The sequence below is a fragment of the Oncorhynchus nerka genome, linkage group LG7, assembly GCF_034236695.1.
Source record: "Oncorhynchus nerka isolate Pitt River linkage group LG7, Oner_Uvic_2.0, whole genome shotgun sequence".
In the NCBI taxonomy this organism is placed as follows: domain Eukaryota; kingdom Metazoa; phylum Chordata; class Actinopteri; order Salmoniformes; family Salmonidae; genus Oncorhynchus; species Oncorhynchus nerka.
This window is the reverse complement of record NC_088402.1, coordinates 73,836,068-73,908,156: the sequence shown is the minus strand read 5'-3', so window position 1 is coordinate 73,908,156 and position 72,089 is coordinate 73,836,068. Positions and strand designations below refer to the sequence as shown.

Sequence of the window (72,089 nt, the reverse complement as noted above, 5' to 3'; positions counted from 1 at the left end):
GTTGTGAATCCTGAAGAAGAAGAAAAGGCAGATTCCTATGCACTGTGTGCAGCAAGTGGTGGAAATTAACTATTGACTGGTTTTTAATGAAATTCAAAGTTTCTTGCTGATCAATAGGCCTTCATCTGTAAAATAGTATAGCTGTTGGAACACACTGCGTGTGGGGAAATAAGACAGAAATAATGCAGGGCAAGGAGTAAAGTGACTGGAGAAGACTATACAACGATAGCCTACTGAACATGGTTCAGTGATGGAAAGGTTAAGCTGAAACGTGATACACAGGATTACCAGCAGAACAAAGTGGCTATAGTGTTAAGCTTGCTGAAGTGCCTTTAGGAATCAGGTCATTAGAAAATCAATTTTTAAGTGCTCTCTTAGAATGCTGTCTCCATTCCCAAGGGTTCCCACTCAGAGACCATTCCTTGTCAAAGACATTACCATAATACTATGGGACTGGGAGACTGGGATCTTATTGGAAGGCAAGGGTGCTATTTGGACAAAAGCACCACCCCTGTGTTGACTAGCCTATATAGCTAACAACTCATGATATATCTTCCTCTCCTGATATAACTTCTAAAGGTAATGGTCATTCTTACTTCATAGGCTATTTCAAGTCTAATAGCACCCCCTTGTTTCTTTTTCTTTGAACATTGAATATACAGTACCGTAAAGAGAGCACAGGAAAACAGCCAAACATACTGTATACAGCAACAGATTGTTATTGAAACATATGGACATCTTGATTTTTATTCCCCTGATTCATTACACATGTGTAATAGGTTTGAATTACTTAAGGTCAGACAGAGTTCATTATTTGTGGCTGAACTAATGCTGTATTAACCTTTGCTGTATAGCGACTCATTCCTCTAATGCAAAGCGAGCATGTTATTAATGGACTCCCTCTCCCACCCTCCTTCTTTGTTGTTCGACAGACACTTCAAGTCAAATGTCTCCACAATGGGGAAAGCGCTGACGCCAGGCATTTCAACAATGTTGGGATTTCTTTGGGATTTCATTGAAAAGACAAGAAGGGTTATTTTGTCTGCATACAATGGTAATTGTTGGTACTAATGCAGTAATCCATAATATATATATATATTTTTTCCCATCAAAATGCATATTTCTTTCTCAACAGAAGTGGAGTAGTGTTTACCAATGACAGAACAGTAGAGACTGAGACTAACAGCTTTATTAACGATTGAAATTTCAACCACATGATTTATTCAAAGAAGTAATATTTTTTTTGCAATGAATCTGGTTCCATAACTTTATCGTAACCATTTGCATTTGTATTTATAAAATGTAAATAAAAAGAAGTTCATTTACACTCATACTCTATCATAAAAAAATATATATTTAGTGAAACTGATCATTCACTGCAGACCAAATTTGTTAAGAATAACTGCACTGTTCAAACATGTACTTTTGTTCTCAGTTGCTGCTGCTCCTAATCTAAAATCACTGGATAATAGTATTATGTGATGTGGTTGAATAACAAGTGAGCATTTTATGTTCACAGGTTGATCTGAACTGTAAAACTATCTGCTTATTGCCAAGACAAAATAACAAAGAGAGACAGACAGACATCTGGCATCCTAAATATGGCCACAAAATGGGAGCGAGCTTAAACCTGCCTGACTGAAAGTGAAGGACGTCTCTCTCTAGCTCTGACTGGACTGGGGCTTAGCATGCTGCCTAGTCCTAATGTTGCCCACTGTGCCACTATGGGCACTTTCCTCTATGTTTACTGTATACCCCTAGTCACGTGGCCCCACGTCAATGCTGCCCGAAGCATTTTACTCCTTTTTCTCCTTCTTTCTCTCCTTCTCGCTCCCCCTCTACCCCAGCTAACACCCCTCGACCGGCAGTACTGTACATTACGTTGATATCTCTTGTGACGGCGATAGGCCTGCATGGATGAAACTCCACCCCTGCTAGTTTTCAAACGCCCGGAAGGAGGAGAAAGATGCAGCGGAGGGATGGGGGTGGGGAGACTGTGCATGCATGCTCCGGTTGGGTGGGAAGGGAGGCGGGCAGAGGGCGGCGAGGACTGTGATGGAAACTCAAGGACAATAACAGCTAAGGACAAATGTATCATCCAGCACTTATCTTTCATGTTCATATATTTCTCAGATCGCACAAAGACTGGAGAGTGACAGCCTGCATGTTTCAGGCACACCGTAATTTGTGCACGCAATACAAATTCAGAGATACACATCTACAGGCGAGAAGCACGTTTTGCTCCACCATTTGCATAAGCTGATCCTCTGCTGTGACCTGAATTGTGTCTTCCTCTCATCAGAGTCAAAAGACAAAAGTCTGGGAGCACGATGGGGGTGGGCTGGTGGTGCTGGAGAGAATTATTTGGGATACGGGAGCAAAATCTGATGGCTTTATGTAACATCTGTTATTAATTCCCAGACAACATGCAGACAACAGGCATCTCAAGTGCTGAAGAAACCACTTACAAATACAGAATCAAAAGAGAATTCCAACTGTGTTTACTGTATAGATGTCATGGGGCATTCTTATTCTGGAATCAACAACTAAACCAAAGAGAGCAGTGGTGCTACAGTAGCACACCCTAGACAACGGCAGGCAGAACATGTGTGTGCTGTGTGCTGTGTGCTGTGTGCTGTGCAGAGGCATGCAAACTCACCATTCTCACTGAGACGAACGCCCAAGCTGGTCACAGAGTCAGTGATGGAGCGTGTGAAAGGAGTGAACGAGTCGTCCAGGTGGTGATGGTGATTAGAGAAATCATCAAGCTTGATTTTCTTCACCAAAAACGAACGGGGCATGTTTCAAAGAATAAAAAACACACAGAACTGAGAATCACACATGAAGAGAAAAGATAATACCCCCAAAGAAATCAGCAAACAGGCAGAGCTGGAGCCGGCTGTCAGTAGAAGTAATCCTTGTGTTAAAGGAAAATGCAACCTCTAAAAGACATAATAGAAGGAATGAAAATGGAAATCAGTGGAGAACAAGTCAGATGACAATGCTGTGTGTTTCTCTATGGCACCCCCAGCTTTCCAAAAAATACAATTAAAATATTTGGTTCAGCACTGGATAGCTCCTGTGATGCAGCAGGCTTAAAGGACCAGAGAGAAAGAGAAGAGAGAGAGAAAGAGAGACAGAGAGAGAGCGTGGAGGAGGGAGGAAAGAGTGAGAGTGAGAGCGAGAGAGAGAGAGAGAGAGAGACTGTCAGACTAGCTGAGATCAGCTCTCTCTCCAGCCTTTATATGGGGCACAGGCAGTGGAAGATCAGGTGGTGCTGCGAAATGGAGCTGCTTAGCTTTAATCCATCAAATGTCCCCGGGGACACACATCAAATTACCACTGAACCGTCTGTGCATTCGTTCGCACACAGACAGAGGAGAAAGAACACACCCATCCCCCCCCCCCCCCCCAACACACACATACACACTGCCCCCACTACTACCACTGCCCCTCTCCCCTCCCCCCACTCTTTCACTCCCACTTATGCTCCATGCTCAAAGAAGGAGTACAAGAGGTGGATTGAGACAATGGAGACGTGGAGGAGAGCACATTTAGTGTCCTGTCGCCTATTGTTTTCAGATGAAGTGGCACAGTTTATGTTTTCCTTGTTACAGGAACTGCCTTGCTCCTCATCATCCTGTCCTCTCTGTTACCTCAGACTACCCCTCACTATTCAAAACTCTCCCTGGCTGGGGCAAAAGCAGACATATCTTACTATACTAAACACACTGCACACACACATACAGTTGTAGGATCTTAATTTGAGCCAGTTTGCTATAGCATGAAAATAATTCTGAAGCAACAGGAAATGTGAATTATTATGTATATCAAGTCTGAAATTTCAAAGTGGAAATTACAAACCTCAGAAGCCTTTTTAAACCACAAATACACCACAAGGCCTCTTGCAACAGGATGATTAATATTAAGATCCTACATCTATACTGTACAATTCCACAATTAAAATATTTTTCTATGATTCTCTATGAGAAAATGATTGAATTGAAAATGAAATTTGAGTTTACTTCCTGAATTGGCAGAAATTAAATGGAATTGACCCCAACCCTGACACATACACACTGTAGAGTTTCATAACAGGGATTTCAGCACTGTTTATCTGCTTATCCATGGACGCAATAGGAGCGTTTTGGCAAACTCTCTAGCATCTCCCTGACGGTGTGGCACAGATGTGTCCTGCTATGCAGGAAAATTAATTGCCTGTTAAATTAATTACATATTTTTGATTAGAATTAAATGTAAAATTAGACTCACATTTGCTAATTAGTCAAGTCATTTCTAGATTGATTTGGGTTGATAACATTAAAGCATAGCAGGCAGCAAATGCTCCAATGTCTACATATTCTGTAATATTTGTTATTTAGAAATATTGAACAGATGTACATGTCAGAATTCTGCCAGAAGGTGTCAATGTATCTGACAAATACACATCGGAGACTGTAGGAATCTTACATAACAAGACTTGATTGCTGACTTGTAGGACACTGAGATGTAGTTTACTGTATGTCAGTCAGGCCTATGAACTCTCATCATTCTCAATAATCAATCAGGAAAACCATGGACAACAATGCTGTGGTATTGCTGGATTATACAGCAAAAAATGTGTCATGCTGCAGTGGTACAGTAGCAAGGCTACGGATGAATTTCATGCTAAATTGACAGTCATAAATTGGAAGTGACAATTTTACAAGGGTGCTGCTGCGTGCTTCAACAATTTGGACATGCTCTAAGAAACTTGTTTACAGCCAAGTTCGGTTATCTAGTCTAGAAAGGATCAGAAATGGAGAAAGATGGAGAAAACACTGCATCATGCTATTAATGATTTCCTAAAGGTTTTTTAAAGTGAACTTTGTTTTGTTTTGTATACCCGTCCTCTAGTTTGACTCTGCTGTCTGAACTGAGCTCAACCTTGGGCAGAGGACCTCCTCATCCTTCTGCTTTCTGTATAGTGCAGTGGAGCACAACCAGGTCACACCTCTCTGCTTCAGATATGGCACGCAGACATTAATATTTCAAAAATATAAAGATGACACTCAGAAGAAACATGGAGGCACAGATAGAAACTCAACTTGGTGGAGGAAGGAAACCATCATTGAGAAATAAGCATCCTCAGCACCTACTGTGTCACTCCCAGTGCTATTGCCCTATATTTAAGTGGTTTTACAGTGTTATATTTGTTTTATTCATATGGTTGTGGGGTAACTTTTTTTGTCTTAGCATTTGCGTAATTGACTAAATATTTTGACAAAATACACAGTATTCAACCCATAGTAATTCTACAATTTACTGTGTTCCATTTAATTATATGATTCAACAATTCACTATTCCACAGACTTGATGAATCCACATACGTGATTAATTAATTATCCTGATTTGAGACCAACAAGTGATAGTTACAGGTGACAAGTTACAGGTTGCCCCTCCCTCACCCCTCTCCCCTGCCCTGAGCTCCAGCCCCCTCAGACTCACTCTGACATCTGGTCACTGCCTTGGGACGGGTGTTGCCATGGTGACATCCCCTCTGGGCTAGCGGGAGTAGGATGGCTCTACCCTCCCTGGTAGTAGGGGCAGGGGCTTGGGCTGTATCTACCGTCTGGTCATTAACATACTGTACGGCCTCAGAGGGCTGTGGAAAGTTGGCCAGCTGAATGGAGGTAAATGTTTTGGGTTTCTTATTCTTTGAGGCAATTCCTCCGCTAGAGATGCTGTGCAAACTACAAAAGGAGGATGTAAGGCCGTTCCGCAGGTTCCAACACCTCTATTTCTACTGCCTCAATTTACAAACATGTTATGCAATTAAATCACTTAATTTACATTCAAGCTAATTCATCTTGGTAATTTCTGTAGAAATTTATGTTGAATGGAGAGAAAATATATCTCTTAATTTATCTGAAACCGCTATTCATTTGTAAAGGTAGTGGTGCCTAATGAGTCCAGGACACAGCCCATAGCGCCACTTATGATGCTACCATGAGTGTTTGGAGCAAGGTAGTGAGTCCATTAGGCACAGCCATTTATAATTCACCTCTATTTTCCTTACTGGGTTAGTGGTGCAACAAGCCATCCTCCCCTCATACTGTTTTATTATATTGGCTCTGTCATGTACTGTATCACATTGTTTTATAATAAACATTCTATACTCTACAGTACAATCACTACAGATGTAGGATCTTAATTTCAGACAGTTTGTTACAGCAGGAAAATAATCCTGCCAAATAGGAAATGTGAATTATTATGTGGATAATTATAATTTATGGACATTTTTTGTAGGGGTTGCAACATTTTTCATTAGGGAAAATCAAGGCTGACATTTTAAAGTGGAATTTACAAACTTTAGAAGCCTTTTAAAACTTATAATACACTACAAGTTTGCATTTCCTGCAGTGCAGGAAACTTCTCAGCAACAAAAGATCCTACATCTGTATATGGGCACAAAAATAAGTGACTTAATAAATAGTTGATAAGTGACTCACCAGTGCATGGGACAAGTTGGATCAGAATTACAGTTTATCCAACAAAATCACACACAGAGAGAATGATGAATGATGTTGTCTCGGGTGGTGTGAAAATAAATAAATAAAACCAAACTACAACAAACAAATAAATAAATAATTGTTATATATATATAACGCTCTCCAATGCCATACAAACCCTTTCATCTGCTGTCAACAGAAACTGATCAGCACAGAGATGAAGGTTGAGGAGACAATATTTCTTACTTTATTGAGGACTCCCGGCTCAACATTAAAGGAGTGAATGAGCTTTAACAGCTTCCACTGCCACTGTATATCAAATGCAAGTTGGCAGATAGTTCACTATATCACTCATGCCCTATTTGGCTTGTGTCTGCCTGTTGTGTGTGTGTCTCGGTGCGTGTGCTCGATTTTGTTGTCCACAGGCAACTAACTGTACAATAAGTGGGGCAATTAAGTGAGAAAGGCAGAAAGAAGCTAATATGTTCGTATCTCTCTTTGACAGATTAGATAATTTATGCTAATAACATCTCCACCAGCTCCAGTCTGTGAAAGATGATAGCAGACCCATCGTTCTCCCTCTGAAAAATCATTTTCATACTGTTTCTCAACAAATTGCAAGAAGACAGCTGCATGGAAATGAATGAATATCTCTCAGACAGAGCACAGACAGAATTGTCTGTTCCTCACCTATCAATATACAGTGCCTTGCGAAAGTATTCGGCCCCCTTGAACTTTGCGACCTTTTGCCACATTTCAGGCTTCAAACATAAAGATATAAAACTGTATTTTTTTGTGAAGAATCAACAACAAGTGGGACACAATCATGAAGTGGAACGACATTTATTGGATATTTCAAACTTTTTTAACAAATCAAAAACGGAAAAATTGGCCGTGCAAAATTATTCAGCCCCCTTAAGTTAATACTTTGTAGCGCCACCTTTTGCTGCGATTACAGCTGTAAGTCGCTTGGGGTATATCTCTATCGGTTTTGCACATCGAGAGACTGACATTTTTTCCCATTCCTCCTTGCAAAACAGCTCGAGCTCAGTGAGGTTGGATGGAGAGCATTTGTGAACAGCAGTTTTCAGTTCTTTCCACAGATTCTCGATTGGATTCAGGTCTGGACTTTGACTTGGCCATTCTAACACCTGGATATGTTTATTTTTGAACCATTCCATTGAAGATTTTGCTTTATGTTTTGGATCATTGTCTTGTTGGAAGACAAATCTCTGTCCCAGTCTCAGGTCTTTTGCAGACTCCATCAGGTTTTCTTCCAGAATGGTCCTGTATTTGGCTCCATCCATCTTCCCATCAATTTTAAACATCTTCCCTGTCCCGACTGAAGAAAAGCAGGCCCAAACCATGATGCTGCCACCACCATGTTTGACAGTGGGGATGGTGTGTTCAGGGTGATGAGCTGTGTTGCTTTTACGCCAAATATAACGTTTTGCATTGTTGCCAAAAAGTTCAATTTTGGTTTCATCTGACCAGAGCACCTTCTTCCACATGTTTGGTGTGTCTCCCAGGTGGCTTGTGGCAAACTTTAAACAACACTTTTTATGGATATCTTTAAGAAATGGCTTTCTTCTTGCCACTCTTCCATAAAGGCCAGATTTGTGCAATTGATTGTTGTCCTATGGACAGAGTCTCCCACCTCAGCTGTAGATCTCTGCAGTTCATCCAGAGTGATCATGGGCCTCTTGGCTGCATCTCTGATCAGTCTTCTCCTTGTATGAGCTGAAAGTTTAGAGGGACGGCCAGGTCTTGGTAGATTTGCAGTGGTCTGATACTCCTTCCATTTCAATATTATCGCTTGCACGGTGCTCCTTGGGATGTTTAAAGCTTGGGAAATCTTTTTGTATCCAAATCCGGCTTTAAACTTCTTCACAACAGTATCTCGGACCTGCCTGGTGTGTTCCTTGTTCTTCATGATGCTCTCTGCGCTTTTAACGAACCTCTGAGACTATCACAGTGCAGGTGCATTTATACGGAGACTTGATTACACACAGGTGGATTGTATTTATCATCATTAGTTATTTAGGTCAACATTGGATCATTCAGAGATCCTCACTGAACTTCTGGAGAGAGTTTGCTGCACTGAAAGTAAAGGGGCTGAATAATTTTGCACGCCCAATTTTTCAGTTTTTGATTTGTTAAAAAATTTGAAATATCCAATAAATGTCGTTCCACTTCATGATTGTGTCCCACTTGTTGTTGATTCTTCACAACAAAAATACAGTTTTATATCTTTATGTTTGAAGCCTGAAATGTGGCAAAAGGTCGCAAAGTTCAAGGGGGCCGAATACTTTCGCAAGGCACTGTATAATGGTAACTCTTACTTACACTCACTCATACTGTGAGCCCCTTTTGTAGTTTGGAAAGGACGGAGTACTTAATGGATGTATAAACATGAATAACAACTCATACCCAGTGATATTTTGAAGATTAGAGACATTTTGGAAATAAATTATACAACAAACACAATTCTACATAGCCCAAGGTGTGATCAAACTTAGATGGAAAGCAATTGTTTTGCAGTGGAAAAAATCTCCACCTCCATCCTATTGTCTCTGAGAAATTGCTCCTCATCAAATCAAATCAAATAATATAGCCTGATGCATGCTTACAACCTAGCTGCATGCTTACAACCTAGCTGCATGGTTACAACCTAGCTGCATGCTTACAACCTAGCTGCATGCTTACAAACTAGCTGCATGCTTACAACCTAGCTGCATGCTTACAACCTAGCTGCATGGTTACAACCTAGCTGCATGCTTACAACCTAGCTGCATGGTTACAACCTAGCTGCATGCTTACAACCTAGCTGCATGCTTACAACCTCTTTCTCCCTCTTCCTCTCTTTCTTCTGCTCTCTCTCTCTCTCCCTCCCCACTCTCGCTCTTTCTCTCTCCCCCTCCCCCTTTCTCTCCCCCCCCCCCCTCTCACTCTCTCCCTCCCGCTCTACCCCCTCTCTCTCCCTCCTCCCCTCTCTATCCCCCCCATCCCCCTTCTCTCTCCCTCCCCCTCTCCTCCTGTCTCTCACCCCACACTCACAGTCTGTTCCTTTACCTCAACAGCCTCTATCAGAGAGAACACAACCCAGGAACATATGAGAATATTAAATATGATGAAAGACTGATGTTTCTTAATACCATTCAAGCTGAAGCTCAGTACACAGTTCTAGTGGGATAAATTCCTTTATCGTATTGTGGATGAGGAGGGAATAACTGGCCGTGCAGAGCAGGGTTCTTCCATGATGGCAGATCAATAAATAACACTGGTGACAGTAGGACCAATAAAGAATATGCCATCTCCAACATATGGGAGGTAGCTTGCTGCCCACAACCACGCACAGTAAGGAACTCTGTTATTGTCATCCACTGAGACAAATGTGCTATTAACTTCCAAGGACAAGTTAACTTTATTGTCTTAAAGAGTACTGGGGAAAAAGAATGGAAAGCGTGATGAAAAACTAATTTTCTTAATGTCATCTTTTCAAAGAGCTGTAATTGTGAATGGAGAGATGCTTGGATTGGACTTAATATAATAGATCTGATTGTTCGTCTCCATCCCAAATAAGTCACTATTATTCATAAACATTTCCTTAAAGGCAAACCTAATTAACCCAGAACTTTCCACACAGGAATGATGCAGAAGCACCCTGGTGCCATTAAAAACATCTAAAGATCTAAATTTTGTATTCTGCTTCCCTTTCTATAGTGATAATTAAATATGAAGTATAATAGTCATCATTGCACCTTGCTCTAAGTTATCTCTAAATGATTGTTCCAGTAATCTTACTCTAAATGAATTGGGTTAATTAATCATGAACAGTCCCTCCCCCACTACCCTCCTCCATCCCTAAAAAGGCATTTCATATTATGTTCCATGGAAACGGTCATACCACTGGATAATAGACTGTCACTTTCAATTTGTACCCCAACCCCAAAATAGGAGCAACTGCATTAATGTGATGCTATCAGTCTGATTGAAATTAGACAACAAATGAGAATATTTGCATATAACCAGTATGGATGAAGTGGATTGGCCCAATAGACTAAACACAGACCCCTAAATGTTTATTGTGTCGTCCCCAAAAAGTGTTAATTCCAGTTGCTCATTTGTCTGTGTGAGCAACACCTGTTTGCTTTAGGAGATTAACAAAGACACGTGGCCCTTGTTGCTAAAAACGGAGCCCTTTCATGAATAAAATGAAGGAATCTGCAACCAAGCAAAAAAGCAAAAAAAAATCATCAGGCAACATTGAAGCAGGCGTCTTTTTTCTCCTCTTATGTGTTTCCCTTCCCACCTGCTTGTCAGAAAGGTGAGGATCAATTTCCCAAGGATTAGGCGGCCTGTGGAAAATGATTGCTTTTTCTAATACTTAGCAAAAAACATTATATTTCCTGTGGTCTTTGTTACTCTCAACATTTTCTCAAATGAGCAAAACACAGACGAGCAGCATTGATGCCTTTGCGAACTTCACCTTGGGACCAGTCGTCATTTGCATATATATTGAGAGCATACGTTTTTGGTTTATAATAGTCACCATTCTGGGGTAGGGGTGGAAGGTGGGGGCGGGTGGCAGGCATTCTGTTATGAGGCCCCCCACTGGGCACAGAAGTCATTTCAATGTCTAGTTTTGATTTACATTTGGTTGAGTTGTCAACTAACGTGAATTCAACGTGAATTTTTACATTTTTATGTCAACATGTCATTGGATTTAGGTTCAAATCTGTGTGAAAAAAAGACGAAATTCCCTTAAATTGATGATTTTTTATTTATTTTTTATATCCAATCAGTTTTCCATGTTGATTCAACATCATCACATATAATTGTTTGATGAAATAACACGGAAACAATGTTGATCCAACCAGTTTTTGCCTAGTGTACTTGTCCGCAAACAAAATTGCGAGATAGGCAGGCGATAATAACGGTGCAAGGAAATCCTGACACACTCTGGTGTTGCTCTTTTGCTGCACACTCTCTTCAATCCCAACAGATAGGCTAAGCAGAGCTCTGTATATAATGATGAGGTGCTTCCCAACAGGCACACACTGGTTGAATCAACGTTGTTTCCACGTCGTTTTCATTCAATTACGTTGAACCAACGTGGAATCGATGTTAAATTGTCGTCTGTGCCTAGTGGTTTGTGTCTCCGCCTTAACAATGGGATTCGTTGTCCACAGAGCGGAATGGCGGTTGTTATTTGAATATATTTTTGAATATTTAATGAGGGGTTTTGACTTGTATTCAATGGAGAGAGAGTGAGATGCTAGCCTCATGAATATGCATATGTCTCAAATTTCAACAGGGACAACTCAGATGTAAATAGTTTTTTCTCAACTTGCCAGGATGTCACGTGAATCACACTTATATCAATACACTCGTAACAACCTACGCATTATGAAACTTCTATTAGATCAAATAAGCCTAACGTATCAAAATAGCAATTCATTTTCATCTTGACTAAATTTGACACTCATTCTCGCCCATAAAAAAACTCCTCACTTGCTTAAAAAGTAATGATCTGCTTAACATAAATTTGTGGGATTTTGTTTTGGTACTGTGCTGTTTAGCCCTACTATACTTTACGTTTAGTTTGTATTTGTTGTTTTTTCGGTGTTCTCTGAATAAAGTAAGATGTACCTGCCACGCTGCACCTTGGTCCGATCCTTCCATCGACGAGCGTAACACCTATGTTAAAAGTGTTTAAAAAGTATGAAATGTTTCTTAGGTATTACGTCTGTGTTAAAAGATGCTTAGAATGGTTAAAATACCAAAAAGTGATTGTGATTGTGTTGAATTGTGATTGGAAAATAGAGATAAACATGGTTTTAAAAAGGTAGTGGCAATACTGTATTTCATTCAGTACAGAAATGTGTAGGCTTAACTTACCCTGTCCCATGGCTGAACCTACCCTGTCCCATGGCTGAACTTACCCTGTCCCATGGCTGAACTTACCCTGTCCCATGGCTGAACCTACCCTGTCCCATGGCTGAACTTACCCTGTCCCATGGCTGAACTTACCCTGTCCCATGGCTGAACTTACCCTGTCCCATGGCTGAACTTACCCTGTACCATGGCTGAACTTACCCTGTCCCATGGCTGAACTTACCCTGTCCCATGGCTGAACTTACCCTGTCCCATGGCTGAACTTATCCTGTCCCATGGCTGAACTTACCCTGTCCCATGGCTGAACTTACCCTGTCCCATGGCTGAACCTACCCTGTCCCATGGCTGAACTTACCCTGTCCCATGGATGAACATACCCTGTCCCATGGCTGAACTTATCCTGTCCCATGGCTGAACTTACCCTGTCCCATGGCTGAACTTACCCTGTCCCATGGCTGAACTTACCCTGTCCCATGGCTGAACCTACCCTGTCCCATGGCTGAACTCCCCCTGTCCCATGGCTGAACTTACCCTGTCCCATGGCTGAACTTATCCTGTCCCATGGCTGAACTTACCCTGTCCCATGGCTGAACTTACCCTGTCCCATGGCTGAACCTACCCTGTCCCATGGCTGAACTTACCCTGTCCCATGGCTGAACTTACCCTGTCCCATGGCTGAACTCACCCTGTCCCATGGCTGAACTTACCCTGTCCCATGGCTGAACTTACCCTGTCCCATGGCTGAACTTACCCTGTCCCATGGCTGAACTTACCCTGTCCCATGGCTTAACCTACCCTGTCCCATGGCTGAACTTACCCTGTCCCATGGCTGAACTTACCCTGTCCTATGGCTGAACTTACCCTGTCCCATGGCTGAACTTACCCTGTCCCATGGCTGAACTCACCCTGTCCCATGGCTGAACTTACCCTGTCCCATGGCTGAACTTACCCTGTCCCATGGCTGAACTTACCCTGTCCCATGGCTGAACTTATCCTGTCCCATGGCTGAACTTACCCTGTCCCATGGCTGAACTTACCCTGTCCCATGGCTGAACTTACCCTGTCCCATGGCTGAACTTACCCTGTCCCATGGATGAACTTACCCTGTCCCATGGCTGAACTTATCCTGTCCCATGGCTGAACTTACCCTGTCCCATGGCTGAACTTACCCTGTCCCATGGCTGAACTTACCCTGTCCCATGGCTGAACCTACCCTGTCCCATGGCTGAACTCCCCCTGTCCCATGGCTGAACTTACCCTGTCCCATGGCTGAACTTATCCTGTCCCATGGCTGAACTTACCCTGTCCCATGGCTGAACTTACCCTGTCCCATGGCTGAACCTACCCTGTCCCATGGCTGAACTTACCCTGTCCCATGGCTGAACTTACCCTGTCCCATGGCTGAACTCACCCCTGTCCCATGGCTGAACTTACCCTGTCCCATGGCTGAACTTACCCTGTCCCATGGCTGAACTTACCCTGTCCCATGGCTGAACTTACCCTGTCTCATGGCTTAACCTACCCTGTCCCATGGCTGAACCTACCCTGTCCCATGGCTGAACTCCCCCTGTCCCATGGCTGAACTTACCCTGTCCCATGGCTGAACTTATCCTGTCCCATGGCTGAACTTACCCTGTCCCATGGCTGAACTTACCCTGTCCCATGGCTGAACCTACCCTGTCCCATGGCTGAACTTACCCTGTCCCATGGCTGAACTTACCCTGTCCCATGGCTGAACTCACCCTGTCCCATGGCTGAACTTACCCTGTCCCATGGCTGAACTTACCCTGTCCCATGGCTGAACTTACCCTGTCCCATGGCTTAACCTACCCTGTCCCATGGCTGAACTTACCCTGTCCCATGGCTGAACTTACCCTGTCCCATGGCTGAACTTACCCTGTCCCATGGCTGAACTTACCCTGTCCCATGGCTGAACTTACCCTGTCCCATGGCTTAACCTACCCTGTCCCATGGCTGAACTTACCCTGTCCCATGGCTGAACTTACCCTGTCCTATGGCTGAACTTACCCTGTCCCATGGCTGAACTTACCCTGTCCCATGGCTGAACTCACCCTGTCCCATGGCTGAACTTACCCTGTACCATGGCTGAACTTACCCTGTCCCATGGCTGAACCTACCCTGTCCCATGGCTGAACTCACCCTGTCCCATGGCTGAACTTACCCTGTACCATGGCTGAACTTACCCTGTCCCATGGCTGAACTCACCCTGTCCCATGGCTGAACTTACCCCATACCCAGTGTAAGTTGTGTCAAGGACCACTTTTTTTATGTCAAGCTTTGTTTTCAAAACTGTAATGTTTATGTGAATTCTGATTATTTACAGGGATACAGAACATCCTGAAATACAGGTATATGTAGATATCTTTGTTAGGAAGAAAACAATATTTCCTTTGATGGAGTGATGCTGAATATAAAACAACTTACACCACTCTCCCCTATCCCTGAAAGGGTAGATTTGGCCAGAAAATATATTTATAGTTATATTCATGAAACCACATTGCATTAAAAGTCATACCATTGTGTGATGTATATTCATGGTTTATTTGTGTACCTGTAGACTACTGTACATAACATTATACATTACAAATAAAATGACGTTCTTTACTTTGAGATTTGGGCGACCATACATGTTTTGCAGTGCACATCGGTGCGTGTGTAAGTGTGTTTGGGCATTCATAGGCCTACATTTGTGTGTTTGTGTTAAGGCTCTCGTTTGTGGAATGACCGGACCAAGGTGCAGCCTTCCGTTCTTTTTGTTGATGACACCAAAAGAAAAATAACAACGACAAAAACGAAAGCACACAGTTCTGTAAGGCAAAATAAACTATACAGAAAACAAGATCCCACAAAATCCAAAAGGAAAATGACAACCTATATATGAGACAACGATAGACAGCTGCCTCTGATTGGGAACCATACTCAGCCAAAAACACAAAGAAATAGAAAACATAGATTTTCCCACCCGAATCACACCCTGGCCTAACCAAACATAGAGAATAATAAGGATCTCTAAGGTCAGGGCGTGACAGTTTGAGCCCATTTCAAAGGGCATGCAGCTTTTCTGCAGACACACACCGACGATGCAGCTGGCAGTCAGAGTCGAGGGATGGCTGTGTTCACTGTGTTGCTACCTGGAAGTATGTCCAAGTTGGAAATCTTACAGAAGGCAGTGGATTCTGGGTCACCCTTTATATACGGTGCATAAAAGCTGCCTCCCTCCCGTCTGCTGTCTACTCCATCCAGAATGGCTGTAGAGCACAGACTGAACAACACAAGAAACAATATGTAGGTGTTCAGTCTCCATTAATCACTTTCACAGTTATGTCAGAAATATAGATTTTATAACTTTCCTCTTGTAGTGGGAAAGTGGTGTAGAAGATTTCCTTGAATTCTTCCTTCCTTCCAAAAAATATTTGTGATGCATTTTCATATTCCCTCAACACACTCCACTCCACTGTTGGATATGTTATTCTAGAATCTGACCAACCAACACCAATGGCTGCCCAAATGAGGAATGACAACAGTCCTGTATAATTGCCTGATACATTAATCAGATAAGGCACCTGTCAAAACAGGCGACATTCTCTGTGGAACCACCTCCCTCCCAATGGGCCTGTTCTGAAGGACTGAGTTGCTATCGGTAATGACAACTCCGTAAGTCGTAAGTCTGTACCCTCTGGGTTAGGGATGAGAGAGAGCCCCATACATCTAGTCCTCTTCTCCAATCCATCCCTATTAAGATAATGCATCAAACAGACATTTTAATTTGAAGTTCATTTTCTCCTCAAGGGTTTGTAAATGTCTGTGAGAGATGAAACAGCTAACCTATCATTTGCAACATTGAATGGCCATTGGTATTATATTTTTGGTTCATTCTGACGTACATAATTTTACTCAGGCATTGTTTATGCCTTTTAGATAGACGCTTTAAAACTTAATTTAAATACTGCCGCCAATAATGGTTCTCTCCATTTGGACTCATGGGTGAACGGCGGGAATTTATTGTTCAATGATAACCTCCTCAATAATTAGGACACGAAACCACTAGATCACAACCTCTTTGGACATAAGAGTTTTTGTAAGGCTATAGCCAAGTTGTTTTAGAATTTCTATCTTATGTACAGATGTAGGATTTTAATTTGATCACACTTTTGTTGCTGAGAATTTTCCTGGACGGCAGGAAATGCAAACTGCACGTAATTTCCACTTTAAAATGTCAGACTTGATTTACCCTAATGAAAAATGTATCAACCCAGACAAAAATTTGATTAATTATGATCCACATAATTCTACACATTTCCTGTTGCTGCAGGATTATTGTACTGCTGTAGAAAACTGGCTCAAATTAAGATTCTACATCTGTATGATTGCACAGAAGTGGCCATAAGTTTAGGTCTGGGTTCAATCAGATCAAGCTTTAACTGGCGATAGTCGACACCCACATAGCTGATGCATTGTTTGTGTCGGTGGTGAAACTGCGTTGGAGCTGTCAAATCGTTGAGCAGCTGCTCTTGTGATCTTTGCCTCAAAGCCACACTCACGTTAGAAGTTCTGAAATTAGAAAGTGTAGGCTATATAGAATTAATGACACTCAAATTTAAGGCTGCATGGGATTTCTCTTAATGTGACTCCTTGCAGCCAATTGCAATGTCCGCTTTAGGTATACTGCCGGGAGCCGCTTGTGTATTTGACAGCTCTAATGCAGTTCCACCTCCGACACCGTCAAAACATCTGCTATGCGGATTTCGGGTAAAGTGACTCTGATTGAATCGGGCCCTTAGTTAAACCAGATATTCTCACCAAAAACAAACAATGATGATTCATTGATATTTCACAAAGAAACCAATTATACAGAATAATGGAAACTCCCTCCCTGACTATAACAAGACCTCATCTCTCAGCTGTTATAGGGTACGGGGCACCCGGAGACCTCTGTTACCAACAGCTTGGGTGACATTAACGTGTGTGAAATGAACACACATGCCTGCCAGCGGTGCCTTGGTGCACGCTGGGCTCAACACCTGCCTGTGTTCAGCTGCTACCGCCACAGTCCACTGCATGTACAGTTGAAGACGGAAGTTTACATACACCTTAGCAAAATACATTTAAACTCAGATTATCACAATTCCTGCCATTTAATCCTAGTAAAAATTCCCTGTTTTAGGTCAGTTAGGATCACCACTTTATTTTAAGAATGTGAAATGTCAGAATAATAGTAGAGAGAATTATTTATTTCAGCTTTTATTTCTTTTATCACATTCCCAGTGGGTCAGAAGTTTACATAGACACAATTTGAATTTGGTAGCATTGCCTTTAAATAGTTTAACTTTGGTCAAACATTTTGGGTAGCCTTCCACAAGCTTCCCACAATAAGTTGGGTGAATTTTGCCCCATTCCTCCCGACGGAGCTGGTGTAACTGAGTCAGGTTTGTAGGCCTCCTTGCTCGCACATGCTTTTTCAGTTCTGCCCACAAATTCTCTATAGGATTGAGGTCAGGACATTGTGATGGCCACTCCAATACCTTGACTTTGTTGTCCTTAAGCCATTTTTCCACAACTTTGGAAGTATGCCTGGGGTCATTGTCCATTTGGAAGACCCATTTGCGACCAAGCTTTCACTTCCTGAATGATGTCTTGAGATGTTGCTTCAATACTTCCACATAATTTAGCTTCCTCATGATGCCATCTATTTTGTGAAGTGTACCAGTCCCTCCTGCAGCAAAGCACCCCCACAACATGATGCTGCCACCCCCATGCTTCATGGTTGGGATGGTGTTCTTTGGCTTGCAAGCCTCCCCCTTTGTCCTCCAAACATAACGATGGTCATTATGGCCAAACAGTTCAATTTTTGTTTCATCAGACCAGAGGACATTCCTCCAAAAAGTACGATATTTGTCCCCATGTGCAGTTGCAAACCGTGGTCTGGCTTTTTAATGGCGGTTTTGGAGCAGTGGCTTCTTTCTTGCTGAGCGGCCTTTCAGGTTATGTCGATATAGGACTCGTCTTACTGTGGATATAGATACTATTGTACCTGTTTCCTCCAGCATCTTCACAAGGTCCTTTGCTGTTCTGGGATTGATTTGCACTTTTCGCATCAAAGTGCGTTCATCTCTAGGAGGCAAAATGCGTCTCCTTCCTGAGAGGTATGACGGCTGCGTTCTCCCATGGTGTTCATTCTTGCATACTATTGTTTGTACAGATGAATGTGGTACCTTAAAGTGTTTGGCAATTGCTCCCAAGGATGAACCAGACTTGTGAAGGTCTAAAATTTCTTTTCTGAGGTCTTGACTGATTTCTTTGATTTTCCCATGATGTCAAGCAAAGAGGCACCAATTTTGAAGGAAGACCTTGAAATACATCCACAGGTACACCTCCAATTGACTCAAATGATGTCAATTAGCCTATCAGAAGCTTTTAAAGCCATGACATAATTTTCTGGAATTTTCCAAGCTGTTTAAAGGCACAGTCAACTTAGTGTATGTAAACTTCTGACCCATTGGAATTGTGATACAGTGAATTATAAGTGAAATAATCTGTCTGTTAACAATTGTTGGAAAAAATACTTTTATCATGCACAAAGTAGATGTCCTAACCGACTTGCCAAAACTGTCGTTTGTTAACAAGAAATGTGTGAAGTGTTTGAAAATCGAGTTTTAATGACTCCAACCTACGTGTATATAAACTTCCGACTTCAACTGTATATAATAAACAGACCCCTCCTTATCACTGGATCTCCATTAGAGGGGACTACAGTCATCTGAATCCAGACTACCTGGGACCAGGGACAAAGGAGGGTATTGTAAAGGCAAATGGTAATGGTTTTTACTATATTAACTGACTGCACACTGAGGTTCTGAATTAGACCAAGGGCCTGATGTTATTACGTCCCCTGGAGGGCCAAGAGCTTGTCTCTCTCCTTCATGATGACTACAGTGGAAAACCAGGTCAGTGCTCAAATCGTCAGGCTCTTTGCCCTCATCACTATGATCCTATCTATACGCTCCATTCAGACTGCAGAGGAACAAAGGCCTGCAGCAGGTTGGTACCTCAGTCACATCTTGGTCAGGATTCGACACTGGAGAGATGATTGTTATAGTCTCATATAGGCGAGAATATCTTGCAATGCTAACCCATACATTCACTGTATAGGGGTGGATATTTATTTAGCACATTTTGCCATATTGTCCTACTATAGCACTGCTCCTGCAGTAGCCTGCAGCAACAATCACACTCTACTACAGTGTTCAGCCGAAACAACAGGCTACAGGGAGTAAGTAAGGGGGGTGTTTTTAATCAGTGAACCCTGGCTGCATCCCTCTTCGTAAATACATCCTGCCCTCTCAGGGATCCTTGAGTTCACAGACCAGACCAGGCCCGGAGGGAAGAGCTCAAGACAAAGACAACACCATTTCCCACAGGCCTAAAAGACTGAGGAGATGCCATTGGGGGCCCGTTGATAAATTACTCTCGTCTGTCCGCATGAGAAAACAGGGATTCTCAGTAATTGCATATTTCCCAGAATTCCCACTAATTGCAGTTGTCACATGTGGGGTCTGCGGTGCAGTGAGCCAGCCTGGTCTCTGGGCTTTGGTTGTCAGTGATGTGTTAAACTAAACAGCTGAACTCTCACCTGCCCCCTGAGTAGGGGAGTGGAAGATGTGCAGAGAGAGGCCTGTAGTAGAGGAGGCTAATAAATTGCACAGTGGCACAAAACATCAGCAGAGCAGCCATGGAGTCAGAGGCGCAGAGTGCCCAGTGTATCCTGCCAGACAGACAGACACATGCAGCAGACCCATTAAGGCCTCTGAAATGTCTTGGTGACACTGATTAAGGACAGCCAGAAGCTACTGCATGCCCCCCCATCCATGATTGGATGTATACTGAACTCTACAGTATAGATATAACCCGTTAATATATTGTGGCAAATTGTGTTTTAAGGTCTCTCACACAGAATTAAATAGAATATAGGATCTCTAGCGTCTCTCACATGAGATCTGTGGGTGGCGTAGGCATTACTCCCAACACATTACTCATCCTTCTTTCACACTAATTCCATTTTCATAATAAAATATAATTCCCTTCGCTCTGTTACGTGCATACTGGCCCCTTTATATGTACAAAAAAATCTATCTATTAGGATACCGAAAACATACTGTAATGTGTGCAGTTGCACTGAGAGCACCAGAGGTTAGATTATGGAACATGTTAGAGTATGGGGCGGCAGGGTAGCCTAGTGGTTAGAGCGTTGGACTAGTAACCGGAAGGTTGCAAGTTCAAATCCCCGAGCTGACAAGGTACATCTGTCATTCTGCCCCTGAACAGGCAGTTAACCCACTGTTGAAAATAAGAATTTGTTCTTAACTGACTTGCCTAGTTAAATGAAGGTCAAATAAAAAATGGAACGTGTACATGCTACATCTTAAAAAATGATGTGGTGATCATGATGTGGGATCTGTTGAAAACAGATTTCTCACAGGTTTCTCAACAGAGTGTTGTCTTGGTTCACCAACATAATGGGGGGGATCAATGATGGAGGAAGGCAGATCTCATCAGGACTTCTGGCACACTGCGATACCATGGGGTGGCCTGCTGAATTATACAGAGGGGTTGTACAACTACATTTTAATCCACTCATGTTTCAGGCCTGATAAAAGGATTCTCTCCATCTCTTTCTGTTTAATTCACACTATCATCAATCAAATGTGTCCCTCCTCCTCCTCCCCTGGGTTTGAGGGCCTACTGTGGATAGGCTGGGTGTCCCCTGAGGGGGTTAGGGACTGGGGCATGACGGACTGGTCACAGATGCTACAGAAATTAAAATGCAAAAGTCTGTATACATGTGCAAGGTGCTCAGTGTCTCAGACGAGCTCATTTACAACAAGCACAACATAGGGCATTTAGGACGCTTTTGTTTGTATAAAATCTCTCAGACAGCTATGATTTAAGGAATTAGTAGATTTATGAAATATGAATCACATAATAAAGCAATAAAACAATTTAAAAAATGTTTAGCTTGGCTACAAGTGTGTAAGATTCCCTGTATAGAAAATATACTGGTTTTGTTTTATAACAATTGTCAGGAATGCATACTGACAGCAGCAGCCAGAGGCTACAGTAGGTCAGCAGGTCAGCGTCTGAACAAAAATAGAAAATAAAGGATAAACATAATACCTTTATAGCCTACGTAGGTATACTCCCACACAACAACAAAGCATTGCAGAAACCAACCACATTTAATCCTCATTGGATCTTAAACCACGTCAATATGATAATGTATTTTTTCCCCTTATCTTTAATGTGAACTAAAGTTATTGTATGATTTCCCAGTTCTGGTTATTAGTTTACGGGATAATAACATGAATGTTTGATGGGCAGTAAATAATTCAGTACCTTTGTGTTCGTCTGTGGTTCACTACCAGTTCTGATTGAGTCACTTCAAGGCGTCTTTTGTGGATGGAGGGGCCTTCCGCCTAAATGACACTTGGCCAAATAACACTTAAGTACCTGCTCAATATTTTAACAGGCTGGCCATGAAAGAAGGCTTGGGAATGGAATGGCATGGCTGGTGGATTGTGTCTTTGTTAAGCCACAGCAACTGTAGAGTAGAGCACCATTCATGTCATTTAGAGTCTCTGGGCTGACCTATCACTCAACAACACGCATCACTGTCCAGGCACTATGGTTTAAACTCCATGCTCACACCAGGTACAGTTACTTAAGTTTGACACAATGATGAAAAAAATATATTGTGAAATTGTACCACAAAAACATGGGTCATTCTGACCTTGTAAAAGCCTCTTTTGGAGAAAGAAATGATACATCCATGTGACATGTGGTTTGAATAGTATTTTTCTCTTCATTTGTTTTATCTACTCTATTTTCATATACATAATTAAGAATTGAATTGATAGGTTCACACCTGTTTCATTTTCTTTTGTTGATTGTTCTTGGGTTGAAGTTGTATGTGTTTTTATACTTGGATTATTTTCATCTTGACACAACTTCTCAAATACTGTATTAGAAATGGTAACATCAGAATATACAAATCACAGATTTAATGAAAATATCAAAAACAGATTGTGAGTTGCTGCACCAATTTGAGTAATCAAATCGGTCAAAATTGTGTTTTCAAAATCATTCCCAATTGGGTGTGGAGACTGCTATTGTAGAGTATTTGATGAACGTTCCGTTGATGAGAAAATTAACTTATGTACACTTCATTATAAACCCAGCAGACCTCAAGGACCCAATCTTTATGAATCCAGGACCAGATGTCAGCCAGCCACAGCCCCAATTAATCTCCACGTCTTGTAACACACCCCTAGAAGAAACAAAAACATAAAAATCATTGGGTCCATATGAGTAGGAGGACAGAGAGTCAGAGACAGTGAGTGGGAAGCGAGGGTGAGAGATGCTATCCAGGGAGCACGGGGTCTGGCTGGCGAGCCTGCACAAGGGGAGATAAGAAGGGGGTGGCTGGGCTGTGGTGGAGCCTGGGTCACAGAGGGGAGGCTGGGGTTATTCATGGCCTTGCCGTGAAAGCTTGAGAAGATTACCCAGGGCCTGGCTGGCAGTGATACTGAGGGAGCGGACAGGCAGAGTAGAGGGGGGCCTCATCTCACCCCCTTTGTTCCCATCCATCTGCTTGGATCTCACAATGGCTCATAGGGACAGGGGAATGGAGGGGTAGAAGGGGGCAGAGGGGGTGGGGTGGAAGAGATAGGGGAGAACGAATGAGGACTCAAGCACACGGCTTGTTGAGATTGAATGAATAGTGCTGCAGCTGACAAGCTCTGACATACTACATTGAGAGAGGCGATGGAGGCGGGTGTTTACATTGTCTTTTTCCGGGCCAGTAATGGGCCGGCAGCTCCTCTTCACTCTGTATAATCAGTACTTTGGATAGACTCAGACGCCTCTTCAAACCATGATAAATAAACCACTCCAAAACCTTTGCGACCATGAGGACAGCATTTGTCTGTGATTGTGTTGACCGCCGTATTCATCTTGTTGAGTAATGATCAGATGATAAAGGTGTTGTGTCCTATGAAATGTTGTCCAGACAGACTATACCTATGTACACAACAAAAGGGTTTTGTCCTTTGATTATGTTCCACTTGTAGAATAGCAGACAGGTTTAAAGCGGAAAGCGTTAATGTTAGGGAGTTTATAGTTGTCACGTTGCATTGACATTGGGATGGAATATGAATTTGGTAATATCTCATGACTAAGTTCATTAGTTATGAAATATGGGAATGTAATTACTGCTGTGGTTTATGGCTGGATGGTTGCCAAGAGGAATGTGCATGTATATGTGTGTATAGGTATTAATGCCTTTGTGGTGAGCTTGTTTTTTGCTCTTACAACCCTTCAGAACTTTAATGTAATCATTTTAAGGAGATGATGACTCATCATGAGCTGCCACCTTACTTTACTTCATGACTCACTGAATATATTTGTATTTATTTATTTAACCTTTCTTTAACTATGCAAGTCAGTTAAGAACAAATTCTTATTTACAATGACAACCTACCAAAAGGCAAAAGGACTCCTGCAGGGACGGGGGCTGGGATTAAAAATAAATAATAATAATAATATGGGACTAAACACACATCACGACAAGAGAGACTACACAATGCTACATGAAGAGAGACCAAAGACAACAACATAGCAAGGCAGCAACACATGACAACACAGCATGGTAGCAACATAACATGACAACAACATGGCAGCAGCACAACATGGTAGCAGCACAAAACCTAGTACAAACATTATTGGGCACCTACAACAACACAAAGGGCAAAAAAGGTAGAGACAACAATGGAATCATCACGCAAAGCAGCCACAACTGTCAGTAAGACTGTGCATGATTGAGTCTTTGATTGAAAAGAGCAGAGATGTTCTATTGCTGAGGATAACGACATCGTCCTTATGAAAAGTGTGATCTCTGATAAAAGGTTATATTGCTGTTGCAGTCTAATCTTATTGTTATTAAAATAATCAAATCTTACATTATTAAAATATATAATTCAAATCAATTCCCATTGTCTCATTTTACATAACTGTATTTTTAATAAAGTGTGTTTCCCAAATTGAAGGAGAAATGTGTATTTTGGAACATTAAAGGGTAGTTATCTCTACAAGGGAACCTCAATAGAGACTATTGGCTATTCAAACCCCCAAAACACAGGATGCTTGTCCCACACAACCTTTCTGAAAAAGTTCTGACATTAAGGTCAACACATCTTTTGATTGTCCTCAGTGTAACTGTGTGAATGTACAGTACCAGTCAAAAGTTTGTACACACCTACTAATGCAAGGGTTTTTCTTTATTTTTTACTATTTTCTACATTGTAGAATAATAGTGAAGACATCAAACTACGAAATAACACATATGGAATCATTTAGTAACCAAAAAAGTGTTAAATAAATATATTTTATTTTAAAAATATATATATTTTAGATTCTTCAAAGTAGCCACCCTTTGCCATGACGGCAGCTTTGCATACTCTTGGCATTCTCTCAACCAGCTTCACCTGGAATGCATTTCCAACAGCCTTGAAGGAGTTCCCACATATGTTGAACACTTGTTGGCTGCTTTTCCTTCACTCTGCAGTCCAACTCATCCCAAACCATCTCAATTGGGTTGAGGTTGGGTGATTGTGGAGGCCAGGTCATCTGACTTTGCACTCCATCACTTTCCTTCTTGGTCAAATAGCCCTTACACAGCCTGGAGGTGGGTTGGGTCATTGTCCTGTTGAAAAACAAATGATTGTCCCACTAAGCGCAAACCAGATGGGATGGCATATCACTGCAGAATGCTGTGGTAGCCATGCTGGTTAAGTGTACCTTGAATTCTAAATGAATCACCGACAGTGTCACCAGCAAAACACCCCCACACCATCACACCTCCTCCTCCATGCTTCACGGTGAGAACTACACATATGGAGATCATCCGTTCACCTACTCTGTGTCTCACAAAGACACGGCGGTTGGAACTAAAAATCTCAAATTTGGACTCATCAGACCAAAGGACAGATTTCCACCAGTCTAATGTCCATTGCTCGTGTCTCTTGGCCCAAGCAAGTCTCTTCTTATTATTGGTGTCCTTTAGTAGTGGTTTCTTTGCAGCAAATTGACTATGAAGGCCTGATTCACACAGTCTCCTCTGAACAGTTTCATGTTGTGATGTGTCTGTTACTTGAACTCCGTGAAGCATTTATTCGGGCTGCAATTTCTGAGGCTGGTGACTCTAATGAACTTATCCTAATGAACTTTACTTATGTGGCAGTCCTCATGAGAGACAGTGTCATCATAGCACTTGATGGTTTTTGCAACTGCACTTGAGGAGACTCTAAAAGTTCTTAAAATGTCTTAAAATAATAATGGACTGTCATTTCTATTTACTTATTTGATCTGTTCTTGCCATAATATGGACATGGTCTTTTAACACATAGGGCTATCTTCTGTATACAACCCCTACCTTGTCACAACACAACTGGTTGGCTCAAATGCATTAAGAAGTAAAGAAATTCCACAAATTAACCTTAACAAGGCACACCTGTTAATTGAAATGCATTCCAGGTGACTACCTCGTGAAGCTGGTTGAGAGAATTCCAAGAGTTTGCAAAACTGTCATCAAGGCAAAGGGTGGCTACTTTGAAGAATTTAAAATCTAAAATATGTTTGTATTTGTTTTACACTTTTTTGGTTACTACATAATTCCATATGTGTTATTTCATAGTTTTGATGTCTTCACTATTATTATACACTGTAGAAAATAGCAAAACTAAAGAAAAACCCTTGAATCAGTACGTGTGTCCAAACTTTTGACTGGTACTGTATGCATAGCCCTTGGCCAATACATTGCTGAAATATGAATAGCAGTTCAATTACTTGGGCCCACATGGAGTTAGGTGCTCCTAGAAGAATGGCCTCTCCTTGTGTAACACCTATCATGTGCCTGTGTGTGCACCTCCCAGCAATCCTTCTCAAAGCATATTCTATTCTCTCAGCAGTGAATAGGTACATATGTAGGATCTTAATTTTAGACAGTTTGCTACAGCAGGAAGATAATCCTACAGCAACAGGAAATGTGAATTATTATGTGGATAATAATTCATCATAATTTTTGTAGGGGTTGATACATTTTTAGAAAGAAAAATCAAGAAATTACAAACTTCAGAAGCCTTTTTTAACCTCAAATACACAAAAAATGTTAAATGTCCTGCATTGCAGGAAAGTTCTCCTGCAGCAGGGTGATCAAATTAAGATCCTAGATCTGTATTGAGGGGACAAGTGGCAGGCTAATGAGACAATGTGAAATTATGTGTTGTTGTTAAATGATATCCTTACATATTTTGACAGATATGACATTGTGCCGTTCATTATTGAACTCGATCAAAATATATTTTCAAGATTCATTGTCATATCCATCTTAAGGCATGCTAACAAATAAACACATTACATAAATCATTTCACATTAATTGTAATTACTGAGAAGTTGAGTCAGAGCGAGGAAAAGTCAATATTCCTGTCTTGTTTCTACCCTTCTCTAAGGTGTCCAAAAAGCAAAAATACATTTTTATCACAAAATAAGCAAATGGTGTGTGTTTACACAGGCAGCCCAATTCAGACCTTTTTCCACCAATAACTGGTATAACTGGTAATTTGGCAAAATATTAGTATTGGGCTGCCTGTGTAAACACAGCCACGGTGTTGGAGAAACATCTCTCTGTCCCAGAAGAGTGTTCACTGAGATGTTCCCAAAAGAATCCCTCCCATCAGAAACCACCGGTGTGACTGCCTGTGCCTGGCACTGACAGATAAACAGTAGACATATGGCCAGTTTCCCATCATCTGCTCTGCTATTTACAGCCCAGTAGTCTGTCACTTATGACGCCTCCAAGGAGACAGGATGACACCTGTTTGAATTCTCAATCAAAGGACTTATCTCCTCTTACACAGATTTATGAAGTCGGATAGTTGGAGTAGATTTTCTAATACAGTAATGCTGTCTTGTAAAGTAGTATTTATCTGTTTTGCAGTGCACCCATAGGGCTGGCTTGTTAAGCCAATTAACCACAATAATTATATCAAAAATATTAATCTGTTGAGTTTATTGAGTGGGTCCTCAACCCTGACTTTTTATTTTGGTTTGGATTTTCCTTCATTCTTATCCTGCACTGTGATCCTTCCATTTCAAAGGATCCTTCCAGAGCCAAACATATGTTTTGTTTAGGCTTGAGTCTGTGGCCTATAGGAGAAGATGCCATATAGCAGCATGGCCTGGAAGTGGAATGCTCTTTTGTAAGTGTTCTGAAATTCCTTCCCACTCCAAAGGCTATAAGATAAGAGTGGCAGGTAGCCACAATGAAAGAACATAGAGTAGAAAGACAGTAACAAGGGAATGGGGGTATATCGTGGATCAGAGGGATTAGTTGTTAAGAGGGAGAAGGAGGAATAAAGGGAGAGGGAGAGATGGAGGGAGAGGAAGGGGAGAGGGGGAGAGGCAGGGAGAAGGAGAGGAAGAGAGGGAGAGAGGGAGAAGAAGGGGAGAGGAAGGGAGAAGGAGAGGGAGAGAGGGAGAGGGAGGGGGAGAGGCAGGGAGAAGGAGATGGGGAGAGGGAGAAGAAGGGGAAGAGGCAGGGAGAAGAGGGAGAGAGGGGGAGAGGCAGGGAGAAGGAGAGGGAGAGCGGGTGAGTGAGGGGAGAGGCAGGGAGAAGAAAGGGGAGAGAGGGAGGGGGAGAGGCAGGGAGAAGGAGAGGAAGAGAGGGAGGGGAGAGGCAGGGAGAAGGAGGGGACAGAGGGAGAGGAAGGGGGAGAGGCAGGGAGAGGGATAGGGAGGGGGAGAGGCAGGAAGAAGGTGAAGGAGAGAGGGAGAGGGAGGTGAGAGGCAGTGAGAAAGAGAGGGAGAGAGTGTGAAAAGAAGAGTGTTCTCTGTCTGACCTAAAGGTCATAGTGACAACAGGTTTAATATGATTAATCAGGTCAGGCTAACACACAGCACTTACAGTAATTTGACAGGGCCACACAAACGCAACTGTAATCATCGATTTAGTGTTAAAATTACTTACCCTTGTCCAGGTCATGATCTTAATCATTAGTATAGATAAAGTTCCTTAGCATCATTGTTGTGGTAATAATCAACTGACTTTTCCACCAGTTTCACGCAGTTTTTGGCTAAGCATTTCACTGTAAGGTCTACTACACCTGTTGTATTCGGCGAATGTGACAAATCAAGTGTAATTCGATTTAGATTTTAATCCACACAAGAGTAATCTTGTTTTAGGCCTGAAGACCGTAGCTAACGTCTAGGCTTTAGCTCAGCAGGCAAACACTGTCTTGTGGCACACCGGAGACCCAGGTTTGAACACAGTCCAGTCAGTCACATCAGCACAGTATGAGTTAAAACCTGTGAAAAACTAAGTAGAACCCATCTCTCAGGTTTAGAGTGTCCCCCTCAGGCCACAGTGTGCTGAGTCAGATGCCAGTGACAAGGTCTTCCAGCCCTCCCTGCCTTCACCTCTCTCTGACAACTGAATTATTCATAAAGGCCAGAAAGACGTTGTTAGGGGCCTGGCTGCTAATTTCTCAATGGGGTTGTTGGCTGTCCTCACGGTATTTGCCAGAATGCATATTTGGGAGGCTCGGATTCAAATGACTTGTCAAGATCTCCCCCAATGCTTTTTATTATCTATCCATCATCATACACAGAGTTCAAAATGTGGTCTATACATGCTGTGGAAGAAAACAGGATCAAGTGAAACTGTTACATAAACTGATAGGGCATTAACTCTTACATGTACAGTATACTACTCTCAAGGACATTGTGCCTGATCTGCTGGACGGTGTCTAGGCCCTGTACTGTAGATTTATTGAGTGCACTCTCTCTCCACTGGATTCATCCAGCAACAGCAGCACAGGTCACTTTAAGGGTTGGGGACTTTGCCAATTGTCGTCAACAAAGAGAATGTGCTTGTGTTGTTGTCCTTTCATTGCTGGTACCAAGCCTTAGGGGTATGCAGAGGTCAACTTAGCATATGACATTCTTTCCTGCACCCTATATCTATCAAAATAATTAAGTAAATCATAGTAAAGTGAGGGCAACAGCCATGCAATATCCATAGACAAACATTGGCAGTAGAATGGCCTTACTGAAGAGCTCACTGACTTAACGTGGCACAGTCATAGGATGCCACCTCTCCAACAAGTCAGTTCGTCTCATTTCTGCCCTGCTAGTGCTGCCCCGGTCAACTGTAAGTGCTGTTATTGTGAAGTGGAAATGTCTAGGAGCAACAACAGCTCAGCCTCAAAGTGGTAGGCCACACAAGCTCACAGAACGGGACTGCCGAAAGCTGAAGCGCATAACGTGTAAAAATTGTCTGTCCTCGGTTGCAACACTCACTACCGAGTTCCAAACTGCCTCTGGAAGCAACATCAGCACAAGAACTGTTCTTCGGAAGCTTTATAAAATGGGTTTCCATTGCCGAGCAGCCGCACACAAGCCTAAGATCACCATGCGCAATGCCAAGCGTCGGTTGGAGTGGTGTTAAGCTCGCCGCCATTGGATTCTGGAGCAGTGGAAATGCAATCCGACGGACAAATCTGGATTTGGCGGATGCAAGGAGAACATTACCTGCCCCAATGCATAGTGCCAACTGTAAAGTTTAGTGGAGGAGGAATAATGTTCTGGGGTTGTTTTTCATGGTTGGGGCTAGGCCCCTTAGTTCCAGTGAGGGGAAATCTTAACGCTACATCATACAATGGCATTCTAGACGATTCTGTGCTTCCAACTTTGTGGCAACAGTTTGGGCCTCAAAAATGCTCTTGTGGCTAGGTGGAAGCAAGTCCCCGTGGCAATGTTTCAACATCTAGTGGAAAGCCTTCCCAGAAGAATGGAGGCTGTTATAGCAGCAAAGGGGGGACCAATTCCATATTAATGCCCATGATTTTGGAATGAGATGTTCGACGAGCAGGTATCCACATACTTTTGGTCATGTAGTGTACTTTGTTTCTTATCATGAATCATTCTGCTTAGAGAAATAATGATGCAGGAATTAAGGAGACCGATCGATGAATAAATGAAGAACATAAATAATAAAACCTTGAAAAGACCACCACTTCTTATTGACTGCTCAACGTCCTCTGTTGTCCTCTGTTGGATACCAGGTATCAAAGTTCATCATTTCAATCAGAAAGCTGAAAACCACCCTTGAACTGAGTCCAAATAAAAGCTTTCGTCATTGTTCTGGACATTAATGCAAAGCACCCCCATCCTCTACAGTGGTCTGGTGGATAAATCATCACCTGTGGTCTTGTCCTCTTACCCTTTTAGAAGCGTCATACATGCAACTGTCCAAAACAACAGCCAAGCCCTTTTGGATCCTTGGTGAAATATTATAACATTCAAAGACCTATACATTTCCTTGGAGGTGACACAAACACAGCACTTCACATTCAGAGCAAACCTTACAACACAGCCCCGCCAAAAACCTGTACCAATGAACGTTAACGTAGGCGGAGATGATAACACCAGCAGGTGCTCAAGGACAAATAGGTAAACGCTGCATCAGCATAAAATAAATCAGTTATGCAAGGTATGCTACTGTTTTGCCATTTTTCAGATGTCTCACTATTTTTTTTAAGGTTACATTTTACATTAATAAATAGGGACTTTGTTGGCAGCATTTGGAATGGATGTCTAAGTATTTTTCCCCTGACCACCTCTGTTTGTGCTAATTACAGTCTCTGCATGTTACCACCTTTATTTACTGCCTTCACCCACTTCAGACATCAGTTTAATAACTAGGAGTGGGAGAGATCTTAACCCTAAGGGAGGACCATCAAAGCCTATCCAACCCCCTTCTCACGCACCCACCCACCCCCTCTTCTCTCTTTCTCTGTCTCTCCCTCCCTCCCCCGCCCTCTCTTTCTATCGCTCTCTGTCTCTCTGCAGCAGATGGACCACCCTGAGGCAAGGCCATGAGGAGAGGGACCTGTGAGAAGGTGGTACTGCCATATGAAGGACGAATGAGATCAGGTGTGCTTCAACACAAAGATGCCTCCTGCTCTTTTCTAGTATACATGTTAGCCCCCAGACAAACTCATGTGAGACGCAAATGACAGTGGCATCTGTGGCAGAAAATGACCCAACTACTGAAAATCTGGATAATTACATACTGTAGAGAGACCATTTGTTGCAGAAAGAATCACTGTTGCACATTCAGCGGCTGCACACAGGGACACTTGTTGCCCCTTAGCAATAAACATATATTTTCTAGGAAAGTGGGGCAGTTGGGAATAGTTCATGTTAAATTGCATACATTTGTCATTCATTAAACGGTTTGAGAGCTGCCTGTCATATATCTCTGATGCCAATCCAGTCCTAGATCCATAAATATGTTTTCATATGGCTGAAGGTCAATTGAAAATGAGTTTACACATATTATCATCAATCATTAAGTACAATATAAACAAGAATGTAGCCTAGCCCATATGTATTCTAAAAACAGCTACCAGTATCTCTCCTTTGAAATGTAGTCAATCATTACCCAACTGTAAGCTCACCAGCTGAGGCATTTCACTGTAACCTATATAGCTAATATTACTATGATGGCCTGGTTGAGGACATATTATTTTGCACCCGACCTTTAGCAGAGAATTTGTTTGTTTACAGCACCAATAGAGCAGCAGATATTATGCAAATACGATATACAGCTACACCTGACTGTAATCATGTCTTCTCTCTGTGATGCCACTCTGGCATGAGGGTCAGACTCATCAGACAAGCCCCCTGCCACTGTGGCTTCAAATATCAACCAAGGTGGTCTCCCCTTTATCTTCTCTTTTCTCCCCCTGCGCTGGTGAACACAATAATAGCCTTGCTGTGTCCATGTGCGCTCCATGTTAGCACTGTGGCTGTCAAAGGCCATCAAGCCCCTTTAAAGAATGGCAGCTCTCTGAAGTTGCCTCTTTCTGGAGCGGCCATTTTCCACATGACTAGCCCCACACACAAATGGGCTAGCTCAGCCTCTCCCAGGCTTGGCAACCTCCAGCAGTTGGTGCTCTAGGGAAAGGGGAGGGATACTGGAGTGGAGAGGGCTCTCAGTGTTAAAGGGAGGGTTGACATTAACATAATCATCTCCCTAAAGCAGCATCCAATATTGTTGCAACAAACAATACCTTGCTGGACCCCTCAGAGTAGGCATCATTAAATTCAAATGTTTTATTGTTGATTACCATAGATTTAAAGGTTGTTTTAGAGTGGATAGGGTCATAATGCTACTGCAGCTAAATCTTGGCCTATGATCATCATAGCACTGCATAGGGAATGGTTAGCAATTCGGCAGGTATCCCACAGAAAGATAAAATGGTCCTGGATAATGGAAAAAGGTCATCATAAACACCATCCACAGGTCCTCTAACCCTTACGGGATCTTTCACCATGTTACTGCTTGCAGTATCGTTTGCTGCTTGCTTGGTACTGTCAATAATCTCTGGAGTCTGCTGCTGTATTGAGCACAGCCTGGCATGTCAGCAGTGTCACTGTATCAATGTTAACCTGGCAACCCATCCTGTACCCATTTATGTAGTACAGACTGCCAAAGCCTCCTCACATAACTCAGAGCATCCGGAACAAAGACGGTGTCCCAAATGGCACCCTATTCCCTATATAGTGCACTACTTTTTACCAGGGCCCATAGGGTGCCATTTGGGACACAGTCAGAGACAACACACCACAGGGATATACAGTATAATGATATCAATGATAATGAATGAAAATGTCTGGTTGGCCAGCAACTTGGGCTTTGTGTCAACATTAACATCTGGCCCGATCAGGTGCGGTCCATCCCGACACTAAGACAGGAATCAACATTTTCATAAATCATTTCAAGGTGTCATCTTAAGGTTACAGGGCTAGCAGTGCATGACCAAAAGAATGTGGACACCTGCTCATTGAACATCTCATTCCAAAATCATGGACATTAATAGGGAGTTGGTCCTCCCCTCTGCTGCTATAATTTATTTAACCTTCATTTAACTAGGCACGTCAGTTAAAAACAAATTCTTATTTACAATGACTGCCTACTCCAGCCAAACCCAAACAACGCTGGGCCAATTGTGTGCCACCCTATGGGACTCGCAGTCACAAACAGTTGTGATACAGTCTGGATTCGAACCAGGTACTATAGTGATGCCTCTTGCACTGAGATGCAGTGCCTTACACTGTTGCACCACTCATGAGCTCTTCAGTAAAGGCCATTCTACTGCCAATGTCTGTCTATGGAGATTGCATGGCTTTGTGGTCGATTTTATACACCTGTCAACAACAGGCGTGGCTGAAATAGCCAAATCCACTAAATAGAAGTGATGTCCACATTCTTTTTTATATACTGCATAGTCAATTGCCTTTGAATTGCACAGATAATGCGAAGAAGCACTGTGAGGATTTCACTTTATATACTTGTTATCTACCTTTTCTACCTTTATGGTTACAAAATAAGAACAACCTTTTCCCAAACAGTGATTATCATCGTACCGTAAGAATTTAAATACAGTACAAATCACTGACATTTTAGTAAACAGGCTTTTAGACAGATATCCATGAAGAATAGCATAAAAAATGAGTCTATTTAGTTAGTCACTCATGAACGCTCTTCTATCAGCTGGGTAAGTGTAATAATTATCAGCGTTACAAGTTTTTCCATCCTCCCTACTGTGCGTCTCTATAATTGGTCCCATTACGTGGCACAGTCAGCCCTAGAACAAAGGGTTCCCAGAGAAGGGGGGGGGGGGGTCATTCGAAACCCTGCAGAACCCATGCCACATTGACAAGCAGGGGGCATTTACATATGCTGACAGACTCGTCCCTTCCAAGGGTGGAGCGTTTGGCACTTCATTAAACCAACATCAATATCTACTGATGAAAAAAAAGGAGCAGGCCAAAACACTGGGAGACACCATAATGAAATGACAGAGGGCTGTAACATTCAATCTCATTTTATGGGAGAGTATTATTTAAATAGAATTTCATTTGTACCGGAGTATTAGTGTCTGAATATTGCCTTGTGTGTCTGTCACTAGATTGTCTGCAATTGGTTTCCACAAGCTGTTCACCCGAATATCAGCTGCCAGCATTTGTCTCCCTCTGGGATTGTTCAAGCAAAATGTTCCCCACGCAAATTTCCCCCACGTTCTGGATTTTGTTGATGTTTTGAAAAAACTGCTTTATCATTTTTCGAGTGTGATTATGCTATTTTATTGCTGGTGGTATAGTAAATTGTTGTAATAATGCTAATCATTCATCCTTGAATGACTGTTGTTTTACCAACTTTACCAAGGGGATCCTACAATCAGTTACTGTGTCAGGCACAGGTGATGTATCTGTGGATTCAGAAACAAGGTAGATTAGATATCTATCTAGAGTTGTGGTTTAGAGTTCATTGCATTAGAATTCCCTGATTCTGTTAGAGGCTAAATCCCCCATTCAATTTGACGCGCTGCTCATTTATCTGAGAACTGGGATGGGAAGCGGCTGGGTGGGGTTGGGATTCGGTGGGGTGTGATGGTGGGGGTCCACTCTGGGAGGTGTCGTCCTGACCAGATGGGCCTCTCAGTGGCATAGTAAGAGTCCTCCTCACATGGCAGAAGAGACTGCAGGATCTCACAGAACCAAGACAGGGAATCCAGGTGGCCACAGTCCCTCCTGACCAGCTGGAGAAGCGATGGGCCATCTGACACAAAATTATACACTTTTCTTTTGCTGCTGATGCTGTGTGTTGTTAATGCCTCTCCTCAACACAAAAGCCCGGGCCAATCAAGGAATTTATCCAAGAAGCTAGCAGAAAATCTTAGTTGCACTCAGATATTCAGGGACGTTGTGAAGCAAAGCGAAACAACATTTGAATGCATGATGAAGGCTATAGTGAGTAAGGAGCTGTGAAGTGCCCAAAAAGAAAAAGCAACCAACTTTTATATAAAATAAAAATGACAGAGAAAAATAATCATTCACCTTCAACTAAATGTAATACTTTATCCAGAACTACCCTTTGACAATTTCCCTTTTACATAATAACATCCAATAATGATTAAATAATTTGGGCTTATTTGTTGTCAATGGTGTGAATAATTCACTGCAGTGATTTCAGGAAAAGGGGTTTTCCTTTCCTCAAATCCAAGTGAGAAAGTCGCATCTGCTCTTCGCCTGATCCTCATCTGATCCTCAGCTGACCCGGACTCCCGGAGGCAGGGTGGCCCTCATCTGATCCTCAGCTGACCCGGACTCCCGGAGGCAGGGTGGCCCTCATCTGATCCTCAGCTGACCCGGACTCCCGGAGGCAGGGTGGCCCTCATCTGATCCTCAGCTGACCTGGACTCCCGGAGGCAGGGTGGCCCTCATCTGATCGTCAGCTGACCCGGACTCCCGGAGGCAGGGTGGCCCTCATCTGATCCTCAGCTGACCCGGACTCCCGGAGGCAGGGTGGCCCTCATCTGATCCTCAGCTGACCCGGACTCCCGGAGGCAGGGTGGCCCTCATCTGATCCTCAGCTGACCCGGACTCCTGGAGGCAGGGTGGCCCTCATCTGATCCTCAGCTGACCCGGACTCCCGGAGGCAGGGTGGCCCTCATCTGATCCTCAGCTGACCCGGACTCCCGGAGGCAGGGTGGCCCTCATCTGATCCTCAGCTGACCCGGACTCCCGGAGGCAGGGTGGCCCTCATTTGATCGTCAGCTGACCCGGACTCCCGGAGGCAGGGTGGCCCTCATCTGATCGTCAGCTGACCCGGAGGCAGGGTGGCCCTCGTCCTCTTTCTTTATTATTTTTTTACTCAATAGTTTGGTCAGTGGAGCTCCCAAGTGACCAGCAATGGGGCCAACAGCCGACTAACTGCCTCCTCTACTCTGACTAACCTTAATTACTGACCACCTCCCTGGGCTTCCCCTAAACCTGGGGCTGGGGGGACCTCTTTGTGGTCCTCAACTCATCTGAGGGGAAGGGGATAGACAGAGATAGATACTGGTAGAACAACAGCTGCTGATGGGGACATCACTATCTGGTTCCTATGGAAGAGCAGCATCCTCCTAAGAGAAATTGCTGTAACCTACAGTAATCTGATTCTCACACATCCATGAAAGCCATAGAATCTCTCGAATCCACATTGTATGTGAGTGGACACATGAGGTTAAACACATTAACTTGAACACATTAGCACATGATGATCTATAATGTATTTACAAAAACAATCAACAGTGCATATCATATGATGATCTTACATGGAATGCTCTTTCACACTGACACACACACAAGCATAGAGATATAAAAGCCTTTATACAATAAGTGTTGAATAGACAAAGTGTAATTAAATGTATTTTGTGTTGACAAGAGAATCTGCTGGGATACCTGAGGAATGCAAAGAATAGTTTTTTCTAAGATGGTCTACTACCGCCATCTAGTGTTACAATCTGAAACATTCTAACTAGAGCAAACACCAGTGGGTTCAGCAGAGTGACCGTGACATACACTAAGTGTACATACAGAACATTAAGAACATATTCCTAATATTGACTTGCACCCCCCCCCCCCTTGGGTGGTGGACTATTCTTGATACACACAGGAAACTGTTGAGCATGAAAGACCCAGCAGTGTAACTGGCACTTACTACCATACCCCCGTTCAAAGGCACTTTTATCTTGCCATTGACCTTCTGAATGGCACACATACACAATCCATGTCTCAATTGTCTTAAAATTCCTTCTTTAACCTGTCTCATCCCCTTCACCTAGACTGATTGGATTAGATTTAAAAGTGACATCAATAAGTTTTCCCCTGGATTCACCTGGTCAGTCTATCTCATGGAAAGAGCAGGTGTTCTTAATGTTTTGTACACTCAGTGTAAATCTAAGGTTAATTCAATAATAAACATTTTCATGGCACTATAACTAGTAATTACAAACCAAACATGAATCTGGATTCTGCTTGTCTCCTTAAATTCCCAATTATTCAACAAGTAATGGTTTAAAACCATATATTTGAAATAAGATAAGGTTAATAATGCAGATATGTACAACAATTGCTCCAACACCCTTGAGTGTGGGTTGTGAATCATACTGCATAGAAATACATATAATTATTAACTGAACAATAGTTTGAAATCTTATACTTTACTCCATTGATCCAGGCGGATTTTTTTCTCACCACCGGGTGCCCTTGAAGACATACTTAGAGTCCAATCTCTAATCTGAGGCCAGATACGTCATTGTCCTGTCATTGTCTTTTCCTTGACCCCCACATTATTCACACATCACCCCAGTGGGTATAAGTACTAGCAGGTACTCCTGTCCAGGGGGTGTACTTGTACATCAAGCTGCCTCTCACTACAGAAACAAGAGATAAGCTCCTGCCGTATGGGCCGTTCTGGCTCGGGTATAAGTCATCATCATAAAGGGCACCTAGTGTTGCAGAAGTCTCCTGACTCGAACAGGTTGTAGACATTGACTAAAGGGAACATAATGGCAGAGCCAAGCAGAGAGCCTGTCTGTGCCGCTGCTCCACACCACACCAGGGCGCTGTGGCTCTCGTCCCTCAGGATGACACCCACCATTACCTTCACATAGGACAGGGTCCCCGTAAAGAAGACCCACGACAGAACCTGAGGATTACATTGTGACTTTATTTGTTAGGTAACACGTACTATTCAAGTGTAAGAATTCAAGTGCCCTAACATGACATACCTGATTCTATACTAATCAAAGGTTTGATGATCAGTTGATTAGTGGAATCAGATGTGTAGTGCCAGGGGAAAAACTAAAAAGTGCACTCCCAGGGTTTCCCAAACTCGGTCCTGGGGCCCCCCGGGTGCATGTTTCTGAGAAAGTGTCTCTAGACTGAGGCCTATTTCTACAGGTGGAGTTGTCACTCACTATGATGGTTTCTCCCAGCGCAGAGCCTTGTAGTAGTGGACATGGACTCATGGCGGCCATGGCCATGTTGTATCCTCCAAAGATTGAGCCCAGGAGACACAGTACACCCAGCAACACTAGTGACCTGAGTGCAAAACAGGAAACCAGAAAACAGTTTGCTAACTGTATATCTGAAGAATGTCATTCAACATAAAGATAACCACTGAGATGGCTGCAGTGATGGGTAGCTGAATGTCTATGTCAGTGTACAAACAATATCTATGTTCACCTGAGAACGCTGTCAAAAAAATGGTTACTTATTGAACCGCAGGAATCCATTTCTGCACATAATGCTGTCAAAGCTGAGATAATTATACATATTGATTTGAGTGTTTGTCCATAAATGCTTGTTGTTGTTTTATCGTCAATAAAATAGGAAAGCTTGAGGCTGTTTAGGGTTTTACCTTTTAGGAAAGAACAGGGCGACTATACAGGCCACTGGGTTGGCACAGGATGCCAGAGCCGCCGACAGGTGATAAGCCAGGTTACCGTAGGGCATGCAGGAGTACGTCTGCACCGAGGGCAACAGGCCGTTGGTTGCCCCGTTCACACAGACCACCATGAAATAGATAAAAGCTAACTGATAAACAGAGCGGAGTGGTTTAGCCAGCTGTGGCCTAGCCTGACCTGATTCCTCACTGTGGGGTGTTGGGTTAGAGTTCTGCTCGTCGGTTACCACTCCAGGGTTGTCGAGACCGAAGCAGACCGACGCCACTGTGTCAGTGTCTGAAACTAGGTTCTCTGTGGACAGTTCAAAGCTGCGTGGGAACCTGTTGAGGGCAGAGAACGCCAGCAGGCTGATGCACATCATCGCCGCCAAGAAGAAGAAAAACACCTCAGTGGAAAAGTTGGGCTGTAGATACTGGGTCTGGACAATGTACATGTCCTTTTCAGTGAGGTTACCAGAGGACTGAGTGCCATTTACACACTTGGCCATGCCGACGCCCTGGCCAAGAGCAACTAGACCAGGGATAAAGCCACTCAGGCCCTCTCCAATGAAGTAGGTGGTGATGTAGTGGGCTGGCAGCTGCATCATGAAGGGCAGGAAGGTAACAGAGGAAGTACAATCCACCAAGGCCAGGAAAAAGGTTAGAATAAAGAAGACTGTGCTCCGTGGTGCCGTTGCCACAACCGTGGTCTCATCCCAGAAGAACGCCAAAAGTACACAGGCCAGGATGCCGATGGACAACACACTGTAGATGACAGCGCTCTCCCTCAGCCGGCCCGGACACAGCTTGTGCATGACAGTGACCAGCAGAGGCCCCAGGTTGGCCAGCTGGATGATGACTGTCAGGTAGGATGGTAGCTCCCAGCCCTCAGGGAGGGTGTTGACAATGAGGGGGAGCTCCACCCACAGGCCGTTGACAGCCACCCAGGAGCCCAGTCCGAAGCAGCAGGCCAGAACATGGACCAGCAGAGACATGGCTGTATTGTAGCTGGTCCCAGTCAGGTCAGGTGAGGTGAGGTAGTCTTTTGGAGGAACTTCTGATCTGAAGTGAAGATATATCTGATTGAACAGTTTCAACCTGGCCAGCCTTCAGAGCCTAGAAAAAGAGGAAACTAGTGAAATACTGAAAGTCAGTAACGGTGCGTGAGCAACCTCTGTCCGGTGAAGTCCACAAAGCATATTGCATGTAGCAAACAGTTACATGACCTACAGCATGGTCAAGCAAGTTAATGTTTCTGATATTTTCAGACTACTAAACTAAATAACTATTGAGTTCGAACCAATGAGAGTTACTGAGTTTCAAAGAAAACAGGAGCTACCTCCACTATTCCAGAACCATTTCATCTTCAACATTTCAACATCATCAAATAACCTACTGTATGCTTAGTCTAATACAGTGACAACTAAAAGATAGAAAAAACACCTTAATCCAATCAATGTAAGCCAAATATGCTGTGGCTGTCCATGGTTCTGCCATCGTCTTATCTTTCATGTTGACGAAACGGTCTATGACTGTGTAATACAGTACACGCTTTTAGTTTTTGTTGTCCTATGCTACCTGGCTTGAATGCTTGCTCGCTAGCCTAACTTCCTTTATTGGGCAATGATGAGCCAGCTAGGTAAAATTAGCCTACTACATCTAGCTACATACTGAACTTCCATTCTCTAAGGGCCAGGGGCACAATGTATACATTTATGGTTGGATCAGAATCGCCGTTATAATCAATGACCAGTACGGAGAATTAAGTAAAACCACTAGTCTAAATCCCTATCTCATTCCTTGGCTAATTTAGGAAAGAGACAATTTTAGGTAGCTAGCTAGCCACTGGAGGACAACGACACAACGAGATGCAACAATTCAAGTGTTTTCTGTCAATTATATTTAGCTTTTGATGTGATGTGATTGGTGTGAAGCCAAATCCAAAATGGCTTCCCTTGGTGCACCAGGACCATTCACAGTTGAGCTCACTCAGTTTAGCTCAACGCTAGTTGGTTATTATTGTATACTTTTTTTAATCAAGGGAGGTGAAATGTTTGCAGGTTTCCCTTGCATTCAACGCTACGGGTTTCAACAATGTCATACTCTTTTTGACCAAACAGCATCAGATAGATGGGCTACACATACAGAGACAGAGGGGAGCTGTTTCACTCGCTCTGATGCTTTTCCAGTGAGATACTGTACATTCAGCCTCTTGCGAATTGAATGAAAATTATGAAACACATTTTGGGGGAAAACCTGGCTTCCCTTGGCATCCATGAATACACACCACTGCTTAAAGACACTGCTGATAAAACTATCAAGCTAGATCGAGGATGAAATGAGTAAGACAATAATAATTTTAGAATTTTTAAAAGTATTATAGTACCAAATCTCTCTGCAAGGATCTATCAACAAGTAGGCCTAACCCTAGCCTAGACCAGGGGTTCCCAAACATTTTCACTCAGGCTCCCCTTCCAGCATTGGGGAACACTGGAAACTGCTGATGCACAATCAATTTCGAAATTGTGCATTATTGCAACTTTCAGGAGTAAGTTGAAAGCCAGACTGAGTTCCTTTTTCATTTTTGGGAACTACTGGCCTAGACCATGACCATCGTTACTGTATAACCAAGAGTAAATATCACATTGTTATTGTGGGATTACAAATCAAAGGATCAATTTTGCGTTTTAGATCATAATGAATCAGATGAAATAGAAAGATTCTAGATCAGCACTCCTACTCTGAGACTCTTTGTGGATACGTGCCCTGTTATTGAATGTGCATTCATTTTGTCATTGGAATTTGATCTTTAACTTTTTGCCAAACAGCTTTTAACCCTACTGTTTTACACTTTAGCTGTGAGTCACACAGGGTGAAGCAACCTGGCATAAGCAGATCTAGGTCAACTGGTTCAACTCTGATGCTCTCTGTGTGCCCTGTAATTTATGCACAGGGTGTTGTTGCTCAAGGGTGCAAATGTCACACGTCCAACTTTGAAATGACTGGTTTAGTTAATTAGTTACACTTTGATTACCTAAATGTTATACTGTATGTTAAATGTAAAAAATAAATGTAAGTCAAGGACAACTATCTAACTAACTGTGTAGATGGAGTAGTGAGAATCAGATGTATTGTATTTTTCATTTATACAGAGATGAGACCATGAAACCTTGAGACAATACTAGCAATTGTAACAGAGAAGTGTTCAGTCTACTCAATGCATTCTTCTTACATGTCAAGCAGCTGAAGTCATTTTCACTTCCCTATCACTTCCCTCTAGGAACACAACGTACCATATGGCTGTGGGGGCCAGCCGGATGCCTAACTACGACCCAGATCATACAGGACACACACTTCTCAGAGGTCTCAACTCGTGACAATCCAAACCTTGAACTGGCTCAAGCTGCTGAACTTCACTCTCTGTACCCAAAGTAGCAAATGTTTCACTCTTCTCATAGTTCAGCTAAACATTTGATCAGTTTCATATCAACCATTGTCTGTAACGATGCCATGTATACACAATTAATATTGACTATATTAGTCTTGAGACATCATTTGCTTTATATTTACTAGCTGTGGTTTTTAAGGAACTGGTGCTATTAGCATGTGTTTTTTCGCATGACCACCTGCACCTCAAAGCTCTGTATTAAAACTTTTACTTTACTGGAACTCAAGTCTCCTCTTTTACTTTTAAAAAGTTAACATTGTTACTGCACAATGGAAAAGTCTAAGAGGGATCCTTAGGAAGTCTAAGTGGGAACCAACATCACTTGAAATTTAAAATGGTCCATTTAAATGTAAAACAGTTAAAGGAAGGGTTAAAGGAAGGGTTAAGGTTAGGGGTTGAGGTTAGGAGTTACAGTTATGGTTAAGGTTTAGGGCAGGGACATCCCAAGGATACCACTTAGCACAATTTAGTTTACATGGCCCTGCTCATTTCCTATCTCTGCTAGTGAAAATCAGACAGGCATTTCGCTTCCACACAGGATTTTATGATGTTGGGCCTAACAAATGAGACAATGTCAGAGCCAATACCATTACATACTGTGTATCTGGCTTACAAAGCACCAATGTGTTACAGTAATGTAGAGGGTCAGTGTGAACTGCAAGAACATTTCAATTCATATTGATCACTATTATCTTTTGTCAGGGGAACGGATAATCAGAATCTGCCTGAAAAATACCTTCTTTACAATATTGATTTGAAATTGATACACTTTAACTTCCATGATTGTTCCATTGCATGACCATAAGGCAATATTACATTTCCAATACATCTCATAGGAACCAAGAAGATAAATAAGTATACTCACAGGTTTCTTGAGCCACTGAATGGATGCCTTATTGAGGAATCCAACACCCTCCCTCTCTCATCTTATATACAGACCTTTGGGACAATGCCACTGGCTTCTCCTTCACACACAGGCTGGAGGAGAACTAGGGAACTAGTGCCTTGTGGGTAGTTCAGTCCAGTCCAGCAGTCAGCTCCACCGTGTAAGAGTAAACTGAGCAGCTGTGCAGCTGTGTCCTTTTTAAATCTGTACAACAGCCATAAAGTTAGATTCATAGTAGAGATGGGACGTCCCCTTTCCTCTGCTTGCCCAGCCCCGAGAGACTAATGGGAGACCTATGGTCCCTCATCTCATTCCACAATTATGTGAATGGGAAATTCAGGAAGAAAGCGAGGTTGCTTATATCAGAGGTAGTCAGGTAATACAACCCAGGGTGTGTGTGTTCGTGTGTGTGTAAATGATTGGGATGTGGTATGGTCATTTTAATCATAACAATAATATCCAATAAAAATCTATCTGTTTATTGACCGCCAGAATATACATTGATTAAGACATGAGAGGGCATCTACTCAACATCTTTGACCAATAATGACTCGGGTGAACACTAACTGAGATTCACATGAACTTTTATAGGCCTACACCGCTTTATCCTTTAACCAACAACAATAGTCCATGGGAACAATAACAATATCAGGGATCCCTCCCGAGTGACGCAGCGGTCTAAGGCACTGCATCTCAGTGCTTGAGGTGTCACTACAGACACCCTGATTCGAATCCAGGCTGTAGCATAGATTGGAATATGTTCCGGGATTCTTCCAATGGCATTGAGGAGTACACCACATCAGTCACTGGCATTATCAATAAGTGCATCGAGGACGTCGTCCCCACAGTGACTGTACGTGCATACCCCAACCAGAAGCCATGGATTACAGGCAACATTCGCACCAAGCTAAAGGGTAGAGCTGCCTCTTTCAAGGAGCCGAACTCTAACCCGGAAGCTTATAAGAAATACCACTATGCCCTCCGATGAACCATCAAACAGGCAAAGTGTCATTACAAGACTAAGATCGAATCGTACTACACCGGCTCCGACAATCGTCGGATGTGGCAGGGCTTGCAAACTATTACAGACTACAAAGGGAAGCACAGCCGAGAGCTCCCCATTGACACGAGCCTACCAGACGAGCTATATAACTTCTATGCTTGCTTTGAGACAAGTAACACTGAAACATGCATGAGAGCATCAGCTATTCCGGACGACTGTGTGATCACACTCTTCACAGCCGATGTGAGTAAGACCTTCAAACAGGTCAACATTCACAAGGCCGCAGGGCCAGAAGGATTACCCGGACGTGTACTCCGAGCATGCGCTGACCAATTGGCAAGTGTCTGACCCTGTAACACTAACATGTTTCAAGCAGACCACCATAGTCCTTGTGCACAAGAACACTAAGGTAACCTGCCTAAATGACTACCGACACGTAGCACTCACATCTGTAGCCATGAAATGCTTTGAACGGCTCGTCATGGCTCACATCAACACCATCATCCCAGAAAACCTAGACCAACTCCAATTTGCATACTGCCCCAACATATCCACAGATCATGCAATCTCTATTGCACTCCACACTGTAGACGTCGACCGATTAATTAGGGATGATTTCACGTTTTCATAACAATCGGAAATCTGTATGTTTGGACACCGATTTGGCCGTTTTTTTTTTTACACCTTTATTTAATCTTTATTTAACTAGGCAAGTCAGTAAAGAACACATTCTTATTTTCAATCACGGCCTAGGAACGGTGGGTTAACTGCCTCGTTCAGGGGCAGAACGACAGACTTTTAACTAGTCAGCTTGGGGGATTCAATCTTGCAATCTTACAGTTAACTAGTCCAACGCTCTATCCACCTGATTACATTGCACTCCACGAGGAGCCTGCCTGTTACGCGAATGCAGTAGAAGCCAAGGTAAGTTGCTAGCTAGCATTAAACTTATCTTATAAAAAACAATCAATCAATCATAATCACTAGTTAACTACACATGGTTGATGATATTACTAGTTTATCTTGCGTGTCCTGCGTTGCATATAACCGATGCGGTGCATATCGTTGCTCCAATGTGTACCTAACCATAAACATCAATGCCTTTCTTAAAATCAGTACACAGAAGTATATATTTTTAACCTGCATATTTAGCTAAAAGAAATCCAGGTTAGCAGGCAATATTAACCAGGTGAAATTGTGTCACTTCTCTTGCGTTCATTGCACGCAGAGTCAGTGTAAATGCAACAGTTTGGGCCACCTAATTTACCAGAATGTTACGTAATTATGACATAACATTGAAGGTTGTGCAATGTAACAGGAATATTTAGACTTATGGATGCCACCCATTAGATAAAATCCGGAACGGTTCCGTATTTCACTGAAAGAATAAACGTCTTGTTTTCGAGATGATAGTTTCCAGATTCTACCATATTAATGACCTAAGGCTCGTATTTCTGTGTGTTATTATGTTATAACTAAGTCTATGATTTGATAGAGCAGTCTGACTGAGCGGTGGTAGGCAGCAGCAGGCTCGTAAGCATTCATTCAATCAGCACTTTCGTGTGTTTTGCCAGCAGCTCTTCGCAAGCACAGTGCTGTTTATGACTTCAAGCCTATTAACTCCCAAGAGGCTGGTGTAATCGATGTGAAATGGCTAGCTAGATAGCGGGGTGCGTGTTAAACGTCACTCGCTCTTAGACTTGGAGTAGTTATTCCCCTTGCTCTGCATGGGTAACACTGCTTCGAGGGTGGCAGTTGTCAATGTGTTCCTTGTTCGAGCCCATGTAGGAGCGAGGAGAGGGACGGAAGCTATACTGTTACACTGGCAATACTAAAGTGCCTATAAGAACATCCAATAGTCAAAGGTTAATGAAATACAAATGGTATAGAGAGAAATAGTCCTATAATTTCTATAATAACTACAACCTAAAACTTCTTACCTGGGAATATTGAAGACTCATGTTAAAAGGAACCACCAGCTTTCATATGTTCTCATGTTCTGAGCAAGGAACTTCAACGTTAGCTTTCTTACATGGCACATATTGCACTTTCACTTTCTTCTCCAACGCTTTGTTTTTGCATTATTTAAACCAAATTGAACATGTTTTATTATTTATTTGAGACTAAATAGATTTTATTGGTGTATTATATTAAGTTAAAATAAGTGTTCATTCAGTATTGTTGTAATTGTCATTTTTACAAATACGTTTTTTTTTTTTTTAATCGGCCGATTAATCAGTATAGGTATCATAAAATCATAATCGGTCGACCTCTACCACACTGCCCTTTCACACCTGGACAAAAGGACACCTATGAGAATGCTATTCATTGACTACAGTTCAACACCATAGTGCCCTCAAAGCTCATCACTAAGCTAAGGAACCTGGGACTAAACACCTCCCTCTGCAACTGGATCCTGAACTTCCTGACGGGCCGGCCCCAGGTGGTAAGGGTAGGTAACAACACATACGCAAAGCTGATCCTCAACAGGGGGGCCCCTCTGGGGTGCGTGCTCAGCCCCCTCTTGTACTTCCTATTCACTCCTTACTGCACGGCCAGACACGACTCCAACACCATCATTAAGATTTGCTGATGACACGACAGTGGCAGGCCTAATCACCGATAATGATGAGACAGCCTATAGGGAGGAGGTTAGAGACCTGACTGTGTGGTGCAAGGACAACAATCAACAAGGAGATTATTGTGGACTACAGAAAAAGGAGGACCAAGCACGCCCCCATTCTCATCGAGGGGCTGCAGTGGAGCAGGTTGAGAGCTTCAAGTTCCTTGGTGTCCACATCACCAACAAACTAACATGATCCAAGCACATCAAGACAATCGTGAAGAGGGCACGACAAAACCTATTCCCCCTCAGGAGACTGAAAATATTTGGCATGGGTCCCCAGATCATCAAAAGGTTTTACAGCTGCACCATCGAGAGCATCCTGATGGGTTGCACCACTACTCAGCCCCGGACCGCAGGGCACTACAGAGGGTAGTACGTATGGCCCAGTACATCACTGGGGCCAAGCTTCCTGCCATCCAGGACCTCTATACCAGGCGGTGTCAGAGGAAGGCCCTAGAAATTGTCAAAGACTCCAGCCACCCTAGTCATAAACTGTTCTCTCTGCTCCACACGGCAAGCAGTACCGGAGCGCCAAGTCTAGGTCCAAGAGGCTCCTAAATAGCTTCTACCCCACGCTGTAAGACTCCTGATCAGCTAATCAAATGGGTGCACAGATTATTTGCATTGCACCCCCCCAGAACGCTGCTGCTACTCTCCTCTATTACCTATGCATAGTCACTTTAATATCTCTACCTACATGTACACATTTCCTCAAATACCTCGACACCGGTGCCCACTCACAGGTACCCCCTGTAAATAGCCCCACTATTGTTATTTATTGCTGCTCTTTAATTATAGGTATTTTCTTAAAACGGCATTGTTGGTTAAGGGCTTGTAAGTGTTTCACTGTAAGGTCTACTACACCTGTTGTATTCGGTGCATGTGACAAATACAATTTAATTTCATCACAAGCAGCTGTGCTTGTAGGCCGTCATTGTAAATAAGAATATGTTAACGGACTTGTCTAGCTAAATAAAAGCAAACAATCACAATCATCACTGGTGTTGTGTCTATACTGTCCCTTTAATGAATATTTAAGCCCATTTTATTATGTCCACGAGGGTCTCAATAACTATAAATGCTGAACTTTGATTATAGGATTGCCCCCTTTTGATGGATACTATTCCCTCTGATGTTACTTCATGAAGAGCATAATAATTGTAATATTGTACCTGATAAGATCAATAAACTACCCACGTATCCATCCAGTCCTGTTTTCGAGTAGTCATACGGTATTTTAAAAAATCACATCTATGGAAACAGGAAGTTTCGGTACAATTCGATAAATGCAGACATAATTTGTTCGTTTGAAATGCTGAGATCTTTTTGTATCAATGAACTGTATTAGGTGAGAAATGGCGGTGGAAACGCCTTTATGTAAATGCTGGCTGCAACCTCATATTGATATAGTAACTATCATATCAAACTACATTTGGAGTCACGCGATTATATGATGATCGATGCTTGACTGACGTTTAACACAAATGTTTTTTCGCTCTTATCCATACTAATCTCATCATGCAGTCTAGACTACCCGCACAGTATCTGCCAGCTGTTGACAAGAGCGCAAATGCCAAGACGAGTAGGCACATTTGCTTTTTAACGCAACAATTTGTGAGAAAACTATGGGTAGGGTTGAAAATGCGATGGAAACACACTGAAATTTAGATTTTTATTCGGTACATGAAAACTTAAGCGAAAAAGTACATTTTGTGTGCACTACATCACCCACTGACTTTTATCAGCAACCAGTCCCTTTGCTGTGAACATTGTCTTCGTGGATTGTAGAATATTAGCATGAAAATCTGTCGCCAATTTGATGGAAACCTAGCTTGTGATAAACAAATAGAAGACTGGTCACCTTATGATATTTACTGCATGTTTGGTAAGATCACTAAAGGGGAACAGACAAACACTATACAAAAGATCCTGTACAGACCAAGATAGTGTAAAAGTACAATCAATGTAGTTCCATAACCCATACTGACAGTGTATGAATGGCAAACTCGATGACATTGCATTCTGAAACAAACATGGGTAATGCCTGCAGGGGGTGAGAACCATTGGAATATAGACACTATACATAAGTGTGAATGCATGATGCAATAATTATGATAGGAAAGGGGGAAGGAAAAAAAACGTATAAAAGAAGACATGACTATTGGTCAATTCTACTCTCCAACTAAGGACCAAAAGAGGTAGCCAATTCAAGTTCTCCATTCAAGGGTTGTTAGCTTAAATGGTTGCAGGTTTTCTGGTGTGTGAATCCTTTCAGATGACATGTTATTATTGTATTATGTTTTACACCCAATGACACTTATGAACTAAACATTTCCGGTATCTTAAAAATATATATAAATAATTATATAGGACGCTAAATATCAGTGGTTGTCTCTGTCATGGCCAGGTGTGTGTTGACTAAAGTGACAGCTTGAAGGGCATACTACTTCAGGGATCTTGCTATAAGCTGCTGCAGTCACATGCATTTCCAGTGGAGCCCGTAAATAAATTGCTATACAAGTTACACATGCATAAAGCCCCCCCCAAAAACACCCAAGCAATATTTTAACATATTTCTTGGGTCAAGCTCCCTAAATCAATTGGGAGGTAAATTGACTGGTTGAACTTTGTTTAGAACCTGATACGTTTTTCTTATCTAATGTATATCTTGCACTGAACAAAATCCACAAATACTTGCATAATCGCTGGAGGGTCCTCTCTATTACAAAAAGGCAGCACACAACATGTACACTCAATAAGATTATTTATGTTATTGTACAATCTGCATTTATAACAAATAATAATAAAAAAAGATTAGTAAGATGTACAGTATTCGAATGATCAGGGCTGGACTGATGACTCTGCCTACCTAGTCTTCTCTAGTCCAACCAGAGCTCCAGTGATGGAAAGGGGAGGGGCCAGGGCCTGAGAAGGGCGCATGTAGAAGTGATTGCATGTTTGTGGGTGTCTGCATTCGTGTGTTCGGCCACACGTACGTCCCTATGTGTGTGCGCTTGAGTGTTGGCTGGCAAATTAATTAAAATAAGGGAGGTGGTGGATGGGATGAAAGGATGAACGCAAACAAAAGAGGGAAAAGGAGAGTAGTAGCATGGGCTCAGTTGGTGTAGATCTGGCCCTCTGGTGGCTGGGGGAGCTTCATGTTCTCCTTGCACATCATGAGCCGCCTGAGCTCCTGCAGGACCACACGGATGCTGTAGGAGTTCTGCCACTTGGCCAGTGCAGACACTGCTCGTGTGTCAACCTGCAGGACAGGGAACAATGGAAGGAGAGAAACATTCCGTTACACCTCAATCACGCACACTCACAAAACATAACTCAAATCTCTCTATATATTTTGTAGTAATATCATGGTTGGCTGAAGTACTGGTTAGTTGTGAACAAACATATCCCAAAAATGATTCGCTACATAATCTGGTAAAAATAGTTCATTTTTGTATGGATATAAAATGTAAATATAATAAGTCTACATAAATGCAACTTGTGGAATAGCCTATCCAGCGGAACGTACATCCTATACGATCATGCATAACTACATTTAGTATGTTCAAGCAAAGTATTGCCTCTTATTGCATGTGACATTTCCTGTCTGTAATGTAACCTAAACATAGTAGGCATTAGCCCTGCACTGAAATCCATATCTTATTATAGGAGCCAGGAGCAATTGAATCAGTCATTCACTTCAATAAACAATCAAATCCTTAAACATACATAAAATAAATATCTACAACACAAATGAGACAGCTAGTATTAACTATTATACAATGGAAACATTTTGAAGGACAAACAGATTTACATACCACACCATTGGAGTTGTGCACACCATTCAAGTTTATCTTAGTTACAAATCTGACAAATGGTGGTGCCTCTGGATATCTGGGCCCACATTCAACCTTCAGACTGTACATCCTATTTTCATAGATTGTCTGAAAAATGACAAAGACATCAGTAAGAAAGGGTTTAGCATTACGTTAATAGCTCCACCTTGCCCCTTTGATAGGCTAGCTCAGGGTTGTCAAACCCAGGCCGCATTCGGTTTTCACCGAGGTCCTGAGGGCTGTAAATATAATCCATTTTATTTCCACGCATTTGGAATTTTAAATGCTCCCCAACAGTCCAACTGTTAGCAAGCTAGACAGAATAGTTTTGATTTGGTTTTAGCCATTTCAATATCGATTAAGATTGTCCCCCGCAAATGTACATTTATTGACAAAAAAATGATGCATTCTTTGTTTTACAAACCTGAGCGCCGTATGTTTGACACCCCTGGGGTAGGCGGAATTTTTGACATATTGATTACACCTGTCCAATCCTCTCAGACCTCCACAGTTGCCTAGCGGGGTAGGACCTAAGGGGTTGTTTCTGGACAAGGCCAGTGAGCCAAACTTGGTGGATTCCTGTGAATCAGAGTAGCCAACTCACCCTAGGAGGGCCAATGATCATCCCTCTCCATCTTGTTAAGGTCATGTCCTCATCATCTTCCAAGCCCCAGCTCACTGTCCCATCCCCCACACCTTTCTGGCCTTCTTCCAGCTCTTCAAGCAGCCGGAAGTTACGAGGAACCTTAACGCCTATTGGTGTGTGATACAAACAAGCACAAAACGGAAATAATTGAAATACCACACAAGACAAAGCAAACAGTACATCCCATTGGGTTTCAATATACACAGTGTACAAAACCATGTTCGGCTCTTTTCATGGCATAGACTGACCAGGTAAATCCAGGCGAAAGATATGATTACTTATTGATGTCACTTGTTAAATCCACTTAAAATCAGTGTTGATGAAGGGGAGGAGACGGGTTAAAGGATTTTTAAGCCTTGAGACATGGATTGTGTATGTATGCCATTCAGAGTGTGAATGGGCAAGACAAAATATTTAAGTGCCTTTGAACGGGGTATTGCAGTAGGTGCCAGGTTTGAGTGTGCCAAGAACTACAATGCTGCTGGTTCTCACAACAGCTTCCCGTGAGTATCAATAATGGTCCACCACCCAAAGGACATCCAACCAACTTGACAACTGTGGGAAGCATTGGAATCAACATGGGCCAGCATCCCTCTGGAACGCTTTTGAAACATTGTAGTCTTTTTGTAGTATTGTAGTCATGCTCTGACAAATTGAGGCTGTTCTGGGGGCAAAAGGGGGTGCAACTCAATATTAGGAAGATGTTCCTAATGTTTTGTACATTCAGTGTATATGTCAGAAGTTACACAACATGGCAAACTTTGATTCTTCTATAGTGCCCTTTGAATACAATTTAGTGGTGGAAACAGAGCATCTATTATAGTCGCACTTGCCAGGGTTTGACTGGTTTCTGCTGATTGCAAGCCATGAAATATGATGAAATATGAAGGATGGGCTAGCTTTGACAGTAAAACCAGTCGAGCGGGTCATACCACCGGTCTGTGCCAAAACAGTTTGAAAGTGCCACTAACCAGCCATTGGTCACATCATCTGCCAATCACACCTGTACCTGTTCCATTGACCAACAGGCTACCAGTAGCCAATAAGGGACTGCTATAAAGCCAGATTCCACTTCCTACCAGTCAGTTCCTTCAAGCAGCTCCAGAAAACAGCTGTTGTTCATAAACATCTGAACAGCACCCAACATCTGTCCATAAACCTGTAGATAGGCCTACAGAAGTTAGCTAGGTGGTGAGAGTTTCGCATGAGACAAGATCTGCAATAACCCAGTGCAGATTTAGTGAGTCGACCCATTCACACTGAGCTTCTGGGAATAATCTGCTATATTCCCAGTCTAGATTATCTGGTAGTCTGATTGGGTATGTGTGTGGCATTTACCTGCCATTTTACCTTTACAACATTACTGCTTGTTTTGATTTTAGCAGTAAAACGGATTGTTACTGTATAATTAGGCTTATTACAGCTGTGTAACACATCATTTATTTGTCTGTATTTATAGAGACCACTCTGCATCAACTACCCCACTATCACTGCCCAATGTAATTACAATAAAGCCCCTGACTATTTTGAGGAGTTTTTCAATTATGATTAAGTGTATAACTACAGTAGCTAGCTAATTCAAACGAACGTTTCTGGCCTGTATTAGAGAACAAATTGGAGGTGTGGATTGACGTAATGTGGACGGTAAACGTAATCCGCATAAATGTGTGGGTAGCTAGTTAGCCAATTCTCGCTAGTTAACGTTTGCCATTTCAGTTCATAGTAGGCCCAAAAGGGTCTGGCCTAAATTCAGATGAGTGAGCTAACGTTAGCTAAATAATTGAGCGCATTAGAAAGTCGATAGCCAACTACCCAGTGTACGTGGGAAAGATGACACTAACTAATACAAGTCAAATTAATGTGACTAACAACTTAGCTGAAGTTAGATCACGAAATCACTCCAGTAACAAATCGAGTCGTTATCTGACTAGTTGACTTCGCTAGCAAACCAGCTAACAACAAATAGCAACTCGTTAGGTAGCTGCTATAACGTGTGCTGACAACATGCAACACACAAACCAGCCAGTTCGAGCTGTTCCTGCGACTAGCTAATAATGAACTAACGTTAGCTAGCTGGTAATTCTCTTGCCAATGATGTTCTGGACGTAGAAGCTAGCTAACAGGCTAAAAACAACGCTTGATGAATGACGCGGCATTTGATCAGTCGACACAGGTTGACGAGCTCTTTTGCCATGTCAACTGAGTTAAATTTAGCATTAAATATATGGGTAACTATGCATGGAGAGGTTTTCCAACGGAATTTGCCATGTCATGCTCAAAACACTAGAACTTGCGAGACCAAAAGCCTTGTCAGATAGCAGGTGAGAGCTAACTTCGGTAGCTAGAGTTAGCCGCTAGCTAGCAGCTATGCAAAGACATATTTTATTAAAATAAGCACTTGAGCATTTCTGGAAAGTATCTTGGAACGTAAATACACTATCAGCAAACGTTTATTTGAATGTTACACGAAATTAGTAATGTGGTAGTTAGTCATTTATTTAGCTGAACCGTTTACCTGATCCGGCGGCGACCGCCATCTTGTCGCTTAGTAGCGGGAGCGCGCACGTAAGCATGGTTGGGGGTTGGTTGCAGCATGGGAGCGGAGAGATGGAAACGCGCTTGCTCGAGGTAAATTGATCCACATACCTAGTATAAATGGATCCACAGATGAGATTTACCCACCCCAAATCCTAACCAAAAGGGCGATTAAACATATCTAACCCCGGACCAGTGGTTAGGGGCAACTTGTTCCCAACACTCAATGGGGGGTGAGATATTTTTGATTTACCTAGAGACCACTGTGAAAAGTTTAATTCATAGATGTATCATGGTAGTTATTTTGACAATGGCATAGCTATATTTCTAAGAAATATAATAGCATAATACACTTAAAATGAGTACAAATGTGTACAAATGATAATGGACCTTCAGTTTATTGACTCTGTCCAGCTCACTAATGAAAGCTAGACAGTCGGGGAGCCTTAAAGAAACAGCTGCAAAAAAGACCACATTTTGACTGAGGAAATATAACCAATTTAGTGCGGCCCGCCAGACCTCGTTGAAGAAGGAATGCACTCCCCGGGGCAAAATTAGTTTGACACCCCTGCGTTCTCATGGATGGTCTTTGTTAGATATGCTTCTAATAGCAATAATGAACACAACTAAGTACTACCTTGTTTTTTAATTTAGTTTCTTTATAAATATAATATAAATTGTAAGCCATAAGTAAGCCAACCATTTTGTACCGATTAAACTAAATTTACATCAACTTAGCTAAGCAGAGAAGACAAGGCCAGCTTTTTAAAAGGTTAAAGGAGCACTACAAATTTCATTCAGACAAACATGTCAGAAACACCTGAACAAATCAACAACCATTTACAACATGATTGATCTCATTCTTGACAACAAATAAGGGCATTAGGCAACATCTCTTTTAACATTTAGACAAATCCCAATTGTACACATTCAGCAAGACCTTTAGCTAAATCCATTCATGAAAAAGCATTGTATTAAAGCAATTAGGTCATTAAAATAACTACTAAATCACACATTTACAGTGAGCAACAAAAGTATTGAGACAGTGGCATGTTTTGGCTCTGTACTCCAGCACATGATACAATGACTGAGGTTAAAGTACAGACTGTCAGCTGTAATATGAGGGTATTTGTATCCATATCGGGTGAACCGTATAGATTTTACATCACGTTTTACAAAAGTATTGGGTCCAATTCACTTATGTGTAATAAAGTAGTCAGAAGTCAAATTTGTTGGATGCATTTGCTGTTTGGGTTGTTTCAGATAAATTTGTGGCCAATAGAAATTAATTGTAAATAAGTTTCTAAACATTCTAAATTAATGTCGATGCTACCATTGTTACAGATGATCCTGAATGAATTGTGAATAATGATGCGTGAGAAAGTTAGACACACAAATATCATACACCCCCCCAAATGCTAACCTCCCCTGTTATTTTAATGGTGAGAGGTTAGCATGTCTTTGTGGTATGATATTTGTGCATCTAACTTTCTCACTAATCATTATTCACGATTCATTCAAGACTTTCCGTAATCATGGTAGCATCCACATTAATGTAGAAGTGTTTAGGAACAAAAAAAGGACACAATGTATTCCTATTGGGCACAATATTATATATAACACAACCAAAACAAACAGCAAATGCATCCAAAAGTTTGTAGAATCACAAGCTTGATGTAATCATTGTATGCTAGTAATATGGGACAAAATACTAAACTTTGGACTAATTCAATACACAAGTGAATTTGTGGGGACTATGTACAAAAAGTGCTGTAATTTCTAAACGGTTCACTCGATATAGAAGAAACTCTCAAATTAAAGCCAAATAGACAGTCTGCACTTTAACCTGTCATAGTATCATTTCAAATCCAAAGTGTTAGAGTACAGAGTCAAAACAACTAAATTGTCACTGTCCCAATACTTTGAGTGCTCACTGTACATCTACATTAGGTGATCGCTTAGTACAAACTAACACGTCTTAATGTACTGTATCATATTACAACCCATCAGTTAGACCCTGTAACTTCAAATCTGCAATGGCATGACAAATTAAATCTTGCATATACCACATAAATTTATCATGGGGGGGAAAAAAAAGTCAAACAAGTTTGGTATTGGTCAATAGCAACATGATCTGAAAGACTTAAAACGCCCACACCAGTCCCCCTTTGAGCTGAAAGACGATGGCTAGAGCTTACCCATGATGTTGCACAACGATTTAAGTCAAGTCTTAATTTTAGTCAAAGTATGATATATTTGGGCTTCAAGTGACAAATCTGAAATGCCCACTTTGTGCAAATCCGTATGAATGCGGCGTCTTTTCCTATGATACGGCATTGAAATTATTTTCAGGGCTGGGTTTTATTTGAATGTTACCACCCACCAGGATGGCATCGTTTATTAAATCAGAAACAGCTGCAAAGTTATTCCTCTTTGGGACTGAGAGGACCCAAACAGTCTTGTGTCCACTTGGCCATATGAGTCATGCAGAAAATGTAAATACAGGGTGAAAACTTGCATTTTTGCACCTCCACTTTTTCTTCCATTCAGAAAATGACCACAATCCATTGGATAATTTGTCAGTATTAGAAATCAAATTTTAAATTTGACCTTACAATGAAATGCTTACTTACAAGCCCTAAACCAACAATGCAGTTCAAGAAAGAGTTAAGAAAATATTTAGAAAATAAACTAAAATATAAATCACAATAAAACAAGTATAACAAGGCTATATACAGGGGGTAAGGGTACAGAGTCAATGTGCAGGGTGTGGTGGCTTATTTCTATATTTACCAAATGAGGAGAAACAAACTTCACACATCAGTCAGAGTTATACTTAAACTACATTTTTAATAATAAGAGCTTTGCAATAGCCTTCGACTTTCAATGATGAGCTATCTCTAATGAACCATTGAAAGTCACAACAGAAAAGTACAAATATCCTTTATAGCCAATATACACCCCTCTCAACCTACATGATGAACCACAGATTTTAGGAACACTTCACAAAGGGACTTTATAATTGAGAAAGGAGTATCCCTTAGCCAGATAAAATTCGCTATACATTATCGTTCAGTTTGGTCCCTAAGACGAGGTTCTAATCTCGTTCCTGGTACTTCATAGCACAGAACCATTACCTCATCCAATGGCATAACAAATGTTAACTCTAGATACTCCCATCTCAAGTAAACCCCCTCATGACCCTATTCCTGGACAAGCTCACTGAGGGGAGTGAGCCTCTAGGTCATACACTATCCCAGAATAAGTACAACATCAGAGGACATATAATGGTGGAGTGTTTTCTTAACCCACTAAAAATCTGAGCGGGAAGTGCTATTTGAAATCACTACTACATTGCAGTACTTTTTCAAATCCTCATCTTACTCTATATTTCTGATCTCCTTTCTTGAGGTGTAACACTGAAGCCATTGTCACCATAAGGGACCGCCAAACATTTAATGGTCATCCACTTTACAAAGACTGAGAAACTCTAAATACTTGAAGGAAACAGTCTTGCTTTTTTGCAGAACTTCATCTCCCCCTCAAAAACAATGTATCGCTCACTGGACATGGACCCAGTATGTTGTCCTTTACATGTCAAGGACTGCCTACCCTAATTTGCCTATATGCGCACGGCTCATATTTTGTCTATATCCAGTTGTCTGGATGGACATAGCATTCATGTAGTTTTTTTAAATGGCCTTAACAATCACAGATGAAGTAATCTCTTGCCTTTCATTTCACTTCTCAATTTGCCAAACCTATTTTGTAACGCTTCTGTGATTTGTTTTCAACCAATTTTTTTTCAGTCTTAAATTTGCTAATATCAACACATTCATTCTCAAATTTGCCATACTTTTCTACACAAAGCATTCTTTTTAAATGCATTTTAATTGTTTTATATAAACCCAGAAGTTGTATATCAAGTTCGCATGGATGTGGTCAAACACAATATTACCATTCAGTGATATTGCCAATATATCTGCCTTGTAACCACCATGCCAAGCTGGATTTGAAGGGTTACTAAGGCTACAGTGATGATGGCCTAATAATTATTTGAATGCAGTAGAGTAATCAGAAGAGGTTTAATTAGCAAACTACCTGAAATGAGTGCTTTGTGTGTGCTGTAGTAACCATGGTTGGAAATTAACTGTATAGTAGATACCTATGTAGTCTGACTGATACTTAACCTGATGCTTTTGTTTTAACAACCTTGGCTAGAAATGCTATCAGATTTCAGTCTGTTCATAAATTCCCTTAACTTGGACATTTAATTACGAACACACGACTATCCCCCTCTGCATGTGACATTTGTCATTGTCTTCAAAAATATTACACCCAGTGTTATAACCTCTCAATCAAAGATGAGATACCTGCACACTTGAATGCTCCTGCTGTTTATTGCACAATGAGTGTTTCTTGAATTAACTTTTTGTACCCTGTACCTGCAAAGTTAGTCTCTTTACACCATGGCAACACTGTGCCAGTGAGGAGATAGTGTAGCCAATGTGAAATGGCTAGCTAGTTAGCGGTGGTGCGCGCTAGTGGCGTTTCAATCGGTGACGTCACTTGCTCTGAGACCTTGAAGTAGTGGTTCCCCTTGCTCTGCAAGGGCCGCGGCTTTTGTGGAGCGATGTGTAACGATGCTTCGAAGGTGACTGTTGACGTGTGCAGAGCGTCCCTGGTTCGCGCCCAAGTCGGGGCAAGGGGACGGACGTAAAGTCTATACTGTTATACTAGCTCTGGTCCAGGGAATTTACATGTCTCATTCGCCTTCAACAGAGGCTCATCTGCAGATAACACACTGGACCAGAGCTAATGAGGAGCTTGCCTAAAAATCAGACGTTTATACCAATACTTAATATACAGTCTGAAACATAGCAATGCAAAATTGTGTACGTTTTTCCTATAAGCCAGAATGTTTAATTACATTTCAACTTACTCTGATGGCCGTCTGTGAGGTTGGTTCTTCAGCCGCTCAATTTGGGATGGAATATCCACAAGAAAGTGCTGTTTACCCAAATTTAGAGTGACAGTGCTGCCATTGAAATTTATGTCACCTGCACATATGCAAACCGATGGAAACACCTACAGACTTCGATTACATGCATGTACTTACGTTTTATGCCTTTGGTCTCGAGCAAATAAATCTTCATTACCACACAGAGACCAACGTTTTTGAAGTCGGGTTAATAATGCTTTCCTGTGGATATTTTGTCTCAAATTGCAAACAAATGAAGGGCCAATATCATGAACAACCAGCAGAGTATATTCAAATTAAGTTTATTCTATATTCTGACTTGTAAAGGGACTACTTGGAATTGAACGTAAATGGCGTTGCCTACATAATTTGCAGGTATTGCAACGTTTCAAGCCTAGGGACCACCACCCCTCCACGTGAAGTACACAGCAGCATTCTGGTCACATGTAGAATGTTGGAGCCAGGACACAGCAGCACCTATGCATTCAGTGTCTTTCAATAAGAGTCAAGCAAAGAAAAAAACAGTCAAAAGCATCAAGTACAAAAGGCAACATGCAAAGTAGCATGCAATAGACTTAAAGAATGACATGCTCAATTGGTACAGTAATTTGTCATCATAGGCTAGATTTCTTTGAAATACTTTGTAGTCATATCAACTCTAGTCACTTAATGCACCACTAACTTATGACGACTGAGCTTTGGTCCACTTGAGTCCATTCTTGACACCATGGCCTTTTCTCAATTACATTCGCCACACTTCCCCTCTCCTCCTCTTCTCAAAACCAATTGGATGACAAAGCCAGAGGTCCCTCCCCTAATGGCTTGAGGAGACCAGGAGAATACAATTGGGAAAGGCCCGTGCACTTAGCAATTAGGGCATTTGATTTGAAAGTTCAAACAAACCCCTCCCAGTGTGCGTGTGGAGCTGTGTGTAGGCCTATGGCTTTTACAGCATAGTTAGTTATAATTTCTGTATTTCCAAATTATCCCGGGGAACAGTCCGGCTAGTCGATTACCTAACAACTAGTAGGCTTATTCAAATGCCTAACTACTTTCCCGTGATCCTGATGAATAAAATATTTTAACAAATTTGACTAACCGATATGTAAGTGGAACCATTGTAAATGTACCCGGTTACGACATTCCTGAGTGGCGTTGACAATAGAGATAGCGGTTACCTCACCTGGCGAATACAAATTCGCATGTTCCCGAGCACCTGCGTGTTGTGGACCCCACCGCGCCGTACTCCGTGCCGGTCCATTTGGCTCTGTGCTCCGTAAATCTTGCCCACACCTGTTGTCGTTGACCATTTTCACCATGTTCCACTCCTGGTTCAACCCCTTTCCACAGTCAGGAAACCAACAGACGTGGAAACTACTCAGCACAAGAAACACGCCATTACAAAAAATAAGGCGCGCTCGTTTTGCAAGCCGCTTGCTTCTGGCGAAGGTGTACGCCGCGGTGCTCATGAATTTGAGATCAAGCTCAGCCCGCTCTGGTAAGAATCGTACTATTCCGTGGTGCAAATCATGCAGGCCTTTTATTCTGCTATAAAACTACATTGCTTTTCTAACCCTATCACATTACGCTTGCAATCTAAAGCAGCCAATTGTTGAATTGTACATAGTTCCATAATCACGCGAATAACCAATTAGGTAGTGAGGTGAACGAACGAATTTCCTGACCCCATCCGTGAGAGCTATTGGGTTTGACTGTTAAGGACCGTTGTTCCATGTACCAGGTCATGGTAGCCAAATATTACGGTCAATTAGGAGAGATAGGCCTTTAATATAAAGGCATGTCACATGTTGAAATTAGGATTTTGGTTAGGTAAAAACACTATGGTTGTACACTTTTTACAATTTCATAATTTAATTTAATTCTCACCGAACTGTGTTAGGCCTATTTGAGATCATAAATGAAACCATTATTACAATAGATAATTTGGGGGGAGCTACTGGGGTGAGTGACCGATAGTAAGCTTTACAAAGCCTAGTAGGCAGAGATCTAGGGAATTTAGTCATGAGTGAATTGTTGTTTACACTACCCATAGATGGCAGTGTGCAACTATGTACAACACAATAGACAAATTATCATTTTACAAAATCTGACCTACAAGTCAAAGTATTGTTGCTTTTCCCAGTCTTCTCAATGGAAAGCTTTGACTCTGTGGGTTACAATATGCCAGGTAATGGATTTACACCCTGCCTTAAATTTGGAATTTCATAAAATCATTCAATCATCTCTACTAATTGTTTGAAATCTACAGTGGCAAAAACGTTATCTGTGAGTAAGGTCATATGTGGCCTATGCTTAAATGCAGACAGCCATAGACATTAGATGCACATTACAGGAGCTTGCCCCTTTAAATAAGTTTAAAACTAAGTTAAACACTATGATCTGGGGGGCTGTCAAGGTTTTGACCCCTAGTTGCACCACACTTTCCCAATGTGTAAATACATGTTTTTTTAAACTGTAATGCTTTTGTGTCTGATGTTGTAAATGTGTCTGCAACTTTGTGTGCTGCTATTTTGGCCAGGGTCTCTCTTTTAAAATATATTGGTAATGTACTACAGCTTCCTTGTCATGGAGAGCATTGTGGAATTAAATGTAATTCAAACTTTCTATAAAAGATCCTCACATCCCTCCTCTGGTCCTGTTACTCAGACAATTCCGCAGGTGAAGAAGCCAGATGTGGAGGTCCTGGGAAGGCGTGGTTACATGGGGTATGCGGTTGTGAGACCGGTTGGATGTACCGCCAAATTCTCTAAAATGACATTGAAGGCGGTTTATGGTAGAGAAATTAACATTACATTCTATGGCAACAGTACTGGTGCCACACTCCTTCAAAACTAGAGACATCTGTGGCATTGTGTTGTGTAGCAAAACTGCACATTTTAGATTGGCCTTTTATTGTTCCCAGCACAAGGTGCACTTGTGTAATGAGCATGCTGTTTAATCAGCGTCTTGATATGCCACACCTGTCAGGTGGATGAATTATCTTGGCAAAGGATAAATGCTCTCTTAACAGGGATGTAAACAAATTTGTGTACTAAATTTGAGAGAAATAAGCTTTTTGTGTGTATGGACTATTTCTGGGATCTTTTATTTCAGCCCATGAAACATTGGACCAACACTTTATATGTTGTGTTTATATTTTTGTTCAGTATTTGGATATTTTTTATTGGAAAATACAAGTAGCTGAATATTGGAATGTCTTTCAAAAATGCACTTGGAAAGTATTGGCATGTATTTGAAAATGCTTAGTGTATTTTCAAATAAAAATATTTAGATACTACATGCATTTAAACCCAGGTCTGTTTGGTCCTAGAGGTAATTAAGAAATTTAGAAAAGTTTCAAATAGTAGGCTTTTTATAGGAAATTATTTAAAAATACTTCAAATAAGTAGATTCCACATTATTTGAAAAATACTAAAATACACAGAAAATAAATATTTAAAATACATATACTCAAATATACATGTTTTTGAACCAAGCTCCGTAAACTATTACTTTAGGCGTATACTAATAGACTAGTTGTGAATTTCTGCCTTTCTAAGGTCCACCTCTTAAAATTACAATTCAGGAAAAAAAGTTTGCCCGTGCTGGAAATGGCTATATCGGTCCACTAATATGCACTACTTCTGTGAAAATCTTTTATCCAGATTTTTCAAGGGGGGGTGCTGCAGCACCCTCAGCACCTCTACTTCCCACAGCTATGGTCATGGCAATGCTAATATGGCTAAAATTCGTTAGCTAGCTAACCAACAACTGTAACTATGTATTTGAGAAACAAGTGCTCATTGTGCAAATGTATTTATATTTTCAATGCAAATTTGGAGACGAATATAGTCTACATGCTGTCAACAGTCTAAGCCACCCCCTGTGTTTAGCCTCATAGTTCTGCACACATCAATTTTGTTGCTAAACAACTAACCAGTCTCCGAAATCAAGTGGGAACAGGTTACCGGTAGTTAGGGGATTTATCACGCTTGCTCCGCCCATTCAGTTTCACACTAGCCTATATATAAACCGTTCCTAGACTCTCACTGCTGCATTACTCATCTATTCTTCAAGTTTATTTTCTTCAATAATTGAATATTATCACAGAGACATTTTGTCGTCGTGTGCCAAGTTACTTGAGTGTTTTCAGCCAGAATTACGCTTGTAGCCAATACCTCGGGGTGCCCCAGATTTCAATGTTCCCGCAATTCGGCGGGTGTTAAGATCCATGGAAGTGGCCGGCTTCTACGACGGGGATTGCTTTGCTTTCCAGAGTAGAAACAGCATTATCAGTCCCATTAGCGACAACAGCACTTGCAAGCAGCGCGTTGACGGCTCGATGACGGAGCTTGGCATAGCCGAGCACGAGAAAGCAATTGATTTCAGCGACTACTTGGATCCAGCTGCTGCGCACTGTCAACTAGTAACACACAACGAAACACAGCAGAGAGGGGGAGGCGTATTCGCTAGTTTCCTTGCCGAGGAAAGCAGGATAAAGAGACTTTCATCATTAGAACAAAACTACAGAAACTACATCTCTCTCAACGAGCGGGAGACAAGTGCGCACGCCAACCCTAGGGAGCCATACGTCCTGGGCTATCCTGAACTGCAGGAGACCCGTGTGGACACCGTGTTCAGCCCCGAGTTTCTTGGGAACCACTTTAAAACCGGTGAAAGAGACGATCTTCAAGAGGACCAAAGAATGGACAACAACGGTTCGTCTGGCTACGACATGAGGTATCTTCATTACCAGTCGACTCCAAGTGGCAGCCTTGGTAACATTTCCACTGCGTCCTCGTCTTCCTCAAGTCCACCCGGCACACCTGCCCCGTCAGGTAAAGGCAGGTCGCCTTTGCAGGGCGGGAAAATGTCATCTGGTGGCAAGGGGAAGAAGCGACTGGAAAAGGACAGTGAGGAATATAAGCAGAGGCGGGAGAGAAACAACCTTGCCGTTAGAAAGAGCAGGGATAAAGCCAAAATACGCAATATGGAGACGCAACACAAAGTGCTGGAACTGGCCGCAGAGAATGACCGTTTACAAAAACGCGTGGAGCAGCTGTCAAGAGAGCTTGCCACTCTGCGTAACTTGCTCTCTGCCACCGGTCAGTGTTAGCCACAGAATGCCAACACACCTCTCACTGGAAATCGGTACTTGATCAGGCACTGACTTAAAAAAAAACATTTATCGCGGTGCCATACATGTGAAAAAGTTATTCCAGGATGTTACGTTTGTGTACAGTATCTATACATGAAAAAGCCACCAACAGTTTACAAGATGTGATTGGGTAAAGAAGGTGCAACGAATGTACAACTATTCATGATTCTTGACATGTCACCTTCATTCTGTCTTTACAATTTTGTGTATGCAGTATTTCTGTACGGGTTTTGCATTTTATATTGAATATTGGTAAATATTCTGTTATTTAAAAATAAATGTCCTTATCTGGAGCAATGGTTGTCAAGGGAAGAGTTGTAAAGCCCACTGCAGAGGTATGATGCAACTCTTTGTAACAGTATTGGCAATGAATGAAGTAATCTCTTAATATGATGAAAATGTACAAATGGTACTTGATATTTTATTGAATTAAACAATTTATACTTTGATATTATTAATTTGTATGGTGTTTATTTGTGAGATGGTAAAAAGGTGGTAGATCACCTGACTGATTTATTCCTCTCTTTCACACACATACATACACAGAATTAAATAGACCATTTATGTATCTCTTTGCTCACATGTGTAAGAATTCAAGGTATAAGTAACTCGGGGAATAAAAAGATTATAGGTGTACATAAGCTCAAACTTAAAGGTCCAATTGAGCCGTTTTTATCTCAATATCAAATCATTTTTGGGTAACAATTAAATACCTTACTGTGATTGTTTTCAATTAAAATGGTCAAAAAGAAACAAAAATAGCTTCATAGCAAATAGCAATTTCTCAAGCAATACATTTTACTAGGACTGTCTGGGAGTGGTCAAAGTGGGGAGGGGAAAATGGAAAACTAGCTGTTATTGGCAGAGAGTTTTGGAATTCTCTTCCTTATTATTATTCCTTATTATTATTACTTTGGCCTGCCTGGTGACATCACCAAAACTCCATCCCACCAAAACAGGCTGAAATTGCAGGCAGGCAGTCTTTTCAAACAGCTCTTACACTAAACGGGCAGTATCATCATTTTCACAGTATTATTTTATGGAAATATATATAAAACAGAGGAATATCATGTTTTTGACTACACTGGGCCTTTAAGGTAACATTTAGGCCTATCTCTTATTTTAGACCCATGAACAACTGATTTGGAATATGATGACTCATTTGCATCTAATGATAGTTATTAAAAATTCTAAGTTATGATATTGTGTGATTTGGAATATGATTTTAAATTTGATGATTGATTTGGAATGTGATGACACATTTTCATCTAATGATAGTTATTCAAAATGTTAAGTTATAATATTGAGAACCTAAAATACCAGTATTACTTCAGTGTGATTCAGTAAAACAATATTTCAACAGCAGTGTATTGGTGAAAGAAGACATACTAACTGAGCCTTTTTCACCCAACTAGCAAATGTCACCATTATCTTAAGCACACACCTCGGTCAATAGTCTGGTGGGTCCACTGACCCACAGAGGGGTTCAAGGCCTCACAGTCCAAGATTAATCAACAACTAACCTTTTACCCAAACACACCACCACCGTCCTGCAAATAGTTTTTTTTAAATGTGTATAACCTGCCAGCCTCAAATATCAAATGGTATACTTTAATATTTAGCCTATGAAATGTGCCAAAGAGAAGAGTGATTTTGGATGTGGAACAGATTCTCTTTGATAATCTATCATCCACCAAAGGTCCAGTTTGTTCAGTAAGATTATATACAGTATGTTTAGTTTTAGTTTAATCGAATAACTGGTCTAAGTGGAACTGGTCAAATACACTACCATTTCTACACATGAATGCAAGGCAGTGTAAATGACTGAAAATACTATCAAACTTACCCTGGTAATAGGACAGGAGATAATCCCTAGAGAACTACAGAAAACCCGTGACAATGCAGGGCAGAGGTTTGTAAAGGAGGGTGTTTCGAGAGAGAGAGCAAATTGTGTGTGTGTGCTAGTGCTTTGTGTATTTCTTGATTAGGCTTTGCTACTAAACCCAATTACTCCAAGTACATTTTAACAATGTCATCCTTTCTTGTACCACATAAAAGAGAAAATACAATGTTTTGAACATCGTGAATTTCACAACACAACTTCCCATAATGGAAACAGAGTATATTGCTCAACAACATCTTCCTGTTCCATCCGTGAATTCAAATGTCACACCAAATTAAAACAATGCTCTACGCACTTACAAGACAAATCTAGCAATAGGTTGAAATAGGGATAGTTCACCCAAATTATATTGTACATTCACTTGATTTTATTGTTTCCTAAAAAGTAGTGTATACTGTACTATCTTGGTTGTGTTTGTTAGGCTGCTGCATAGTATTAGTATCATTGAGTCCAAAATAACGAGAGCAGTGCTGGAACTCTGTTAGCATGCTCTGTATAACAGACCAAAATCACAACCAAGCCATTTCAAATCAAGCTGTGTAGCAGCATGATACACTTCCCATCATACACTGCGGTGGTGTTTTTGTTGTTATTGATGTTTCTTGTTGTTTTTTTACATTGTTGCTGGAAATGGTGAGAGTTTTACCCTCCGCTCTTTAGGCTCCACATTCAACAGCTCAGTAAAAACCTTAATCTTCAGCTGATCTTTTTCTTTAGGAACAATACTTTTTCAATTTCAGGCTAGAAAAGACCTTGCTGAAGCCACTTTTTTTTGCCTTTATTGGACTATGGTGATTTTCTGTACATGGGCTCCCGTGTGGCACAGCAGTCTAAGACACTACATCTCAGTGCTAGAGGCGTCACTACAGACACCCTGGTTTGATTCCAGCCTGTATCCAACTGGTCGTGATTGGGAGTCCTATAGGGTGGCGCACAATTGGCCCAGCGTTGTCCGGGTTTGGCCGGTGTAGGCCATCATTGTAAATAACAATTTGTTCTTAACCTACTTGCCTAGTTAAATAAAGGTTACATTTAATTCCCCGGGGTCTTACCTGCACACTAGACCAGTTGTCCCCAAACTGTGACATAAGGGGTCGGCAGGTAGGGCGCGGAGAGGTAGGAGGAGAACTCAGTTGGGCTTTCAACTTATTCTTGAAAGTTTTAATAGTAGAATGCACAAGGTGCAATTTCGAAATTGGTATTCCATCAGCAGTTTTCCTCTTGTCATGTCAGTCATTGCAGACCTTGGAGAGCTATTTATGTCCAGTTGATCAACTAGCCATGTCAGCTAACGTTTCTTAGCCCAATGATTTTGTTTTAATGTTTGAGTCAGTCAGATATCACATGCACACATAAGAAATGGCAAAATGTGTAGAATTGTAGGAAATGAGCTTCCAAACGTCAAAATGTTTTCTCCACCCGTGGCAAAATGTGTAGAATTGCAGGAAATAAGCTTTAAAACAGTAAAAGAAAATCCGCCCCATGGCAAAATGTGTAGAATCGCAGGAAATAAGCTTTAAACCTGCAAAAAACATTATCCTCCAACAAGAGGAGTGTGAACAGTTTGTTTTTGACATGGACAGTGCTTGTGCTCTTAGAAGAAATAGTGAGTATGAGTGAAAAAGTTTGGGAAGCACTGCACTAGACACAATTTACCATGCTGCTCTAAGATTTGTAACCAACACAAGACGTCACTGTAACTTCTATCAGTTAGCCATCCTTAACTATAAGGCAGACTCTCTGGTACATGTCTAAAATTGTCAATGACTCCAACCACACAAGTCATAGACTGTTCTCTCTGAGCCCCTTATGTTAATTCTTATTTACTATAATGTTTTGCACTGACTCTTTTGCACAGGCTCGATGTACACTCACTGGACTTTAACCACACACTCACACATACTACACTGGCACTCCGACACACACACACACACACACACATTCATATTCCTTCACACTCCACACATATGCTGCGCCTACTCTGTGTGTATTATCTATCTATTTATTATCTACCTTTACCCCTACCTACATGTACATATTACCTCAATTACCTTGACTAATCCGCACCCCTGCACATTGACTCGGTACCGGTACCCCTTGTATATTGCCTCATTATTTTGCTTATTTAGCACACTTTTCTTACTTAAAACTCTGCATTGTTTGTTAAGGGCTTGTAATAAAGCATTTCATGGTAAGGTTGTATTTGACGCATGTGAGTAAAAGGATTTGATGTTTGTCTACACTTAGTGAACAACTGAGAATACCTACTCTTTCCATGACATCGACTGACCAGGTGAATCCAGGGGAACGCTATGATCCATTATCGATGTCACTTGTTAAATCCACTTCAATCTGTGCAGATGAAGGGGAGTAGACAGGTTAATAAAGAAGGATTTTTAAGCCTTGAGACAATTGAGACATTGATTGTGTATGTGTGCATTCAGAGGGTGAATGGACAAGACAAAAGCTTTAAGTGCCTTTGAAAGGGGTATGGTAGTAGGTGCTTTCGACACCTTGTAGAGTCCATGCCCTGATGAATTGATGTTGTTCTGAGGGCAAAATACCGAACATTAGGTATTCCTAATGTTTGGTATACTCAGTGTATAAGGCCAACTTAGGGCAGCTGCCAATGTATTTCAGTACTTTACTCACCCTATGAGTCATGGACATTACCGTCTGAGATCAAATAACTGTATTTTCTATAATGTTCCCAACACAAGAACTGAGTTTGGAAAGAGTGCCTTTAGCTTTATACACACACACACACACACACACACACACACACACACACACACACACACACACACACACACACACACACACACACACACACACACACACACACACACACATAGTGGTCAAACTTTATACTTGGTGTGACCTTGTAGTTCCGCCCCTTGCAGCTCCTGGAGCCTCCCCTGGTCCATCCTAGTGTCTGGCTCTGACAGAGGAGAGGGAATTTCCCACACAGGATCACATTTTGTTCTCGAAAGCAGAGCCCAGCCCCCTTTATCCCATTTTACCGTCAATGAGCAGTAGCTGTCCGTAAACTCCACATTGCATCATACCTCCTGCAGACCAATAGCCCTCCTAAAAACTCCTCTGGTAGAGCAATATAAATAATGCACTCCCATGTTTTGCTTGAGTTTAAACATGACATATGTCCACTGTGTTTGAAATGGTAAGATATCTCCTCAGATCTATGAATCACCTGTGCTGTTCATTTTGAGGGAGATCTACAGGTGTAGGATCTTAATTTTATCACTCTTTTGTAACTTAGAATTTCCCTGTGCTGTAGGAAATGCAGATGAGCTTGCTGATTTACATAAATTCACTAAAACCCTGCACTAACACACGGTTATATTAACATTACGATACTTTTCATGTAGCCTTCATGTAGCCTTTTGTCCAGCTAATAATCTAACCACCGATCAAGCAACATTATGAATTAAACATTAAAATCCTGTTATTTTGCTACTGGACAAATGAAGATCTACACCTGTAATTTGAGAAATTATAGTAATTATTGTACTTTCTATTTGTGGTCAACATGAGACAACCCTCAAAATACTCTTCCCTGAAGACACTTGAAACAGTGATATTTGAACATATATGTGATTTCTTGTACACTGTAGCATTTCAACATAATATCAATATAGAACAAAGTAGTCTGGGGAGGAAATTGAACATTGACCAGGATATTTACCAAGCTCACATCGCTTGAATAATTTCAAAATTGTGTGTACCGGTGTGTACTTCTTGGGTCAGGGAAATTAAATTGCTCTGTCAACACAGATGCATTATACAAATGTAATAACACATTTATATACATTTGGTGTTACTGTTCTTTATATACATGCTTCCAGTATGTACAATAGAGTATGTGTTAAAAGGGTCGGGTCTTATTTAGCAGTTTCATCACTCCTAATCTATTAGTTAGTGGTACTTGCAATGATGTATATAAACCCTGGATTGCTGATGCTATGTATTGGCCAATTAGAGACTTTGAGGTCAACGGTCAGTCATATTGACTCTCCCCAGAAGAAGCAGTCCTCCATAGGAATTAATGTAATTCTACAGTAAGTATTTTTATTGTTGTAGTGGGGACAATAACATAGAACTTTAAAAAGAAATTTATACTTTAAGGAAAATGTTTTAATAAATGTTTTTATTTTTATGTTTAGCTCACATAATGTAATTTAAATGTCACGTCATGGCCATAGAGAGGTGTTTATTCTCTATTTTGGTTAGGTCAGGGTGTGACTAGGGTAGGGATTCTAGTTTCCTTTTTTCTATGTTAGTGTGGTTCCCAATCAGAGGCAGCTGTCTATCGTTGTCTCTGATTGGGGATCATATATAAATTGTCATTTTCTGTTTGGGTTTTGTGGAATGTTGTTTTCTGTTTAGTGTTTTTTCCTGAGAGAACTGTACGCTTTCGTTTTCACCTTTTGTCATTTTGTTTGAGTGTATTTAGAACATTAAATCATGAACACTTTCCATGCTGCGCTTTGGTCTCATTCCGACGACAGCCGTTACAGAACATCCCACCACCAAAGGACCAAGCAGCGTGGCCACGAGGAGCAGGGATCCTGGGCCCGGGAGAAAAGGGAGGGGAGGACATCCTGGGCCTGGGAGGAGGTAATGGCAGGGGACAAGACCCTGCCATGGAAGCAGGCGGAGGTAGCGAGAGAGGAACAGCGATGCTACGAGGAGTTGAGACAACAACGGAAGCCCGAGGGGCAGCTCCCAAAAAATGTTTGGGGGAGGGCACATGGGGATATTGGCGGAGTCAGGGTTTAGACCTGAGCCAACTCCCCGTGCGGTGATGCGCACGGTGTCTCCAGTGCGCATTCACAGCCCGGTGTGCTCTGTTCCAGCTTCCCACAGTTGCCTTGCTAGAGTGGGCATTCAGCCAGGACGGATTGTGCCGGCTCAGCGCTCCTGGTCTCCTGTGCATCGGCCCAGGATATCCTGCGCCAGCTCTACGCATGGTATCGCCAGTTCACCAGCACAACCTAGTGCGGCCTGTTCCAGCTCCCCGCACTTGCCGGGCTACAGGGGGTATTCAGCCAGGACGAGTTGTGCCAGCTCTACGCTCCAGACCTCCAGTGCGCATCCACGGCCCAGTATATTCTGCGCTGGCTCTACGCACTATGCCTCCAGTGTGCCTTCATACCCCAGTGCGTCCTGTGCCAGCTCTCCACACTCACCGAGCTAAAGTGGGTATCCAGCCAGGATGCGTTGTGGCAGCTCCACGTACCAGGCTTCCAGTACGTCTCCTCAGAGACCTGAGACCTGTTCCGGCTCCACGTACGAAGCCTCCAGTGATGATCCATGGCCTGAAGCCTCCAGTGATGATCCATGGCCCGAAGCCTCCAGTGATGATCCATGGCCCGACGCCTCCAGCGACGGTCCCCGGTCCGGAGCCTCCGGCGATGATCGGTGGTCTGGTTCCTCAGGCGATGATCTGCGGCCCGGTTCCTCCAGTGAAGGTTCATGCACCAGGGCCGCCACCAAAGCGGAGGGATCTGCGGGCGGAGGGGGGTCTGTCCCGCACCGGAGCCGCCGCCGTGAATGGATGCCCACCCGGACCCTCCCCTTTAGAGCCAGGTTTTGTGGCCGGAGTCCACACCTTTGGGGGGGGGGGGGGTACTGTCACGCCCTGACCATAGAGAGGTTTTGGGGATCATATATAAGTTGTCACTTTCCGTTTGAGTTTTGTGGGATGTTGTTTTCTGTTTAGTGTTTGCACCTTTTGTCATTATGTTTGAGTGTTTTTTGAACATTAAATCATGAACACTTCCCACGCTGCGCTTTGGTCTCATTCCGACGACAGCCATTACATTAAAGGTATGCATTAAGGTGTCTGTAATATAATAAACGTGGCAAAAACAAATGTAGACATTAGTAAATGCATTTCTATAGTTTCCAAAATATTTTTTACAATGGTGGGGGTGCCAAGATGGAGGCGAGTTTCCCAGCACCTCTTATTTACTCATTACTGGTACCTACAAGTCACCCCACTTGCATCAGCCAATCATTGATCACCATTCCCTTGTAACTCACTGAACTCCATTCCTGCCTTCAGAGAGTGATCGCGGTCAGAAGAGAATGTTCTCGTTGGACTGTTTATCTTTATCTGACCTGTGTTTAGGGCATTCATCTAAGTGTAAGTACTGTACATGTATGTCATTGATTGCTTCTTTAGGCCATTGCTTCGTTGGGTGTTGCTAAGGCAGTCGAGTCATTACCATGTTTATAAGCTTT

At 42.0% G+C, this 72,089-nt stretch overlaps 4 protein-coding genes across 6 annotated transcripts in view; 1 reads left to right on the top strand and 3 right to left on the bottom strand.

The window, feature by feature from the left end:
• Positions 1-3,243, bottom strand: part of LOC115132377 (transcriptional repressor scratch 2-like) — a 9,340-nt gene extending 6,097 nt beyond the window's left edge. The window contains exon 1 of the mRNA XM_029664971.2: positions 2,660-3,243. Coding sequence (XP_029520831.1) covers positions 2,660-2,801 — 142 coding nt within the window. The 5' untranslated portion in view covers positions 2,802-3,243. The remainder of the gene's footprint in view (positions 1-2,659) is intronic.
• Positions 3,244-36,623: 33,380 nt separating this feature from the next.
• On the bottom strand, positions 36,624-43,347 carry LOC115132376 (solute carrier family 52, riboflavin transporter, member 3-A-like). Its single transcript, XM_029664969.2, has 4 exons — positions 43,114-43,347; positions 38,777-39,916; positions 38,334-38,457; positions 36,624-38,062 (listed from the first exon to the last, which is right to left on the bottom strand). The coding sequence occupies exons 2-4, from the start codon at positions 39,793-39,795 to the stop codon at positions 37,850-37,852; spliced, it is 1,356 nt and encodes a 451-aa protein (XP_029520829.1). The 5' UTR covers positions 39,796-39,916; positions 43,114-43,347; the 3' UTR covers positions 36,624-37,849.
• Positions 43,348-48,421: 5,074 nt separating this feature from the next.
• On the bottom strand, positions 48,422-60,268 carry LOC115132375 (ubiquitin-conjugating enzyme E2 variant 1). Of its 3 annotated transcripts, none has more exons than XM_029664964.2 (4): positions 59,945-60,257; positions 51,204-51,352; positions 50,582-50,707; positions 48,422-50,025 (listed from the first exon to the last, which is right to left on the bottom strand). In XM_029664964.2, exons 1-4 carry the CDS (start codon positions 60,228-60,230, stop codon positions 49,879-49,881), a joined length of 708 nt encoding a protein of 235 aa, XP_029520824.1. In that variant the 5' UTR covers positions 60,231-60,257; the 3' UTR covers positions 48,422-49,878. The 3 variants fall into 3 exon arrangements, with proteins under 3 accessions (XP_029520824.1, XP_029520827.1, XP_029520825.1); XM_029664967.2 differs by lacking the exon at positions 59,945-60,257 and adding an exon at positions 53,761-53,858; XM_029664965.2 differs by lacking the exon at positions 50,582-50,707 and having other exon boundaries at positions 59,945-60,268.
• Positions 60,269-62,810: 2,542 nt separating this feature from the next.
• Positions 62,811-64,373, top strand: cebpb (CCAAT enhancer binding protein beta). The gene has a single exon (XM_029664963.2). It carries the CDS (start codon positions 62,993-62,995, stop codon positions 63,875-63,877), a length of 885 nt encoding a protein of 294 aa, XP_029520823.1. The 5' UTR covers positions 62,811-62,992; the 3' UTR covers positions 63,878-64,373.
• The last annotated feature ends 7,716 nt before the right edge of the window (positions 64,374-72,089 follow it).

What these genes read in the sequence shown, in the direction of transcription:
- LOC115132376 (XM_029664969.2), bottom strand. Translation starts at nt 39,795, where the DNA reads ATGTCTCTGCTGGTCCATGTTCTGGCCTGCTGCTTCGGACTGGGCTCC. An exon ending in GCCCTGTTCTTTCCTAAAAG is followed by an intron (nt 38,458 to 38,776) that starts GTAAAACCCTAA and finishes TTTTGCACTCAG; the next exon opens with GTCACTAGTGTTGCTGGGTG. An exon ending in CGCTGGGAGAAACCATCATA is followed by an intron (nt 38,063 to 38,333) that starts GTGAGTGACAAC and finishes TGTAATCCTCAG; the next exon opens with GTTCTGTCGTGGGTCTTCTT.
- LOC115132375 (XM_029664964.2), bottom strand. Translation starts at nt 60,230, where the DNA reads ATGAGCACCGCGGCGTACACCTTCGCCAGAAGCAAGCGGCTTGCAAAA. An exon ending in TGCGAATTTGTATTCGCCAG is followed by an intron (nt 51,353 to 59,944) that starts GTGAGGTAACCG and finishes ACACACCAATAG; the next exon opens with GCGTTAAGGTTCCTCGTAAC. An exon ending in TGCACAACTCCAATGGTGTG is followed by an intron (nt 50,026 to 50,581) that starts GTATGTAAATCT and finishes CCTGTCCTGCAG; the next exon opens with GTTGACACACGAGCAGTGTC.
- cebpb (XM_029664963.2), top strand. Translation starts at nt 62,993, where the DNA reads ATGGAAGTGGCCGGCTTCTACGACGGGGATTGCTTTGCTTTCCAGAGT.